This window comes from Corvus kubaryi, unplaced genomic scaffold, assembly GCF_017639235.1.
Source record: "Corvus kubaryi isolate FWS band 111438036 unplaced genomic scaffold, C.kubaryi_AGA036_p1.0 138, whole genome shotgun sequence".
In the NCBI taxonomy this organism is placed as follows: Eukaryota; Metazoa; Chordata; class Aves; order Passeriformes; family Corvidae; genus Corvus; species Corvus kubaryi.
In genome coordinates, this window is record NW_024580672.1 from 13,540,963 (window position 1) to 13,601,910 (window position 60,948).

Here is a 60,948-nt window from a genome sequence, read left to right on the forward strand (position 1 = left end):
AGTGGCCACCAGGCTGTAACTAATAAGGGGAATGTATCATCTGTTAGGAGAAAGTTTTCATTTCACGGCTGCCTTGAAGACCTGGGGACATTTCTCTGGCTGTCTGCAAGAGCCAGGCATAGGTAGTTACCATCTCAGATGGATTTTTTAGCCAAGCAAGGAAATTTTTTTTTCATCTCTTTCAAAGTACTTACTGTTGGGACAGAACAGTTTCCTCTAGTTCCCAGCAAGTCAAAAACCACTTTTACATTCCTGTGAAGGAGGACACAGATGCTAATACCCTCATCATCACCATCATCTGATTGTATCTGTTGTCTCATCATGGTGTAGATCCTGCTCCCTCACCGACACAGATCTTCTAGTTTTTTCTGCATGGCTGACTCTGCTAACTGCAGCCTATCTCCCTATCAGCTTGCCATGGTTCAGGGATCTTGGCATCATCCAGCAGAATGTCTGACACAGACCTAGCCCAATTCACTACAGAAGTGATGATATTCTACCCCTATTGAACTGGAGAGGACCCTGGTCACCAGAACAGGCTGGCTACTGCTCACGGGAATAAGGCAACAAGGACAGGAAGAAAAATGTTACAGTTGGTACTCTGCAAAATAAAAGTGCTTGTAAGAAACAAGCCCTCAAACTGATGGAGAGCTAAACACATCAACTGAAATTCACAAATGAGTTATTAGATTTTTTTAGGAACTTCTTCTGTTGCTTCTGCTTTACAAATCCTGCAGTGAACTGCTCCAGAGAGTCAGGGTGCCATGATCACCTCTGCTCAACCTCACTCCTGTGGCCCAGGGATCCAAACAGCACTGATGTCACACAGACCAGGTGCTGTGCACAACCTTTGTTTGTCAGATTATAACATCATTTCTTCCTTTCCAGATGAAGACAGAAAGATGAAATAATGGGATTGTAGCAGGAAATAGTGAGTGTACAAGGCAGATTTCAAATCCTTTGCCTTGACAGCCAGGCTCTATCACCAAGGTTTTGTGGACATATTCCTGCTGTTATATCATCGTACAAACAACTTAAATGCACTTTTTACCTTCTTTTGCCCCATAGGGTTTTATTTTCTCCTTCAGTGCTATCAGATTTTAGTTAGAAGTGATCACTCTACATTATCCCACTGTTTGACCCCTCAGGTGCTTCAGCTATTAGATTAGACTGCCCCATCCGTGAAGGCAAGGATATCGATATCAACTGTACATCCATCCTGATGAACCACTAACCACTACAAGATCACCTTGAGGGAGGAGGCACTTAAAATGCCCAAGAAATGAAATTTAGAGGGGAAAAAGACAAAGAAAAGAAAAAAAAGGACACTTGCCTGCATGGGGTACAAGTCCATGGAATAACAGCTTTCAGCAAAGAGTATCTCCTTCTGATGAGGAGAAGCCGCTGAGTTGCTGCTGCTGTTGTTTTTTATGGGAGTATGAACAAACGTCTGAGCTGTTCAGGTAGGAGAAATAATTGAGCTTGTAATCAGTTATAACTCTCCAGATGGAGCCTCATTAGCTTTTCAGGCAACATACATTAAAATTATGACCGGTTCATACCAAAGTCCCAACAAGTCAAAGATCTCCCAAGCATGTCTGCGACCCGTAAGGATCCCTTATAACTCCCACTGCTGCAGTATTTTAGTTAGAGAGGCAATGAGGAGAATGCTCCAGCTCCGAATGCAATCCATTCACAGCAGCAACATGAAGGCATCAGGATGTAAACAGACGGACATTTGGTATATTTAGGGTTTAATCTATATGCAAATTTCTTGAACACACTTCAATAAAAAAATAATTCACAAAAATTTATGTTTACAGCTTTGGGTGTGATTCTTTATGTCTTTAACTAATGGTCTCAGATCTGTACTGTTGTATTTTATAACACGGAGCTGATAGATTGTTTGAACAGCAGCAGAACTGAACATTTCCTTTTGTAAATACAGAAGAGACCTGAGAGTTTTTTTAGATGAGTAACAAACAGTGGTAAGGCACACAAGACCTCTAGTCTAAAATTGCACTTCCCTCTCCCTGTCCCCAGCCCACTTGTCTTTTGAACAGGCACGCAGAGCAGCATGGATGCTCCAGCTGGATCCCCAGGCTGGAGAATCAGTGATGAGGACTCTGGACACATCTGTGTAGGTCATGTGCCCCACAGTCTAAACACAGAATGCAGTTACTTGAAGATTTGCAGAAAGTGAGAAACCAAAATATCATGGAGGAGACCCATAGCATTGTCCTAAGTGAGCTCTAACCAAACCAGTGTCAGGTCAAGAGTATTCCTAAAGACACATACAGCACTGCCAGCAGGAGCTGAGACCTCCAGGGGATCTGGCTAGACTGAGTATAAAAAAAGAAATTTGCATCAGAAACGTCGTATCAGGGCCAGAAAAGGGCCTTAAAGAAAGACATAGGTCACTACCTCCTCTAGTTCCTCTTACAATGAGAACAATAACTCTTCAAGACAGCCAGCCTTGATTGAAAGTCTTCAAGCAATGGAGATTCATCATTCCATTAATTCTCACAGTTTCTCATTTCCATGGCAGTGAAACAGTAGTTTTCATGCAAAATGAGAAGCAGGCATTTTGAAAGGAAATGCTCATACATACAGAAGGAATGAATCACAAATGCTCATACTTAATATCTGCTTAAATCTGTCACAGCAACATGGAGGTTATAAACAAGAGACCCAACAATTTTCAGATCTTTATCTAGATGCAATGTTCTTTTTAATTTTAAATCCTGTATAATGCAGGAAATGCTAAAACATATACTTTTGCATATCACCAAGCAATTCATATGGAGATGGTTTAATTGCCTAGTTCACTGGGAGCCACATTAGTTATCTGCATGTAATTTCCAGAATATTTTATTCATATCATGTTTGTAGAAAGACTAAAAAAAAAGGGCTATGTGCACTTTGATGGCTTTCTCTTAAAAAAGTAAGAATATTTACATAGCATATCTGATTTAAAATGTACCAGTTAGTAATATTGAATTGGGAAAATTTAAATATAGTTTCAAGGCAAAAAAAAAGAGGAATACATAGAGGTAAGTTAAGAGCAAACCTGTTGCATGTAAAATCAATAAAAATACTCATTAAAAACCTCCGCTGCTCAGAGTTAATGGTTCTCTTAGAAGGCTCTCAAACACCTTAAGGGGAAGACAATGCACAATGAAGACATTTAATTAACCTTAACTCTGACCCCCACAGCAATAGTATTCACATATCTTGCAATCATTATTTCTTCCCTACCTGATATGTACCTCTGACAGCACACTTTCTCATCACCTCCTCATCACATGGATCTTTCTGTGCTCTTCTAAATTTCTCCAAGATAAGCATAAGGAACACTTAATGAAATCACAAAAGGGATCATAGGCAACGAAATGAGATTAAAGATAAGCATAGATGGAGATCATCTGCTGGGAAGATTAAATCTTCAAGATATGAGAAGATGATCTGTAGTAATGCAAATGCATCTGTTCCTCTCCCCTGGCTGCCCCACAACAGGAGATCGATGAAGAGAGAGGAGGAGTTACAGGGAGAGACAATCTTCTTTTTGACACACAAAAGAAACTACATGATTCTGGGAATGAGGAACCCTGCCAAACCACCCTGTTTTCTTGATTCCCTGTTTGTAAGAAATAATAATAATCATGGCTTTCTCATGGGCACCAAAGTAGCAAGCCCTATGGAGGTAAGATGAAGGATGGGAGGAAGAGATTGGTCCAGGTTGCTTCTCAGGAAACTTCCCAGGTTTCTGCTAACACACTTTAGAATCCCCCCTCCCTCAACACTGTAACCAAGATTAGAACCTCAGACTGGGAATTGTTAGAGATTTACTCTCCAAAAGCTTTTTAACTCAGCTTCCAAATGCACAGCTAATTCACACAAGATCGTACAGGACTCCTGAAAAACATGCCATCTGGAAAAAGGAAAAGGCTGAGGATTTTAAAGATGTGAAAAGGAAACACCTGATTTACACACAGACCCCTCAGTGTTCACAGGGGTCTGTGAGGACACACAGGTTTAATGGGAAGGGAAGGAAACCCCATCCATTACAGAAATTCCTGCTATGGAAGGTGATAAAAGAAAAGTGTCATTTCCTTGCCCCACAAAGAATAGCCACAAAGAAATCCAAGCAGGTCTTAAAAAGGCAGATCTGCTGAAGGTCGATATGCATTAAGCCTTCAGCTGAACTGGATGAGCAAAAAACGCAACTGAAAGATGTATTTGAAAGTTATTTGGAGAATAAAAGAACTATCTGTTGTGCACAATTACAAAGTAGACATCCCAAGATAGCAGTTATGTGAAATAGTGACAAAAAAAACCCAGAATGCAGACTATTTAGGAAAGTAAAATTTAGTCTAATACGGGTTATTTTTCCTTGACTTGTAAAGGCAGTGTGCTTTTACTGTACCAAGTCGTAACTGTGAACCCAAAAATCCTCTTAAGTCAACAAAGAGACTGCCATTTACTTTATCAGACTATAAATCCAGTCCCAAAGAAGATGAGTGCAATGTGTGTCATTGATAAATGATGGAACTGAGGAGAGCTATTTTCTAGCCATAACCAGTTCTTTTGAACTCAGCCAAGTGCAACTCATGGCTGAAAACATCGTCCTCTGAAGCACAGCGTCTGCCAGGGCAGCGCATGGGCCTTTTAAACAGAGCAGGACTGTAGCATAACCTGCTGTGGAGAGGAAAGCAGCTCAAACACACACTGGTGGGCCTAGAGTAGGCACGAGGCTCTGGGAGCCCTGGTGGATCCCCTAGCTAGCCCATGGTTGCCCAAAGGTCTATGTGTCTGCTTCAACAGCTGGAAATTTCAGAAGTAATGTTCTTGTGTAGCCCCTCTCAGGCTGTTCAGGACCAGGAATTCAGTCTCAGGAGAGATTATAGGGTTCCTTCAATCACCAGATCCATTCTCTTGGAAGATGCTGAGATGAAGTCAGCCTAGAGGGATCTAACCAGGCTGGATTGATGAGACGAGGCCAACTGTATGAGGTTCAACAAAGGGAGGTGAAGGGTCCTGCCCCTGGGTCACACAACCCCACACAGCACTACAGGCTAGGGGCAGAGTGGCTGGAAATCTGCCCAGGGGAAAAGGACCTGGAGGGCTGGTCAGCAGCAGCTGAACATGAGCCAGTGTGTGCCCAGGTGGCCAAGAAGACCAAGGGCACCTGCTGTGTCTCAGAGATGGTGTGTCCAGCAGGAGCAGGGTGGCGATTGGCCTCCTGTGCTCAGCACTGGTGAGGCCTCACCTTGAATACTGGGTTCAGTTTTGGGCCCCTCATGACAAGAAAGACTTTGAGGTGCTGGAGCGTGTCCCGAGAAGGGCAACAGAGCTGGGGAAGGGTCTGGAGCACAAGTCCCGTGAGCAGCAGCTGAGGGAGCCGGGACTGTTTAGCCTGGAGAAAAGAAGACTCAGAGGAGACCTTATAACTCCCAGAAACTTCCTGAAAGAAGGGTGTAGTGAGGTCTAGGTCAGTGTGCCCTGCCACCTAACAAGCAATAGGACAAGGTCTTAGGATTATCAAGGTAGGTTTAGATTGGATATTAGGAAAAACTTCTTCACTAAAAGGGTTGTAAGGCACTGGAACAGGCTGCCAAGGGAAGTGGTGGAGTCAGCACCCCTGGAGGTATTTCCAAGACATGTAGATGTGGCACTTAGTGACAAGTTAGTCGTGGACCTGACAGTACTGGGTTAATGGTTGGACATGATGCTCTTAGAGGTCTTCTCCAATCTAAACAATTGCTGATTCTATTATTCAATCCTGTTTCATTTATGAGATTCGATGTGATGATAGGCCAACTTATCCAACCTGAGGGCAATGGCCTTTTGCACCCAGATGCAAAGAAAAATATATGAAGTCATTACTTACTGGAGCAGACAGCCTCTGCTATATCGTGTCACCATGCAGACTGTCAAAATAAATGGCTTTGAAAGATCTGGTAAAAGATACCAGGGGAGAGGCAGACAGATGGCTCAGATGGGAAAAGACAAACTCTTCATCAGAGCTCTGATTTGAGCTCACAGTGTCTTGGTTGTTTCCTTAGACCTGACTTTTCAAGGGCTTGCAGAGCTGCCTGCATAGACAGACTGACCTGCCTGTGGGTGAGCTGCGATAGCATGAAGAGAGAGTCCAGAGCCTGTCTGATAAAGCTGCTACATCACTGCTGTTGTTTCCCTCGTAGAAACTCATACACATAGCTTCAACACCCAGGCTTTGATTGTGCTTCCTTGAAGTGAGTCTGGTGGCACCTTGCAGCAGCAAGTTTGGTCTCCTTCTTTGAACTAGACATGGAAGGGCCAGGCAACACCCCTGGCCTGTATTATCCCCACTTGAGCACCATCTTTGTGTCCTAGGTGTTAGATCAAAACCCAGGGACTTTTTGATTAACTGCAGAAGAATCTCTCTGGCAGCAGATATGAACGACTTCGTGATAAATAACTCCTCCGCTGCCCTTTGAAATCCTAATGCTGCTGATAACTCAGCTATTGAGTCATATCGGAAAAGAGCGGAGACCTTTTGCTCGGCCAGCTCTTGTTTTAAGTCTAACTGCTAGTTCAATACAGCCATGAATTTTTGCCTCCTTGCATACAATATTTTGCTATCTAAAGCAGGAAAAGCAGGAGGAAAAAACACCCTCATCCTAGAAGGAAATTAGCATCCAGCAGCCTAATAACCCATTCTCTGCATCACATGCAGGGTGGTGTAATTAAAGCCATAAAATATTCAGAATTGATCTCCCCATTTGGAAGATACACTTGCAACAAAACTAATGATGGCTGCGGCTGTGTGCCTAGGAGAGGAGATCTCCCCCAAAAGGCTGTTCTCTGATTATTTACCAATGCACCCCATGGCACAGTGACATTTGCAGGTCTCCTCTCACCCTGACAATACCAGGACTGCATTAAACTTCCTGCCTGCGACTTCTGCTAAACAGACTGCCCCAAACAAGGATTTTGTTTTGATGGTCTTGGTTTCATTCTATAATTGAGGAAGTCTCTCCAAGTGTGTTATGTTCCCTTTGGAAGCAGGAACGATTCCCAAATTTATAAAGTTTTAAAAGAAGGATGAGAAGTCAAGATGAGAAACCTTTTAAGCAGAGTTCATTGACAACAGTGTTTTAAACTGTACTGTAAACAGAAAGTATCTGATCTGCTTTAGGAAGATATCTTTAAACTCTGTGTTACATTTTTGTTCTCTGGTTTCTACCCTTATTTCAGCCACTGCAGTGACAGTTTTGCCATGTCTCTTCATGCTCCAGGGCAGGGTTATGAAGCCACTGCTCTCCTTTAAAACCAAATGTCTTGGAACCATTTGGTAGGAGATCTCCAGATTGATGCCTCCTGCCGAGTCTCCATCCACTTCATCCCAAGGAAGATGAGGAGCCCTGTAGCCAGGCCCATGTCTGCTTCAGCAGACCTACTGCAAAACAGCACTTATCCCAACCTATTACATGGAACAAAACCCATTACTAAAACCCTAGACATCAGAGCCAGTAACTGCAAGAATTTATGGTATAACCCAGTAGCTTCTCCCACTATATTTCATTCTGAGAACTAGATATTCTTCTGACATGCGTAGCTAAGAGAGCAAATGCAGCCTGAGATCCACCCTGCAGCCAGCTCTGAGCTAGAAGAAAACTATTCCCACAATTCAGCTTAATTTTGCTTCCTGTCTCACTCAAAAAAAAAGCTCTCTTGTAGAGAACATCTGATGACTCCCCTTGATTTACAGCTGGAGACTTTAGGAGATGTAAGAAGTAATTATGACCTCCTTCTTAAATATCTTGCTTCTGAAAGCCAAAAACAATCTGAATAAAAAATTAATTGATCAATATTCTCCCACAATTTTTGGCCAATTAAGCCTGTAAGTTAGTGTACCTTAAATAATGTGCCAGAGCAAAGGCTTCATGGGCTCAGCCTTGGCTGTTCACCTGTGAAAAATTAAATATGCTTAATTTTTATGTGGTAACAATTATGTAACTTATTTTTGTAAGTAAATAATTCAGCACAGATGAGATGCTCAACACAGAAGAATGGACTGTGCCTGTGTTTTGCCTACTGATAAGGGACAATTTTGCTGTCCCTTTGAATGCCTGCAGCACAAGCATTAACCTCTGCAAGCATCTTGAGAGAGAAATATAAAAGAGCCCTCCCAGCAAAGCTAAATTCCACTGCCAGCTGACATTTGTTTCTTTTTATCTATACATTTGTCTAATTAAGAAGATATAGTGCTGTTTTAATTTTCATATAAACTCTTAACTTCAATGGGGATGCATTCTGCAAACCAAACAAGGATTTATTAAGATAATAAAGCAAGCACTTCATAAAAATTTAAATGCCTGCTCTGAGCATCTTTTTTTTGTGGAACTAAGAGGCCAAACTGGGGGAAGGATCTGCAGCAAACCACTTCAGCAGGCCCATGCCCTGGTGCATGTGTGAAGTCTGTGTGCGCAGGGGCGCCTTCCCAGATCTGAGGCCACTTGCCCCCACAACACCTAGATTCAGCAGGATTTAAGCTGTGTGCCAGCTTTGCACCTTTTCAAGCACAGGGGTGCCCTGGTTCAAATTAATGGATTCATTTACAAGGACCTTGTCTGGGGGGAAGGCATATTAGTTTCCTTTGCTTGTGCTGCATCTTCTGTTTATAACAACATAGTTAATCAAAGGAAGGGGAGATGAAGATCTTTTTTTGCCAGTGTGGCAGGAAAGACCGTGAAGCTTTAATTGACCCCTCGAGAGACAAAGTGAAAAGCCTGTGGAATGAGTTGAATTTTTAACACAAGGGCATGTTTTCCTTTCAGTCCTGCTCTAGAGACTAAAAGAAAGGGTCGTGCTCCCAGCTCCCTGCTGCCCTGGGTGCAGCTGATGCACCACCTCCTTACCTGAGTCGTTTCAGAAGCAATGCTGCTATTAATACCTCAGGGTAATGACTCACAGTAATCCCTTAAACCCCATAATTGAAAAAAAATGGCCACCGCTGACTAATGATTTTGAGGCTTGGGCATAATGAATTGACTTCTGGATAAGGTGCCTGAGGATTTTAAAGTGATTGGTAGTTCTGCCTCACTTGTCTGGGCTGTGCAAGCTGCTCCCAAAGGCAACATGCCGTGGATCAACCAGGCAAAATGGTATCCAGGTCCTTTGAGATCAAGGTTGGGAGGGACAAAGGGAGTCCCATGTGCTATGTCTTCCATCCCTCCCAACACATGGAGGCACCAGGGCGGACTTAGCAGTCACATCACTGCAGACTCCCAGCAGGGTGGGTGAGGAGGGGCAATGATCCTTGCGGCTGAAGCAAAATTTTGCAAAATTAGAGAGGCTGAGAGAAGAGACCATATAGCACACGATTGCTCAAGTTTTTTTAAAGGGGGACTGAGAAATTCCAACTTCAGCATTTAGAAAGATGGGGAAAGAGGAGAAGGTTCCCAGAAATACTCAAAATGTGATGAGAAGTTCCTGCAGAGAACTGGTGAAGTGTGCCTTCTGTCCCACAGGCTTCTACCTGGCAAACTCTTCAAGTAACCTCTATCAAATCAGATTTTCCCCCTCCCCTTTATTTCTGCGTGGGGAGAGAGACCAAGAGGCTGAAAATACTTGTTACAGCACAGGGCAGAAAAGGACAAGCTTCCTGCGCTCTCCTCCTTCCCTGGCCATGACCTACAGCAAGATTGCACAAAACTAAGGACAGGCAGGGATTAGCTGGCTGGCCTGATGAGGAAAGATGTGCTCAGGGTTAGTTTGCCATAGCAAGACCTGACCATGTTTGCCCTCCACAAAATGGACAGCAGATTCCAGTGGCGAAGGTTAGTGAGGACTGTGACAATTTGTTCCCAGTGCTGCCTGTGAGCCCTGCATGTCCTTTCTTTCCACTCTCCTGGTAAATCTGAAGTGCAGAAGCAGCATTTTCCCTAGTGGACCTGGTAGTCAATAGGCTGCCACAAGTTCCAGCTGATAATTGATGTTTTAATACATAGAAATTCATGGAGGAGATAAACCTATAGCTTTCAAATGCTATAGTGAGGAATTCTTCTAGCCAAAAAAAGCAGATGATGTGCTTGCAATTTTCCACTATCACTCTGCAGATGTGGACACCTCTGTGAAAACAATGAAAAAAAAGTGGGTTTATATAGAGGCAATGGCTTCTGTTACAACTAAAACCTTTTACTTCTTCTAAAAATCATTCTGCTCTTCTCTTCATACCACTGCAGCTCCCACAGTACTATCATTAATAACGAACATCATAAGCCATGTGGCAAGAAAATCTAAACAACACCATAGCAGCTCATCACTTGACTTAAAATATTCTAGTTGGATTTTCTCTCTGCTGTAACAACCATCATGTTTCTCCTCTTCTTCTCGAGTAACTGTGACACAACCACATTGCAAGAAAGTTCCTTCAAGCCCCTAGCATTATGCAGCCTCATTAGTAGCTCTGATTAATTATTCGGCACATCTCCAGCTTGCCCGAGTGGCTGTGACTGTCAGTCCTGCGCACTGATTCATATCGCCAGTGGTTAGTACAGTTCAAGTGCCAAAGGCAAGCCAAAGGGCAAAGTCAAAATAGGTAATAGCATCAGCTGGGAATAGTAACCAGTGCACGTAATGTCAGTGACCTCGTGGTGACCCCACTGAGCTGTTTTTTAATGGCAGGCGCTGAAAATTAAGATTTCATGCCTAGGGACATATTGATAATTTCATGGAAAAGACCACAGACCCGCACTCTTCTTCTATCAATTGCCCTTTAAATGATTGCTAATCTTGTTTTAAGACAAGAAAAACTGCAGTTTAGTTGAATGCTCTGAGTCTACAGGGAGGTTTCATTTCATTCTTCCCTTCCTTTCTCTGAAGCACCAGATGCTAGACAGGATTAGACAGCAGTTTGAACTAGAATGCAAAAAAATAGCCTTAAGAAACATTTGCATTGCCTTAAAAGTCCTCTTGGAGCCAGGCATCCAGATTTTGGTCCTCATTTGAACCAGCTATTTTTTCCTTCACTGCAGCAGTGTTAAGGAGGTTGATTGAAAGTCAGCAAAGTTGTCTTACATATAATGCCCCTGGGACAACTGACCAATGACCCATTGACCATCTCCAAATTTTAGTGAGCAGGACAGGAACATACTTTTAGCCTTGTCTGGAAATGCCTAGTTTTAATCTCCTTATCTTACACGAGAGGGGGAAAAACAGCCCACTCCTTGTTTTGTGGGAATCAGATTTTTTAGAAGCCTTTCCTCAAATCAAATCCTCACCTAGAAATTCTTCCCCACTATGCCAAAATATAAGTGATGAATTTTATTGCCAAAGGAAGCAACAGATGAATAAATAATAGCTTTATTTTTAACTCATCCCTTAAAAGGCATAAGGATCCCAAAGCTGTCCCACAGGAGTTATACTTTACCACCACTGGGTAAATAGAGATTTGTCTGGTTTGTGAAGCCCAAGTCATCCATATTCATGTCAAACACATAGAGTTCCTGTCAAAAAGGCTTTAATCAGACACAAAGCAGAATGTAGGTTACTCTAGCACCAAGAGCTGCTGATATGGTGATCTACAAAATATCATAGCAACCAGTCCTGCACTGGGCTGGATTTTCCCTGAGTTCTATCAGCAACTCAAATCACGTCTTGGGATGCAGGTCAGAGAAAGGAACAAGCCCCAGGGACTGCCCGCACCGTGCTCTTCAAGCTGATGAGTTCCTGAGTTGTCTTGTAAGAGGAGAAAAAAGACATGAAGTGAAAAAACAAGAGGAATTCAGACTGAAAATGTTCTTTCCTCTGGTGTTAAGCAGTACATGAAATCTGAAGCATTATGTTCAGGATCCAGCCTTTGAGAAGGCAAATTCTCCACTCCATGGTGGTTGATGCGATGGGATTTGGCTCCAGGTACAACATCCTTCCTAGCTGCCAGTCTTCCTAGCGCCCTTAAAGACTAGCTGGCTGTGCTGTGACCTTCCCAACATATCAGCTTATAACAGGAGAGACACATCCAGACCCACCTACACTCCTCCAGCCCACCAAAGTTCTTGACGGACCAGCACGAGAGAATTCTCCATCTGCAGTGTCATAACCCTGACATTCCAGCAGTACTAGAAACGTTTGTGCTGCGTACAACTCATGCAGCACAGCATGGCCGTGATGTAGTCTCAGACACAGAAGCCCAGTTGTTCTCGAGCCACAGAGCATCCTACAGCAAGGCACAGTGTTATGGCTCCCATCACATATTCAAAAAGCTCTCTGGGACTCCACTGCTGTGCAGCTGACAGCTCCAGCAGCCAGGCAAAGCAGCCTTTCCCACATTGTGTTTCTCTGTGTTTCCTCCCAAGTCTGTCCTTCACACTGCAATCAGCCTTCAGACACCCCTCATCTCCTTGAAACTCAGATTCCCATCTCTTCACACGCACGCCATGTACTCCTTGTACTCTACTGGGGACAAGGAGAAAAGGGGAAGGGGTCCTATCCCCCTTCAGGAAATGCTAATTAGATTATTTCAACCTGCTCCCTTCAAAATGTACTGTTATGGACCAATAAATTGTACACCCAGAGGTGACATTCCCCAAATAAACGATTACTTAAGGATTAGTCACGCAGCTGTACCGAAGGCACATGGCTGGCTTTGCAGGAAGGATTATTGTAGCACAGATGAATACAGATTACTCAAGCAGCCAGGGCAGGGACCTGTCCTTCTACTTCAGCTGGGTGTAAAGCTTCAGGCTTCAGGTCTGTCTACCTGTATTCAGCATTTCTGAGGCACACCTACAACACTGCAGCCTGTAATTATGAAAGAAAGGAAATCCTTCACAAAAAGAAAGAGCGACAAACTGAAAAAAGTGTTTGCATCTTGATCAATGCACTTAAAATTCTTCCCCCTCCAATTGCCAGTTTCTGAAGGACAGTGGAAAGGCAAAAACTTTCTGAGGCATTTTCAGATGCGGAATTCATAGGGGTACCCAGGGAGCTCTTGGAGAAGCCTGAGCACGTGGCCCTAGGCTGCACTGCAAACTCCTCTCCAAAGGGCCATTCTCAGAGCGAGCTGGAGCTGGGGAGTTTGTGCTCTCCTTCAAAACCAGGAGCTGCACTCCCTCTAAGGAAAACTGTTCTCTGCAAGTCCATAACTCATACTTTAGCCTTGATGGGGTGAAAAGAAATGCTACAGCTGACTTCACTAAGGGTTTCAAATCAACCCCATTATCTGTTACATTAATAATTGCAGCTTTTAGCATAGTGAAGCCCAGCAGTTTCTTAGGACGCAGCAGATGCCCTTTGATTGCTCTGCTTTTTTTCCTATTGCTAATTTAGGATAATGGTTGGACTTGATGATCTTAGAAAGCTTTTCCAGCCTTAATGATTCTATGACTCTATTATTACTATTACTCCCAGGACATCGATGGGACATTTCTTCCTTTTTTTTTTTGGAGGGAGAGAATGGAGACAGGGATGACACTCGCTGAGGCACCAGCATAGCAGAGGCAAATGTTCTCCAAGCAAAGAGACCTGCACCTTGCATCCACCTAAACCCATAATCTCTTCCTATTTTTGTCTTAGAGCCCACAAAATCATGAATAAGACTATTACAGAACAAGTTTGGCAGAAACAGGCCTTAGTCTTACCAAGACACTTCTACCTTCATAATTTCAAATACTTTGTCAACAAAAACTGCTGAACAAACAGCAGGTGACTGGGAAAACTTGGTTATTCGCTGTTTCCGTTCCCCCTCACCGGTTTTTCGCTGGCCCGCAGGTCTTTCCCGCGGTGGCTCGGTGCTGCCGGGCGCGGGTGATGCGTGCCCGGCCGGCGGCTCCCGGCGAGCCGCGCTGCGGGCCCATGGCCGGTCCGAGGGGTCCCTCTGCCGATGGCAAGCGGCGGCGGCCGGAGCGGAGAGGAGCGGAGCTGGGGATGCCCCTGCTCTTTCCCAGCCGAGAGCTGCCCCGCCAGCCCGGGATGCGCTGGCTCCCGACAGCCCTGAGTACCCCGCACCCTGCCCGGGCTGCCCTTGCACCGCCGGCCCCGCGCAGCGACACTGGATTCAGTGTTGTACCTTCGGGTCTGTGCTTGTTTTCAGTGCTAGGAGAACACTGAGGCGCTGGAGTGTGTCCAGAGGACAGTGAAGCTGGTGAGGGGTCTAGAAAACACATCATAAGGAGCAGCTGAGGGAGATGGGGGTGCTTAGCCTGGAGAAAAGGAGGCTCAGGGGAGAGCTTGTTGGTCTCTACAACTCCCTGAAAGGAGGGTGTAGCCAGAGGTGAGGATCAGCCTCTTCTCCCAAGTAACAGGTGACAGAATGAGAGGAAACAGCTTCAGGTTGCACCAGGCAAGTTTTAGATTCGATATTAGGAAAAATTTCTCCACTGAAAAGGTGGTCAGGCATTGGAATAGGAGCCCAGGGAAGTGATGCAGTCACCATCCCTGGAGGTGTTTGAAAGAAGTGTAGATGTGGTGATTAGGGACATGGTTTAGCGGTGGTCTTGGCAGTGATGGGTTAATGGTTGGACTCAACAATCTTGGAGGTCTTCTCCAACCTAGACAATTTGACGATTCTATGAGTTTAGGATGGGTTTTTTCTCTGTGGCTGCATGGGATCTGATCCCATGATGGTGCACAGCCCATGGGGGCAGGCAGCAAAGCGCCAGGACAGTGCTGATAACCCCCCTGTCCAGGGCCATAGGATTGCTTGCTCCTACAGTAGTGCAGGTGACAGGGTGGCCCCACAGCATCCTGTCCTCCACCTCAGAGGAGGGAGGAGACCAGCAGGTCACAACCCAAACACAAAACAAGGCACTGCCTGCACTCAGGTTTTCAGGCTGATAAACAATCTGAACTTTAATGAATGGGAAATACTATTCCTCCCCAGCCTTAAGGAAATGAATCTGTAAGTCCTCACCTCAACAGGGACACAGACACAAATCCCAAATTCCCACACAGGAAGAAAAGGCAGAACAGGGAAGGGATGGATTATCTTAGTGCAGTGGGCAGAGAATGGACCAACAGTGATTTTCATGAGTTCTGCAGCTCGTACCCAACAAATTGTCTTCAAATAATTTTTTCACAAATCATCTACAGCACATTCCCACTAATGTAGTCCAAAATAATGAAATCTTATTTAGAACACTATTTACATTCAAAGTGCCCCAAATCACTGTATTGAAGATATGGATGATTCACCATCTCTAATGACCTGTCAAACCTGGGGAAAGGAGGTCAGAACCAAAGAGGTTTTTCTAAACTTCTCTGGGCTTAGCAGAGACCACAGCAATTCTGCTAAGTGGAAAATAATTTGATGCTGGTCCCAATCCTTCTTTCACACTCATTTAGCCAGCTGCAAAGCTGTCAACAGCAGTGGCAATGCACTACTTTAACACAGGTATAATTTAGCAGAGGGTCATGTCTGCTTTTTTTCCCTGAAGAGACTTTAGAAAAAGCAATCTGTCAGACCTTCCTATTCAGGTCATTCCCAAGTCATGTACTGCAATACAGTTCATAGAGAATAATGTAGAATGTTTTCACTTTAAAGTGTGATGATAAAAGAATACCTGGTAGCCAGCAGGAAATTTCGAGGGGTGAGAGGAGTCCTTCCAACTCCTCTGGGGGTCTGACATTACATACTCCTCAGACAAGTAAGTTATTAAGTTGCTTCATTCACACCCTTTAGTGGGAAGCAGAACTAAGTGCAAATCCAAGTCCCAAGTATTTCAGATTTCATTCCTGGTTTGGCATATTATCTTTTTCCAACTCTTGTAAGAAGGTGTTCATCATCTGAGGAGATCAGCTTTAATGAATGGAAGGATAAAAGTCCCCGTGGTTGCTGAATACAGATGTTTGCAGCTGCACCTTTTCTAGGGGCAGTGTGTCAGCTTTCTGCCAGTGCTATAAGGCAGCAGCAAGGTGTTCTACAAACCAGGGAGGATGGCAGCTCAGAAAACTCTGAAGCATCTCCTCTACAGACCACACAAGCGGAGCTGCTGTGTTCCAGCAGTGACACGCTCCAGAAAGGTCCCATCTTAATACCCCTGATGGTGGCAATGACTCCCCATTCTCGCTGGCACCTGGGCTGCCTAAGAGCTCAGTCTTAGCCCCTCATGTGGGACCGGATACTTTGCACCATGATAACTCTTTTCAGCATGTTCACAGCTAATGGGCAGAACCGGCCTTGTGACCAAGTCTGCTGCAGAACGCAGACATCTGTGCACACAAGCGGTTCTCTTTGCAAAGGCACTTACACATCCCTAAGCCATTTTTAGCCTAACACTGAGGAGTTACAGGTGCCATCCTGAGAATGCTTTGCTCTTCCTATCACTTATCAGCAGAAGACATTACTGCAGTCTAGCAGTGCACTCATGCTTAGTGCTTCCTCTACCTGGAAAAAGAGCACTAAGAGGAAACTTTATACTGCAATTCATTCCTATTTTACTTTCTTCTCATCGAAACTGCTCCCAGTCCAGCTTATAACGACAATCTTATTCCCCAGCCAGGCAAGCCTCACACCCTCAGAGACGTGCTTCCCTCCACAATTCTCACAGGTGATGTTGCGGTGGCTGAGTCCACTTTACACCCCTCAAGTTGCCTTAAAAGTGGTCTCTCCTTACAACACTGTGCTAGAAAGTTCTCCCTTTGTCTAGATTCTGCTGGTCACTGGCCCTCTCCCCCTCCCATCCCTTTTCCCATTGGCCCCTGTTATGCCATTCAACCTTGCCTCTGCCCCCTAGCCCTCAGACTATTGGTTTTGGATGCTCTGCCTGCCTTTGGGAGTTTTTGGGATAAAAGGGGCGCGAGCTTTCGAGTTGTTCTTTCTTGCCTCTGTTCCCTTTGGGTGTGTTGCTGTTAAACGCCTTGGAATTGCATGCAGAGAACCCCTCTCTCCTCTCTGTCTCTGGTTCATGCACAGACTCTGTGTGTGTGAGCAGCTGTTTGTGACCACCTGTGAAGGTGAGGTTGTGTGCACGCGTGGGTGCTGGCAGAGAGCCGCCTAAGTGTGTCCATGAGGGACCCAGCAGGGACAAACATCGATCCACCAAAGCCCTCACTTCTTTAAGGTACTAATGAAACTCCACTTTCCTGGCATCCTTAACCACCAAGCACTTTGGAGGAGTGCCTGGGCCCCACTAAAGGGAACTGACAAACACACTGCCTCTGATTCTGATGGGCTCAAATTAGGCCACAGGTTCAGCCCCAAGTAGCTCCATCCACAGTGGACTCAAGCTCTTTGCCTGATTTGCAGATGGCAAAAGCATTCAACGAGCTCCTTGCAAGATTTGAAGATCTAAACGTGAAATCAGTGTTATGGATTGACACCAGTTTTTACCCAACAATGTTTTAATTGCCTGTTGTCTCTTTTCACAACCCAGGCTGGGAAAGAAAAACAGGTTTGTTTCACAAGCAGTACCCCTCCAAAGAAGCAGTGAGGACCTGGCATTTCTGAAGCTCTCTGGCAGCTTTGGTGCTACCAAGAAACTTTGAGGGACTTCAACACATTCTGCAAGTTCAGCACATTGCAGAGTATTGCATAAAGAAGCCATAAGCTCTTTTCTGGATCCAACCCTGGGACAAGAATCCATTTGATCCATATCTCTTTGAGATCCACCAAAACTTTCCCATTAGCTTGGCTGAGGTTTGAGTTGCACCCAGAGACAATTTCCTAAAGAGTCATCTAGCTTTTGCCAAGATCCAGCATATAAGGACATGAGGATTTAAGATGTGTCTGCTGTATAAATAACAGGGACATCCACGCCTGTAATTTTTAACTGCCAGGAGTGGGAGGACAGGGCTGAAAGGGAGGAGAGCAGTGGCTGGATGTGTCTCTCCACCCAAATGGTAGACATCACCTCCCCCTGGCCCTGCCAGCCAGCTAATGAAGCCCCATTTTAGCACCTAAGTAAAGGTCAAACTTTCCAAAATCATGCCCTACTATGCCTCTTGAAGGATGATTTTCCCACACACATGAAGGAAGAAAATATGCTCAAAGCAAATTAGGATATAGACATGTGAAATGTGAAGCTGAAGGTTTATGGTACCTTTATGATGTCTCAAACTCTATTAACATGTTGATTTGTTTTCCAGAAGAGTTCAATCCTGTTTCATATTTAGGGAAAGGGACAGGGGGTGGCAGTTCACAGCACTTTACTTCAGGCTTCATTGAGAAACCTCTCTCTTTTTCCTCCAAAAGGAAGTGAAGGCAGGCAAGCACCCCAGCTTCTCTTGCACAGTGGATAAAGTAGTGCTCAGGTGCCTAGAGGTGCGATTAACACAGATTTTGTGAGCTTCGGGACTTAAAAGTGTTAAATTTGACCCTGCCTGATTTTGGTAGATTCTGTATGTGCAGGGATATACTCATCCTGTCCTGAAAAAACAAAGCCAAGAGCACATCAGGACAACCCAGACTAAGCACAGCCGTGGCAGGCAAAATTAGTGGGTGGTGCACAATATTAATTCAGCTCCTTACCCATGTGTGCCAGGATGCTGCCTTTAATTAAATTAGCATGAGCTATCTCTTTGACATTCTGATTTAATATTATAGACTCAAGGTTTTATCCCAGCAAATGCATAAAATGTGAATGCATCCCAGGGTCATTTTTTCATGTTTGTCTATACATTCGCTGTTTTTATTTTCCTAATGATCCGGTTTGTCTTTGCCAGCTGGAACGTGTGTGTTACAGACCAAGCCAAGGCTTGGTCCTCAGAAGTGGAGGGCGAATCACTACAGTGGTTTCTTTATTGCAGCCAGGGTGGGGGGGCTCCCCAGTGGGATGGAGGAGACTTATGGCTGTCATCTTCCCAAAAGTCATCCTGAGCCTGAGGAACAAGAGGTAACTGAGAACAATTTGTGCTGGGCTTGAATCTGCTGCTGCCCCATTCACCAGGGCAGAGCTCACATAGGTCCCTGGATCATTCCCCAGCAAATTATGAGGGCTCCTCTCCCTGGGCTGTTTCCTGTCTTTTAATAGCACTTTGGTACTGTCAAGTCCTGTGAAAATGTCACAGGTAGCTGAGAGCCATGTTCAATATGTGATATACACAGCAGGGTCACACTGCTTTCCTCCTACAAGGAGACCCCTCACGCTCTCTTTGGGTAGGATTTGTTTCAGGCCTCTTGTGCACGAAGTCTCTGGACCACAGTGGCCAGGCTTATGTCCAGCTCGCTGCCCAGCACCCTCCTTGATGGGTTTCTGCCACCCAGGTAGCTGAGTGCCAACCCAAACCCCATCCTGGATCCCCCCCTTGGTATCAGCACTTTTCCTTCAGACTTTGTTCTCTCTCCCTGTGTGCAGGAGGTTTGCCCTGGGGTGGTGAACCCAGAGGAACCAAGGAACCGAACTCTGGTTCTGCAGCACATGATTTGTTGCTTCCACACAGCCTTCACATTTGCATGTTACTGAATTAATCACTTTAAATTAATGCTTGTTGGTTTTCTCATCTCAATAAACACACTGAATGCAAAACAGTGTCATCCTTACAGGGACTATTCCTAGCTCTACAGTAGATTAAAACTAAATTAGCTGATGTTTCAAAACTGGCAAAACCATGTATATGCCATGCAATTTGTAATGCTGGCAGATTGTTATTAATGGTGGGATGGCTTGTATTAAAAATTCTATGTTTATGAAATGCACTTTTAAGTGCTTGGCTGTAGCAGGAGAACACTCCCTTGCTTTGTTTTGTAAAGGTAATGGGAACCTGCTCTACTCAGGGTCATTACCAGGTAGGTTGTGGCTGTGCTGCTTATCTGGTCTTGTCTCCTCTTGATTCAGCAGCTGGAACTTTTCTGAATTTCTACAGTTTTTCCACCCCACATTGGGAACTCTTTTCTCCTGCTGCAAGTCTAATTGTGTCCCTGATATTTCACCCTACAAGGACTATCTGAGCTGTGATTGAGTGATGTCCCTCTGCACACAGAGAACTGGATAAAGGGAGCTGGAACACCTTCTAGACAGCCTCCTCTGTCCTAGTATTTGTGCTTTTCTCTTGCAGAAAAGCCTCCTACTTTTTCAGGAGCTTTCCCATTTATCTAGATCTTGCACATGTTGCAAGATAAATTTCACATTTTCAGGCTCAAGGAAAAGATGGGTGTCCCAGCTGTTCTTAAGATGGCTTGCACAGCTCAGGAGGAAGAACTCAGGCAGGGGAGGATGGGTGACCCCTGCCCTGGAGCTTGTCTTCCATCCCGGAATAGGAGTGGCAGGACATAGCAGGCCACGTTGATACAACTGGGAATGCTCAGAGCAAGGCTGTTCCCTGGGGACAGCCCACATTTGGACAGTGCCAACACCCCTTCCTAGAGTGTTGAATTCACATTATCTCCACTTTTTGTTAAACAAGACAGACAGGCACTGTGCCATCCTCCCCAAGACAGCAGCAGAGAGCACAGGGTGCTCAGCTGGTGATTAAAGCAAGATCCATGCAATTTTACAGCTATGCCTGGTAGGATTCAAGGTTTATTTTTACTGAGAGCTGATACTTAACAGCAACATTAATTTATCGTTGTCAGCTTTTACTCCCAGTTATTCCTGCTCTCCATCCCGTTGTCAGGGCCCACACTGTCCCCTCTTTAAAGCTGGCACCTCCCTGGTGCTCAGCTGGGGCTGCTTGCAGAATCCAGAGCTGATAAGAAATTATAGCCATTGCTGCAGGAGCAAGAGAGAGCATGCAAAAAAACCTGTCTCTACTGATATTTCACAAAGGAAAATTGAGTCCCACTGAGCCTCCTTGTAGCTATGCAGAACCTTTAATATAAAATGGGTTTGAAAGCTTTTGGTGGAAAGACCCTGTGAGGAAAGGCAAGGAAGCTGGGTATCTCTCCATCAGGCTGCTCACATTATCACAATGCTTTCAGAGGAGCTTTATGCAGGAGATGTTATATCTCAGTCCAGCTACATAAGGGGCTGGTTGCCCCAAAACAGCCACAGTCTTACCTGTTGGTTCCTGCCCAGGAAGAGGCTTGCATTCCTGACTTGCTGCTTATTGTGGGGCAAAAACAAGTTCACCCCTCATGGTGTTATGGAAACACCCAACTTTGCTCCTGTGGTAACAATAAAACCAGTGCACTTTTCTTTAAACTGTGCACTTGTGAAGAGGGGCTATCTTGTAAGCAATGGCCCAGACACCTGCTTCCTGTCACCTCCACTCTGCAGCAGAAGCAAGGCAAACTGCATGAGACATCTCCATCCCATCCCCTGCACCACGAGCTGTGCAGGGACCCATGGCCTTCAGCAAGGGAAATGCAGAAGCATCAATGCCCAGCGTTATTTGCATTGCCAAGCAGAAACATTTGGCCTTATTCCCATGTGAGAAACCCAGAGACAGTAACAGCACCTGCTGCCTCTGGCCCAGGTGGGGAGCCCTTTTAAACTGACTTGCCATAATCTGGGCAAGAGGTTAGACAAAACGTGTGCTGCCATAGCTCAGCTGTGGGCAGTGCAGGTGGGATGCAGTTTGCTCATGGGTCTGTGCTGGCTGCCCACAGACTCCACAGCAGGTCTCAGCATCAGCAGGGATGCCCAAACAGCTGCTGGCCACAAGCATGATGCAGCCAGCTGCTCACCTGGTAAGCTGTACCTCATGCAAACACAAGGGCTGAGCCCTGTTTGATAGGATGAAACTGTCGGCGTTTTCGGGACGGGGAGCCCGGACAGGCGTTCCAGGAGCCTTTTTATTATTTTATTCTGTTATCAGTCTCACATACCAAGTTGAGACAGAGATGGTCCTGCTTTTTTTCTCACACCTAAGAGCTTTTCCACCTTTTTGTGTTTCCCACATTGATGCCTTTTCCTGATCTTAAAATCAAGGATCAAACATGGTTAGAAGGGAAAAAGGGATTTTACCTTGGTATTTATTTTAAGGACCCTTAGGTGCACTACGTCCAGGTTGAATGCACCAAAATGCACTCTGCAATGCCCACCCCCAAAAGATCTGCTATAACATTATAGGCCTTACTAATTAGCATAGCTATCAAAAATTCCCCAGTGAGAGGCTTGAATGAGCCCCCCTCCCCAAAGAGCCTTCCCCTGGATGGTTCTATCTCAGTTTACAGAATGTGTTCTGGAGAGGACCTTGGGGTCTGGGGCACGCTATCCTCTACCTCTGAAGCTTCTAAAATGTTTAGTCTTCTAGCTGAACAAACAAGTTCAAGAATGTAGGAAAAAAGCACTAAGAATGCAGAAGCTGTAAAAAGGTATAACAGGGGTATAAAAGAAAAGGCAAAAAATCTTCATGGCATCAACATGAAACCACATTTGGATGTCTCTCAGCTCCTACTCCTCTTTCTCAGCAGCAGTGCAATCACAGCAGCAGTTTTTCAGCAAAATGTTTTACGTCAGGGGCTTTTTTTAATGCTTTTGTGTTTCTTACCTGAAAAGTTCAAGTTCTTCAAAATTCAGCCCGCACAGGAGTTCAGGGCCAGGTTTCATCAGGTTTATGTCAAAAAATATTTTAACACTGTTTTAAAAAATGTCAGAGTACCTTGTTCCAACAAGTTCTAAATGGAAAATCTCTAGCTAATGTTTTTTCTTTTGCTTTAAAAACTAATCCAGTCTTTTCAGTTTAGTTAGAACAGCCAATATTTATAAAACTTCTTTATAATAATAAAAATTAAAATGTTTAATGGATGTGACTCTTTCAGCTCAATAATTTTTCCATGGTTTTTTGTAAGCAAAATTTTTCATGGTCTTATCATCTCATCCCAGAACAGAATAACCCTAAAAAATGTTTTCAAAAGGCAGAGAAAAAGAAAGATTTTCTGTTTGTCCCTTGTTTTGACCAACTCTGAAATTGTTGCAGTGTTTAATTCCCATAGGCACTCAGCCTCCTGAAGGGAGAAAGGGAATGCTAATTTCATGGTTGGCTTTACTTAATGAAGTAAAACTATTCTTGCCCAAATACTGTGCAAATAACGCAGAATTCTTCCCAGACACTTCCATGATCAAGCTGCACTCAGAAACATATGATCTGAGCATCCTCACTTGAGCAAACTGACTGTCAGGTCTTTGTGCCCCAGCAGGAAGATGGGCTGTTAACAAGTCAGGTATTTACAGCACAGATGTCAACAATTTGGAGTATTTAATTACAGCACACTTCAATTTGTCCTCAGCTCAGACAAACGAGCTGCCTGTGCCAAGGGTCATGTGTGTGCATGGAACTGCTCCAGTGTATCTAATATCATTACATATATCCTTGTTCTGGTGTAAAAAAAGAAATAATCTCTAACCAAGAAGTGCTGGATTAGCCCATCCCCAGCCAAGGCCAGCTCCTGTGTATCTACTGAAGCTGAGCTCTGTGTGGGCTTAAAGAAGCCCTGAGTGAGGATGGAGAAGATTTGCTTTTTCTGACTAACGGCATGGCATACATTTTGCTTGCAAAAGGCCTCTCACATACGAAATTTCACAAATATTATGAAGAGGTCTTTTCTGAGTGCCCAGAGACAGTGCACAAGCTAATTCTGTAGCACTGAGATGATAAAAGCACACCCTGAAGGAATGAATAATTGAAGCCCAGCCCTAAATATTAATAGAACACAAGGAGAACAGGACACATTCCTCAACTTTGCACTTACAGAGCTGCCTGTTTGGATTTGAAGCAGAGATATTCTCACAACCACTCTAAGCTCCTTAAATCCCCTCCTGGAAGACCATGGTGCTCCAAACTAATGCTACCTTTGTCTGAAATTCCCCAGCTCATTTTGTATTCAGACCTCAAGAGGAATGTGGTAGTGTTTATTTGGAAGATGTGTTCCAAAAGCAGATGGAAGCAAAGGACACTGTCTGTTCCCACAGAGGAGAGAGCAGCATGTGTGCAGGAGAGAGGATGCACAGAGGGACAGGCTGCAGCGAGTGGGGGCTTCCTCCAGCTCCAGAGATGCCCAGCCAGGGGAGCCCGACACGACGCTGGGTGACAGGGGGATACCAAAGGCACACAGTAGACACCCTTCAGATGGGTAATGCTCTGCTGTGGGAGATGTTTACAACATGCTGGCCCCAGCCCGGTTTCTAAACAGGATCAGCCCAATGCAGCTTTGTGCATGGCAGTCACAGGCTCTGAGTGCTGCAAGAAAGGGCTCACAGCCAAGCACGCACACGGGAGGCCACCCACCTTCAGGCTCTGTGGGCAAACCCCGCCCTGCCAGCAGGCACCAGAGCGAGCCATCCATCGGCAGGGACATGAAAAATGGATGGAAATGGATTTTTTTTAATTCAAATGCCATCTGAGCATGGAGGTTGCTGTGCACTTGGTGTCTCATGGGGGCAGGGCAACACTGCTCTCCGACAGCCGGTGGCAGTGGGCAGCCTTGATGAACCAATTCCCTCGCAACCTTCACAAGTCCTCAGGCCAGTAAAATAGAAGCAATTTAAATTAAATTTTTAAAAAAGGTATTTCTCACTGTCTGTTGATATGTCTTAGGCTGATGTCTGCTGGGACTAAAATAACCTTAAATACCTTCTGGCTGTAAATCAGAGGGATCTTAGACATCAGAGCAGCCACACTCTCTGACCACCTCACACAAGGCGCATCTGGAGGGGGAGCTCCCATCCCTGTGGCTTAAATCAAGGGGAAACTCCTGAAAGGCAATGTGACAGGGTGATGGGACAGCCAGGGAATAAGCAGGGTAACTTGGCACACCCAGATGTCCAGGTTGGATGTGCCAAACCAGCACACTCCACTGTCAGCATGGAGCTGCCCTGAGGCCACCAGCCCCTTCCTCCTCCTGCAGCAACACAGAGGAACCCCAAGAAACAGGAGGGGGTTTATGGGGTCAGACAGCATTACAGCCCTGCTTCCTTACCCTGTGAATCCCCATCAGACAGACATCGCTCCACTGCCTTGTGGAAGCAAACACATCCATGGGCATCCACCACTTCCCAAATTTAGAACGATTTTTAACAAGCTGGAAGCAACAAAATAAACAATACTTGATCTGCAAGCTCCCGGCTCTTGACAGTGTCCCCAGAGGTGGTGGAAAGCTGAGGAGATAGCTCCTTGCTTTAATTGGTACATTAAAATTCTTCCAGGCCACTACACAACTGTTAATAGGCAACTTAATTAAGCACTAACACAGTTCATATTTCTACCCTCCAGAGGCTCTTGTTTAATTTTTTTTTCTTATTACATCCAAAGCCATGGGGAGTTTTGTCCTAATCATGTAAAACAAGCTGAGGGCACTGACACCATGCAAGTTATTTAACTCCTGATCTTCAGACACCATTGCCAGATGTCCAGGCCTGCAGTTTCTTCTCCAAAAACAAGCCAGAGGACTCCAGGAACAAGGTGTGAATTGCTACAAGTCAACAAAAATAAATGTCAACAATCCTTAGCAGCAGCAGCCAACTCACCCCGCTGAGTGCCAAAAGGAGATGGGGTTGAGCAAAGACAGGTCCCCTGCAGGCATCAGGTGACAGACAACAAGCAGGTGGGGGTTTTATCCATTGCCTGAATGACCAAGGAGCCTTATTCAGCATACCACAAGGATCTTCCAAAATGCTCCATGCTGTCCTCTGCCTCACCCCACCCCAAGGAGACCCCTGAGGAAGAGAAGTGGCAAAGGAAAAAAGATGGCATGTCCGGCTCCCCAGGAGAGCTTTGATATTTGGCTGCTCCCACCACCTGGCTCTCACCTTCTGCTGAAGGAAACACAGGAACAAACACCAACGCCCCACAACACACCCCAGCCCTTCAGTGTTTCTGGGCAACTATTTCCCCTGTGTGCAGCCTGCATGTCAGGCTGGTTTGATGGGTTTTCTGAGGAGGCCCTCAGCGACCATAGTCTCAGAAATTTTCTTCTTTCTAATGCTGGAAATCAAAACTTGTTCCAACAGCTCTTATGGGAAGCAACCAGTTTAATAGTCATGCAAACAATAGTGGGGTTTCCATTATAGGTGAGTTATGAGCCATTTAAGTTAAAAAACAACTGAACTTTACTGCTACCAGGCACACTTAAGGTAATACACACAGACTGAGGAAGGAGGGGTGATTGGAGAAGCCAAGCAGTCACCTGGCTTATGGAGGGAAGGAGCACATGTTGCTGGTGATGAATGAGTATGAATCCTTCTGCTCAAGGAGAAATGGTTTATTTGCCTCAAAAGCCTTGTACACCAACAGGCACATTGCCAATGTGTGCATCATGATTCGTGATGGAACCGTGAAGCTGATATGGCTTTTCCTTCACTGGCAAATAAGGTCTGTCTCCTGCTGGAACATTTTTAGTCCAAGGCAACAAAGAATTCCAGAGCCCCAAAACGCAGCAATAGTGCAGTTGGAGATTTCTAGCACAAACATTAACAGATGGGAAGGGGACAGACAGGGAAGTGTTCTGGTGACATAAAGCAGGGTGGCCACATGGGCCTTGAGTATGGTTCACATTTGCTGAAGTTGTGTCCCATGGGTAGAAACAGGATCACATGGTGGTGGTGAGATGCAGCCACCAAGCTCCTGGGGTGGTGCAGGGACGGGACTGGATGGGCTTAACCCACAAGCATTCCTGTAAGAGATGTTGTCTCACAGCACAGAAATGTGCTTTGCAGCATGATCTAAAGCTCCAAGGTGCCCACTAGGTTAAAAGTGCTGCAAAACAAAATGTTTTGAAAATAGATCATTAAGTACGTTGTTATTGAAAATGCCCCTTCCTTCCTTCCTTCCTGCCCCCCCACAACTGCAATAAAAGCCTCTATGGAATTTTTTTTTTTCAAAATCAAATAAAATTACATTTTTCACTTGAAGAGTATAATTTTGTGGCTATTTCTGTGCATGGTTCATACAAAAATAAAATCTAAACCTAGCAGGAATTTGGTTTCCATTCAATTTTTTCCTTGCTCCATTCTTTCTTAAATTTTTCCTTCCACCAGGAGAGGGGAAGGGAGAGACCACTCAGAGAAAGCAGGCACTTATGGAATAAATCAAAGCCTGAAAAAAGGAAAAAAAAAAAATCTAAGTTTAATTTCCATTGGAAACTTAAAGCTCAGACAGGACAGGATACAAAACATAGCTGTGTTTTCAAGGAGTGAATAGGGAGAGAGATGAACGCCTTAGTTAGGAATGTGTCAGCAGCCCTGCCCTGCAAACACCGTGGCCCTCTGCTGAGGTGCCAGATCTGAGAAAGGGGTAAAGATCTCCAGATGTGACCAAGAGCTGGTGTCAGATTCCCTGCAACAAAAGCCCACAGGGTTGTGTGGCATGGAAGGACGAGCTGGGGAGTGAATGCTGGGAGGGATCTGCTGAGACTCCCAGGGCCTAGAGGAAAATACAAGTATGGATTGCCCCACTTGTGGTCCTGTGCATTGGAGGAGACTTTGGGATGAGAATCAGCCATGAATTTCTGTGACTGGTGTGGGACTGGTCCCAAGGTGGCATCTGGCTGTAAAGAGGGAACTGAGGTGGGGAAAAAGTCTAATAAGACTATTCAAACCTGAAAAATTGCTTTTGGTGTTGTGCTCCCCCTTCACACTAAAGTGTCCAAGCCAGCCACACTGTCTTTAGGCTACAGGGACAAAAGCATCCCTGGCTTCTGTGTTCCTCCGTTTGGTAGAAATCCTCCTCTTCTGCCTTCCTGTGGGATGCACCTGTCCTTACGTTTGAAGAGACCTATCCAGGCTCAGTCTTTGCCAGGAGATCCGGGATGCCATTCTTGGGAACACCTGGGTGAGCAGTGCCCTGCCCCCACCGGCCTGCAGCAAGCAGCAGGGTCTGCTGGAGCTGCCAGCACTGCCCGGCAGAGCAGCTGCCTTCCTTCAGCTCCACAGGGCCGGGGGAGGCTGGGCTGCCAGCTCCTGAGCTCAGCCTTACTGAACACACACGGATTTTCCTGGGAAAGGCCTGCCTTGACACAGCACAGCTGTGATCGATTGTCCTTCCATCCTGTACCCACAGAGGCAACAGGCTCCTTCAGCAGAAAGCTTTTGCCTGACCTGTTTTAAGGGACAGCACAGACTCATGAGACACTTGGGCGTGGTTACGGTGTGAGCTGGGTTTCCACAATCACAGCTGAGCTGAAAGTTGATGCTTCCTGCAGGTGGTGGGAAAGCACTTGGATACTTAAATACATGTACTTGTCTACAGAGGCTGAGGGGTGAAAATGACCTTTTAAAGCACTTACTGCACTTCTGTTTTATCACCTCCTTGGAAAAAACAGCTAGGAGGAACTTTGTTCCTCTTCCCAGCCCTTTTTCATTTGACTGCATGATACTGCTTCTGAGTTCCAGGACTTAAAAGAAATACTAATTTCATGCCATTTAACAGAGGTTCGTTTTTCCCTCAGAAATTCTTGTGGGGAGAGGGAAAGAAAACTACATAAACAAACATTTCCACTTGCTCTGAAAATTTCTTTGAAGTATCAGGAATTTAAGTTGCTGTTACCCGATTGTTCTCTTAATATCCGATATTGAAGCTGAGTTTCGATCGAACACTTGCAGTGAAAGCTTCAATGCCCGAGGAAAGCGCTCAGCCCGCAGTACGTGGCTCGGCCACCGGGTGTCCCTGCGCCCTGCCCGGCCCGGCCGCGCCGACTGACCCCACCGCAGAGTTCGGCCTTTGTCCATTGTGGGCATATTTATTTATTTTAACTTACTAATTGCTTTGTGTCCAGGAAGAGCTGCAATTCCGTGATACTGCCCACGCATCCTGCACTGCCATGGGCTGAACAAGCACGCAGTAAGACATAACAATAGACAGAAGTACTGGCCCGGGCGCTCTGCACACACAAACCTCGGCTGAGTGCCTCCATATCCTTCCAGGACCTGTCACAACGCAGAACCGACTGCTCCTGCCAGCTCTCTCCATAACCTCTGCCCAGTGCCTGGCACCAGGCAGTCCTATACATATTTCTTCCCTGTCTGAGCTGCATGCACACGTAAAGGTGGAAAGATGAGGTTCCTGTCCTTCTTCAAGCTGCCAAACCCAACACATCACTGACTGCAAGAGAAGACAGATGGAGCAAACAGCAGATTGGAATCTTTTATTCAGTAATCAGTCCTGCTGTGTGGGTAACATCTTAGCAACTGGAACCCAAGTATGCAAAAATACTGAGTTTTCACAGTGAAAAACCAGACAGTATAAAATATTCCAGTATTGCCTCTTAAAATCATTATTGAAATAAGACCCCTGTTTCAAAGGCAACGTGCTGATTTATTTTGTTTGTTTTCTATGCTCAATCCCTCCCCCAAAACACTTGTTCAGACAGTAACCCTCCTCAGCCGCACCTTACCCGCACGTGTTGTGGGGCAAGAAACACTACATGAAATCCCTTCTTGATTTCCAAATGCTTATTGAAGAATGTCCTCCCAGTAGTGCCAAGGTCCAGAAGACGCAGGTGATGGGAACACGGAGCCGTGCTGATGTTCCACACACCGCAGACAATGGTGGTGCTACTGAACTCTGCCCAGAGGCTCCGTCTCCCGGAGCAGCCACTGAAGAGCTTCGTGCCGGCCTTGCCTCTCCAGCTCTGCTCCAACTACTTCCCTGCACTTCTGATGGTACTCGTTCACCCAGTTACACTGGAGAAAGGGAGGGGTAGGACAGTCAGCACACACACAGAAGAGAGTTCGTGACCTTACAAGTTACGTACAGCCAAAAACATTGGTAGGCCCTTGTGCTCTTTGGGTCTGAGCTGCTAGGCTGCGCTGGAATCCTGTCCTGAAGAGGATTCAGATCTCTATTATATGGATGTGACTTGTAAATTTGATAAGGGTAGGAACTGAAGCAATTTGTCCTGGGTTTTCAGAGGAGACAAGAGTCAATTCAGCTGACAAGTAAAGTCTCTGCAAATCACTGCCTCCAGCAAGTCTGAATAGCTGCCTTGGCACAGTTTAATAAACAGCTTTGCAAAATTGTAACTGGACAATGCACTCCTGAGGCAGAAGCTGCCCTATTGATCTGAACAGGTAACCCTAGGGCAGATCTTGGTACCCTCCACAACCCTCCTCAGCAAACAGAAATGCAAAACAGGGTTATCATTCCAAAGAGGAGGATGTGCTGAGGTAAAATAAGGAGTATGGTAGAAAAACAAGATGAAATATGCCATGGAGAAGGTAGTGGGAGACTTAAAAAGAAAGCTTAGAGTATGAAGCTGTTCAGGAAATAAATGCTGCTGAGCAGGTGTCAGAGAAGTCTGCTCAGAGTTGCTATGTACTGAACAATGGGGTGTGCCTGAATGGGACTGGTCACAAGCAGATAGAGACAAGATGGAACAGTCATCACAATAGTCCTTGGGGAAACAGCATCATAAGACAGACATTTGCCAGAAGCAAATTAAGGCAGGAGTAGGAAAAGAGATGATAGCAGCACGTATCATATTAAGGGAACTACCAAAACGACGTAATTGGTGGGACCCTCACTGCCCTCATCATATAACTTAGATAGGAAGGACCTCTGAAAAGCTCGTTTAGTTCACCCCCTCACTTCAAAGTAGATCAAACTTAAAAATAAGTCAGAGTGCTCAGGATTGCTCTCTGGATCTATGAAATGGAACAAAGGCCAGTGGTTCTTGCAAACAGAACAGAACAAGCTGGTTCTAGTGTAAAGAAGGCGATGCAAACCTGTTTTACTTACCTCCTTTTCTGTCAGCAAATTAACATCAATCATTTTCATCTGGATTGGAACCAGGGTCAAGGGTTCAAAAGTCAGGCTCCCTCTGTTTTTGAAATTGTACTGCAGCAGAAATACAAACGGATTGTATGGTTTTAGAAACAGCTCCACCTGGATCATACTTACTCCTTGGTTATGTCATCACTACAGAACAACCCAGGTAACATTCAAATGAGAGGGTAGCAACTTACAGTAACATTTTTCTTACAGCTCAAGCAAAGAATCTCAATATAAACCTTAGTTACTTCTTTCAGTGGTCCCTTTCTAAAGGTCAAAAATCATACAGGACTTCAGCTTGATGACTATATGATCATTTTCAGTCTGGCACTTCTAAAAGCATAACCAGCCAGACTGGCAACTATAGTGTCAAGACCTATAGTTTCATTTCTACTGCTGCTGAGGACTCTCTACCAGAAAGGAAAATCACAACTTGAGGTCAACCAGTTCTACAGCAATGACTCCAAGGGGCTGAAAAGATGCTTCAAGACACAGACAGAAAACAATTTAAAACAACTCTCACACACACATTTCAACCCATGGAAACTCTGCAGCTGTTTCCTGTGCCCCCATTAACAAGGGCAACTTAGAACCACTGTTCACCAGTGTGGGGGTTTGGAGACCAGGAATCTTGAGTAGGCTTTAACTGTCTGCAGCATGGTCCCACCTCAAGTTCCAGTACTTTAAATTTTATAACCAGCAAGTCATGGAGAAAGGTGCATCTTGAACAGGTTATTCACCTTGGTTTCGGCAGGGATCACGAGGACAACGTTTTCTATTCGGATCCCAAAGGACCCATCTTCGTAATAGCCAGGCTCTGCAGAAACAGACAGTAATTAAATAAGCCACATTGCTGCACTCTGCAAGTTCTTATTCCCTATGGCCAAACTTCCCCTCTATGTCTTTAGTCCACTGAAGTCACTAAGCAATCTTGACATCAGGCAACCACAGAGGCAAACAAATTTCTGATGCTACTAAATAAACCCGCACAGAAGCCCCGAGCAAGGTGACAGCAGAAGTTCTCAAAGAGAGCAGAAACAAGACAGACAGCCCTCAAGCTTCAGAAGCTCCTTGGAATTCAAGAGAGAGCACAGAATTCTTGTGTTATATACAAATACCAGAAACTCTGAAAATATTAATGTCTTCATGAAAGGCAGGTGGGTAACCCCTTCCTCAAAACACTCTTTTAGAGACTGTTCCCCTGACTTCCTGAGAGGACTTTGCAGCCCTGAAGGAATGTAAGTCTCTCAGCAAACCCCAGCAGGCTGTTAATTTACTACTGGAAGAATGAGGCATGCAAAGATTTAACAGCTGCCTCAAATAGCCCATAGCAAAGACAGGATCAGCTCCTGAAAGCTTGGTGTCCACCTTGTACTGCAGCCAGTTCTTCCACAGTATGCCAGGGCCAGCTGGTCAGCACAGCTCTTCTGTGGCCTGTGCTGTAGAGAGCAGGAAGCAGTCCTGCAGCACCCCACTGCAAAGGTGCTTCATGGAAGGTGAAAAGCTAAAGTGAGGGTCTTTACCTAGACAGCTTAAATGACAACTAAAACAACAAGCTGAGGAAGCAGGCCTAGAGCTTTTGATCCAACCCTTCCTGTCATCTGCAGGTCCCTTAAGAGCTTGGTCCCTCCCCAGTGACCAGAGAGAATCACCAGTGCTAAATACCATCAGAGACAATCATTCCAGCCTCCAAGGGCTCGTCTGCAAAGGTTTTGTAGCTAATGCCACAAGGACCCTCATGTACATTTAGGAAAGAGCCAACTCCATGTCCTGTCCCATGCAGGTAGTCCAAGCCACAGTCCCACAGGGCAGAGCGGGCAAAGGAGTCTAGAAGGTGACCTGTAGACAGACAAGGAGAGAATTCAATCAAGTCAGGGTCCCTCAGAGACACTGATAATCACACTGAAGGTTCAAACTTGAAAAACATGCAAAAAAAAAAAAAAACAAACAAAAAAAACCTACCAGCACCCCCATCAAAAGTTTCCACCACCACCAACCAAAGAAAGCAAGTCATTGGATGGTTAGAAGTTATGGGGCAGATTTGACAATTGTGACATTCAGGCTCTTTCTCAGCTAAAGAGCCCCTCTCTCTTCCATTACATAGGTCTTGAGAAGACGGTCTGTAACAAACATTGCACTGCTGCTTGTTCCACTGGCATTTTCAGAAAATAATCTAATGGTTAAAGGTCCCACAGAGAATTCAGTACCTTTCGTAAAAGGAGCTGCACTAACTGAACTGAAAATAGGAGAGCTGACAATTGTATTTGGTGGACTAATCAGCCAGGCTTCTTGCCTGGATGACCACCCATTTCACATTGTTTCAATCAGAGGGCACAGAATTTGTTGCCTGCATGTGAACACCCATGTATCCAAGTTCAGACACCTTTCAGTTTCAGTTTGGGTTTCTCATAGCACCATGCAGCTGCTTTTAACTTGCCTACCCAAGAATGCAAACTAAAGAAATCTCTAAAAAGAGGTGGTTTTGTATAAGGTATGATCAGGGAGAAAATAACTGTAACAAATTCACCAGAGGTGGATGTATGTCACAGCTTCTCCTGCACAAAATCAAAACAGCTCCTTTGTGTGTCATTTTCCCCAAGTATTTTCCCACTGATATAAGAGATTCCACAGTAACTGGAAGAGAATTAGCCAGTCCTTATGAAGCTGGAAAGGGACCTCTCACTTTGATAGGGCCATTAGTAAAGAATAAAGACAACCTCCAAGCACAGAAAGGTCACAGATGTGTTAAGAGTGCCACTGAGTGATGAAAGTCACTATCACCCTAGAGCCAGAGCACTTCCAATATCCTTTGGACTCCCCCCTCAGAATTTTCAGCACTGGTTGATGCTGAGAGAAAAGGCATCAGCAATCCAGAATCCAAACTGCTGTGACAGAAACAGACAGTTACATCAACATCTGCCTAATCTGCCTAGACCTGTCAATCATAACATTGTTCTCAGACCACTTAATGGCTCTTCAGAGGTCAAAACACTCCAACTCACCAACCCACCTTTGGTTCCATTTGGGAAGATGGCTGCACTCACAGCTATATGTCCCTTCAGGACATATGTGAAGCATTCCTGTCAAAGAAATGTGTGCCATAAGTAAAGAGGGAAAGAAAAAGCTTTGTATTTCCCAAGAAGAGAAAGAAAGGCTGCATCTTGTAGCAAATTGTGAAAGATATGGAAAAACTTGCTTGTGGTCTCCTGTGGCTGGAAATGCCAAAGCAAACCATGAGTAAAAGACATTTAAATCACTCTGAAGATCCCTCTCCAGTAACTACAGAGAGAGCATCACAAACTCAGACTGCAGGTTTAGCAGCAGCATTCACCTGATCTACATGACTGATGTCCTTTGTGGCTGTACTTTTACTTCCTGGGCTAAGTGAACTATAATAATGAAATTAGTTTTAGTTAAGACTAATAAAAAGTTAAAGAAGCAATTTAAAATAAACAAAATTACATTGGTGAATTTTCAACAAAGACCTTTTCAGGTAAGTCTGAGACTGATTTTTCATATGGTACACTAGGCACAATCTGACTGGAGCCTTGCATCAAACACTGAGCCTTGCACTAAATTACACCCTCCTGGCTCCTGTATTGGACAAACCGGTAATGTTTATCCTCAGTTTGCTGATTTTCTTATTTCTTAGAAGAAACATGTCATTTTGCAGATGAGAACTGTGCATTTTAAGATAGGAAGGTGTCAATTCTCTATAACAGTTTATATTTTGGAAGTCTGAAGTATGACAGTCTCCTTTGCAGTCTTTATCCAAATGCTGCCACATACTGGTAAATAAATGGTAACTCGATAGAGAACTTTGACTACGTAGCAATAGGGCATATTACTAATTTAAGTATCTCTAATAATAAGGGTCAGATCACAAACCACAGTGTGATGCCAGCTTACCTTTTCATAGGCTGATGGTGTGCCAAAATGCATTGTCCTGGTCACATCTGTTGTACCATCTCTTCAGAGGCAAACAAAGATGCAGGAACCAAAGGGATGGGAGAAAAATAAAGATCAAAGTGAGAATGCACAGAAGACCCAGTCACACTGCAACAAACCAACCAAGCTCATAAATGGATAAAGTCATCTGCTCTGTGCTACACAAGACTGATGATGTAACTGCCCCTAATCTCAAAAATTCCTGAACACAGTGCCCTAGATGTAGCAATAATGATTTACAATTCTAACTGTTATCTTTCAAACATAAGCATCCCAAAGCTCTTCACAAATTGGAATCTAAACTTCTCATAAAAACGATGCTAATTTGAGGTTTAGCAACTGGTACCTGTCCATTGAGAACAGACCAAATTTAGGCTATTTGAATGGAAGGTGATTCATTAACAGCTTTTAAACATATACTTATGCACAAATGACAGCTACCAGCTCAGGAAAGGGAAGTGTAAGGGGAGATAGTATCCCTTTCATCCTCAGGATGTTTTCTGCTAAGATTTCTAGAAATCATCCTGCATTTGGATAGGGGTTAATCCAATAGATCAAAACTGGCTCTAAGTTCCTTCTGCAAATAGCATTTTGAGCCTGCTGTCAAAACCACAATGGCTCTTGAAATAACGAGTTCCCTTTGAAACACTCACTCCTGTCCCTGTGCTCTTCCCCAGCACACACAGGCCATGGTCACAAAGAACTCACGGTTTAACTTCTCAGCAGGGACAAGCAAAGCATCCCTGTCACAATGCTCTGGTAAGTGCCATTGATGTCCAGCTTACATTGTATCCAAAGGGCTGCTTTTCATAGTGGCACTAAGGAAATCGTTAATTAGGCCATCGGGGGGAGGAAAAAAGATCTCCTTGTAAAAATCTTATCAAAGGATGTCTGTATGGCTCTTTTTCAAAGCTCTTCCTGACTGACATAACAAAAAGGCATAGCTCTAAAGACAAAGCTCATCTCAAAGGATCAGCCAGGCTTGTCCTGCGTCTTCCTGAACAAGCCACTTCTCATCTATTTACACTGGTTAAAAACATCACTTCTTTCATTTTCCAGGGAGTCAAGAGTTCCACAATAAAGGAACTGAGGCCACTGAATGGCACTGTCAAAACAGCATTGAGTGAGCTTTCAGATATAATGCCTTCCAAAAAACATATCCAAGACCCAAGTGGCCACTGGGATGAGGAACCCTGACTCTGAGTCTCACTGAAAAGGAAGAGAGCACCACAGGGCAGTGCTGTCCTGCTTCTTCGCCCCACCTTGTTCTGACCTCAATATCAGTCAAATCTGCCCACAGGGCAGATCCTGGCAGGGTAGGTGCCTCACCCAGCTGTGCAGGCTGCTGAGTAGGCAGCCCAAGGCTAAGCCAGGGCAGTCAGGCCTGCTCCCTGTTCCTGCAACTTTATACCAAAACCATCAGCTAAAGCACAGCTCCCATCACACTGAGGGATGGATGGGACTCAGATGGGAAATGTACTTTGACATCTTGTCCCCGACCCCAACAAGGCCTGTCAGCAGCCCTGATCTGCTGTCTGCTCAAAACCACATTGCCTCACTTGCCAAGGCAACTGTGAGCTGACCCTGCAGGGGTCATGGGGAAAAGAAAACATGGCAGCTCAGCACTGTTCATCCACTCACTTGTACTGTGCTCCTGAGTCCAGGAGGTAGATCTCGTTCACAGACAGCGTTCTGTTGGTCTCAGGAACTGGCCTGTTCAGTTAAACACAAAGGTTTTTGTCCCACAGTTTTTAAGTCTCCAGCCCACATCTGCAGTCCAGAAACCATATTAAGTGCAAGTTTGGATGTGTTGGCTCTGATTTCTTGTGGCAGTGATGGAAATCCCACACATGCTGAGCCAGGGATCATACTGAGGAGAGGATTTGCATACAGCAAATAGCACTACAGTACAGACCTTTGCTGCTTCCAGCAAAACCCTCAACTTCTGTTTCTGGATGTATTTCAGAACAGTTGTGGCACTTCATACTCGTCCTTCCCAGACTTCTAGCCCCAAAAAAGCCCTTTTCTATGGCCCTGAGCAGATCAGCATCATAATACATGCATGCTGCCAGCAGGGAAAGATCTTTATTTAGTAAGTGTGGAGTAAAGAAAGATAGCAAGCAACATCTCCCTGGAGTACTTTGTTGTGACTCCATGAAGAAGAGAGACAGCTCATTCCAACTATGTTTGCTGAGGGATGCAAGGAGAAGCTGTGTTTCTCTTACTTGTAGTGAATGATGGCTCCATTTGGACCTGTGCTTGATATGGTAGCAAAACTCAATTCAACAAAGTCTTTCTGCTGACTGAAAGAAAAGATTGTGATCACTACAGCACAAGTGAGAGGAGCACAACAGGCACCTAGGGCACCTGGAGTGCCCCATCCTCAATTTCACATCACCTTAGCCTTCCCCTTGGTCTTGAAAGCACCTGGGCAAGCAAATTAGGGTAGAAGAAATGTACAATTTGAAGCCCTCTTCTCCCAGCCATGTGAAGACCTGTTTTCCAGAGCTACTCTTCCTTATAAGCAGAAAATTCACCACCCGAACCACCCAGGAAGAGATGTGACGAACAATTTCTGCGTTGTTACTTATTTACTCAAAGGCATTTTAGAGGTCCTGCTGATGCACACGTGGGAGTAACTCTCAAAACAAATGGTGTTCCTTCTCTATCAGAAGAGATTTTTTACATAAATTTCTCTGTGGAAAGGAAGCAACTATCTTGTATTAAAGTGTCCTAACTTGCAGCACTCGTCATTGCTATCTCAAAAGGAAAGTGGATAGGATCCAGTGGGCTGGGACTTGTATCTCCCAAGAGACCCAATTCTTCCCAACTCTTTCAAGTTTTCAAGGAAATCCATTAGTATAGGTTTGTCCTCAGGTAAAATATATCTGCAAGTGAGATGCATTTTTAAAGAATAAAATAAAAGCAACGGATAAAAAATGCCACCCAGAAAACTTCCCCAGAGTAGATTCATTTTTTTACCTGCGGAACTCCTCTGCTTTGTCTGCAGCAATTATTTCTGTCACTGTTCCCTTTGGAACCTGGTGGACAAAGACGTGGGCTGGATTAGTGCAGCGACAAGCAAAGAAAATGCTATATGCTTAAGCACTGGGCCTTGTCTGGGCAGTATGAAACCCAGTCTGGAAGTGGCTTCTTTCCAGGTTTTCTGTCCTCATTCCTCAGTAATGACAAACAAACCCAGCAATACTGTGGAGGGCATTTGAGAAGGAAGTGGAGACTGTCACAGAAGGGTTGCTGAACCCTGACTAGGGAGCAGTTAGTGCAGTACTAACTTCACTGGGATGTGCAGAGGTAACATCTCACAAGGCAATTCTCTTCACAGTCAGGTTACACTAAGCTTAAATAGCTCTCTTCAACAGCCCATGCTATTAGAAATTTTATGCTTTTAAATGGGAATGGAAGCAGTTGCAGAAAAAACAAAGTGTGTTAAACTTTACTTTAGGCATTTGATAAATTCAAACCTGTGACACAGCTTCCCCTGGACTGGAAAACAAGCGAAGCAGGGCAAGAGCAAGGTTTCATAATCCCTGAGGTTGACTTCTTGAGATACTCAGACATGTAAAAAGGCACCTTCTGGAAGTCATCAAGCCCTCTCCAAAAATAAAGTCAATAGACTCAGACATGCAGTAGCATAGCTCAGTAAGGTGCTGTGTAACACTTGGCACTCTGCACATCCACTGTGTACTTCTAACCCAGTGAATACACAAGTAATTTGTTTTTATCCCATTTTCACTGCACCTCCCATTCATAAGTACCAAATTTGTTCATAATGGCAGACAATGCTGATTATCATGAGAATAATTCCAAAGTATTGTATGAAACTGAATGTTATTTTATTATTTACACTAGCAAACCAGCACAAGACAGCATTAACACTACACTAAGCCTGCTCAGGTCATTTCTCACTTGTTTGAGCTTTGGTCTGTGTAAAATAAATGGGAATATGTTTTCAAAAAAATTAATTCAGCCTTGGATGAAAGCATGATTGAAATCCTTGCAAAAAACCACAAACCACCAGATAAACCCCCAATTGTTTCCCCACTTTCAGCAAAGGCACTATAAAGACTTGCAAAATGCTTATGCCAATGAAGAATTTTACACAGCAATAGAGCCTCCAAATTAAAAAAAAAATTATACAATACCTCCTTTTCCAGCCAGTTAAAGAGCTCACACAGGGCAACAGCATCTTTAATCTACGTTAAAATAGGCACAAGAAAAGGGAATTGAGAAGAAGAAAGGTTTATCAAGCCTCAGTATAAACAGGTTTTGATGCAAAAGAATTCAACCTGTAAGTTTCAGAAACACAAACTAAGAGATGATCCAAGAGGTATTTTCAGGTTTTGCACCCTGTAATTTATATAAACACTGAAAAAGTATCTGGAGAGTTAAATGAATGTTAATAATTACTGCTGGGACATATCTTACTGTCTGAAGTACTGGCTTTACCCCACACATGACTTTCAAGGCAATTTTGCTTTAACAGCCAAGATCTTGGATCTCAGATCACAGAAGGCAACCACAGGACACATCTGCTGATGTAACAGGGGAACATGTCCTTTGGGCACACGGCCACCACACAGTCTCTGTCACACAGCTTCTGGCTCTCTTGCCTTATTTTTTTTCATTTATTTTCTTTTTTTTTCTACATGTTTGCAGCATGCAGGGGCAAGAAGCAGGAGATGTGTACAAGAGCAAGGCACAATTTTGTCCTCAGGTGGCAGGTGACAAAGTGCCTCAGTACAACTATTTTTACTTCCCCTTAAGTAACAGGGAGAGAAAAGCACTGAAATAGAAAGTACTGGTTCCCAGGAAGCTGCAGAAAATATGGGACAAGCCCTGCTTCAACTGGCACTTTTCTCTTATTGTGAAAACTGCTGCTTGAAAACTAACTGGAAATAAACAAGAGACAAGTTCAGCCCCACCACGAACCTGTTTCACAGACAGCTTCTTTGCTTGAAACTATGAAGCTTCCTGGGAAATCATTTCATGGAAGCCTCATTTCCAGTGTCATGATGACAAGACTAAAAGAGTGCTTTGAGGACACTGGCTGCTTCTGAACATCTTGGCCTGTGTTTTGCACCATGTGTCGAAGAATTTCTGTGTTCTTTAGGCTGTGTTTATTCAAGTGATAACAATTTGAAGACTCCACTGACAAAGACAACAGAACTAGCAAAAGGGAAAGAACATCCCTTTAAGGGCCCACACTCCAAAAAACACTTCTCAAGTCTGCACAGTCTTCCCACAGAGCAAGGCTGTTTCCTCACACTATTGCAAATGTTGTTCTTCAAGGGAATGCAAAACAAGCAAAAAATCTGCTTCAACAGCAGATGTCTGAAAAAAAAGCCTTTTTTATCCTGCCATCCAAATTCTTATTTGCTTTTTATCCAAAGCATTAAAAACTGAAAGGAAAACATTATTTCTTTCCCTAAAGGTAAAGCAAACCTGTTGCCATGTGCAAGGAGACACTCAAGGCTTCACTTACGTGTGCTCTCCTCATGCCTTCCGTTTCCGCTGCGTTCTTCACAGCTTTTGCAATGCAGATGGGGGTATATGGGGTGAGGTATCTGTAAGCCTGCAGCAGAAGGACAGGGATTACTTGTGGATTAGTCAAACTACATAATCCTACAGATTTAATAACTCAGCCTGGCCACAATTTGTACTTTGGTAGCCCCTCTCAACCTTCAGCACTGTGAGATGCTGGTTGCCAATAGTCAGCTAAGTGCACTGGGGAATAGAGAGGAAAAACAGTCCCTGACTGAAGGAAGAACAGCCATAGGGAAATCCAAAGAACTAAATAACAGCTTGTCATGAAGCAGGGTGAAGACCAGGATCTCCCAAATACCAGAGATCTATATCAGTGTCTGAGCCATAGGTTTCCTGTTGTTGATGGACACTGAAGGCCCAGAGGCCAATGAGAAGCACTACTTCCAGATGCTATGGTGGAACTTAGGCTGTGGAAACAGACCTAAAAGCCACCTTGACTTGTTACCTGACAGTCACCCTCAAGTAGCAAGGAGCAAAGGGTACCCAGCCCAGGTACCAAGTACTGAGCGTCACCACTGTTAATGATCAGCAGCTCTGACAAACACATTGAGGCCCCAAAAAACGTGAAAGGCCTTTGCAGAGCTCAGCTTTACATGCTGCCAGTTCTGAAAGGAGCTTACATCAGTGGTTTGAGACAAAGCTTTCCTGTGCTTGGATGGGGTGACCCTGCATTAAGAACTAGTAACTGATCCCTTACCACTGCATACTTCCTCAAACACCACCTGCCCTTAGATTAGCAGGAATGCTTGGCTGGTTTCAGCACATCTTCAGAAATTCACCAGCTGAGGTGACTTGCTCAAATCTTGTCACACTTGGCATCAGAAGAAGGAAGAAGAACTAAGTCCTTTGCCCCACAGTTCTTTGCTCTACCCATTATATATCAGGAGATGGGATGAGCACCTACAGAAGCACAGCCCAAGCAACATGTTGTTTCCTACTTCAAATGCATCAGCATACAAAGAATCACTCAAATTCAAGGAAAGGCCCCGTAGACACTCTGCAAAGACTAATTTCACATAAATCCTACAGGCTTACAATTTCCAAATTCTTAAAAACAGCAAAACAATGACACCACATAACGCAGAAACTAAATTACAGAAAAAGCCACAAGAAAGTCAGAAAAGTCCTTTTATCAGTCAGGATAAATAGTCAGATTCTTAGGTTGGCTTGCCTTTCATAGATACTGGTAAGTACTATTAATCTTCTGTGAAAAGTATATTTACATGCAGCTGTAAACAAATCTATAAAGCGTTTGCAGATCTGTGTTTAATAATGGAATGGATTTTTGCCAGTGTCAATATTTGGCTCTGATGGAGACAGACACTAGATGGACTTCCATCACTGGTGTTCTTCACACCAGCTGAGCAACTGGCCTGGAGTGCTTTGAAGTGGTGGAGAGCCAGGGAGGAACTAGGAAAACTGGCTCTTTCAGTGACTCACTAAATGGCTTTTAATCAAGACATTTCAGTCTTCCTTGCCTGCTTTCTATTGCACAGAGCTCCTCAAAACAGGGACTCTCCCCATTGCATACAGAGGGCATGCAGCACTGTAGTGACTCAATATCAGCCAAAACTTCCAGTGCTTGCAGGGTAAATAATGTCACTCTAACTCATTTTATTCCTTTATCTAGGTCACACCTTCTGTACTTCTCCATATGGATACTCTACATAAATCAACTACAGCAACTTAACCAAACTGGGGATAAACCATTGATTATGACTACAGCAAGGGACTCCCTACTCTGAAGTCAAAAGAGCAACAATTCATCCTGAATGCTTCACAGCCACTATGCTGTCAGTATTCTGTATTAGGCCTAGAAATGGATTGATGGTGTCTGAAGATTTAACCCTGGACAGGGACAAAAAAACTGTATATTTACTCACAGTATCTGTTAGTTACTAGGCATCACTGTAACTGGATGGTATTCCAGAGAATGTGAGCTCTAGCAAACAAGAGATGTACCTAAGATGTATGGAAAGCAGCTTATTTGTCCAAAGCTGCTGTGTCCTTCCCCAAGTATCTTCTTTCATGGCTATTAGAATATTAGGTGGACAGGGGGAGTCCTATCCAGCCAAGTTCAAAAGGGTAGCAAGATATAGTGAGTATGGGTGTACACAAATTATTCTGATGCTACAACTGTCCCTCGGCAGATGTACTTAGTGCATGGACAACCAGTGCCTGCACCTTATCTGCGTCCTCACAAGGTTCCCTGCTACAAAAACTCTGTCATCTTGTCCCTCCAGCCTTCAGTAAAAGACATCACATATTGCCTGATATCCTCAAGTCACTGAACTAAGTAAGGGCAACCACCTTCGGACACTCAGATCAAGCCAAATGTACCCTCCCAGAAGTCCTGCTCAACTTTCCTGCTTCAATTTCTGCAAGTTTCCAGTTCTTGCTGCTTGTCCACATGAAGCTAATGCTCCACCCGTGGGCAGAATGACCTGAGTTCACCCTGCTGCCTCTTCCCTCCCCTCTCTCACTGTACTTGTTTTATCTTAAGCTGACAATTCTTTGGATAAATCGGCTTAGCGAGTTGGAAGGGCAGGTCCAGCAGGAGCAACCCCAGGATTAACAACCCCTCAATACCTCAGCATGGCTGGATCCCTTCTGCACAAGCTCCAGCCTGCATTGGGCTTTGCAGAGGGGAAACTGAGGCCAGCTGCCCTCATTAACACCCTTCCTAACTACGACAAGCAGAGAAAAGTATTTTCCCTTGCTAGGGCCACTGACCTTGGGAATGGCCTCAGTCAGAGCATAGCTGGCTTTGTCACTGAGCCACACTTTCTCCTTGGGTGAGAGGCCTGCACCAACAGCCTGCAGCTCCGACAGGATAGATCCGTAGGGCATCACCTGGATTTTGAACTCAGGCTCCAGGGTGGAGTCAAGCTGTAAGTGCTCCCTCACAGGTGGGTCCATCATCCGGTCACCATCAATGAAGAGCCTGAGAAAAAATTGGAGAGAACAAATAGGTGAGACCACATCTGAAACTGGTTGGAGTAAAGGAGGGAAGGAAAAAACATTCTGGCAACATTTCAGGGAGAAAGGAAATCGTGAATTATACACTCTACTTTGTCCTATGTCATTTTAACCACTGGCTTGCACACGGCTTAAATGAAATTAAGATGTGCTACCCCAGTAAGAGGAAAGAGCTGACAGCATTTCTATTCGTATGACACATGCAAAATGGCTACATCCCATCACTGTGCTTGAAACAGGAAAGTAACAGAGGAAAACAACAGCCACACTCTAATTTTTAAGGGCAACATCTGAAAACAGAAAAGCTACTGTAGTTCTAAGTATCACATTGCTCTCACTTTCACTGAGTTGAAAAGTTCAGCTCAACCCTCACACACAACCTGTACTCACTCACCCAGCCAGGATTTACCTTAGATGGATCTAGGCAGCAGCTTACAGATGCATCTAAAAGAACTGTGCTTGCTGAGGCTCAATATATGGGGCAGGAAAGAAGCCTTCTGTCATAAGCCAGCCCTGAAACTTTCCTGCACAGTCCTGCAGTTTTGAAGTGACTCAGCAATTAGACTTTTCCCTAAAGTTTGTAATGTCCAGGCCAGGCTCAGCTCTTACCCACATTTCACCCAGAGCTCCACAGGCCCTACACATTACCTCAGGGTGACAGACAGAGGACTCAGCCATCATGCCCAGGGTCACCCAGCAAGTCAGCCAAGATGCTGAGGACTGCAGCAGAGCTCTGATCAGGGAAGGAGAGTAACTAATGTTGAAGACAAAAGTGCTCAGAAAGGACACTGAAGTACCCAAGTGTAGGCGTTTTGAAAAGACAAATACTTTGCTAGAACAGCTCTCCCTCCGAAAAATGTGTCTTGGGGAACAGAAGAAGGGAATACAAGCACCTGATTGTGTTCATTCCTATGACAGCGTATGCGAAAAACACTGGATTGTACTCAACATCAGAGCCTCGAAGGTTGAAAAGCCCTGGAAAATAAGAACACCAAGAATCACAGTCCTGGTTCATCTTCTGCAATATTAGAGAAAGCCAAAAATAATCTCACAAAAACACAGGCAAGCAATGAGATGTCATGGGTGCAGGCCGTGGGTCCAGCTCCCACCCAGCTGTCCCACAGCCTGCTGCATTCCCGGCAATCCTAAATTTTTGCCAGGAGATGGCACCACAACCACAGTATGAACACTCCCTGGTGTTTAACTTCTAAAGGAGGGCTGGCTTGGAAAAAAGCAGGTACAGGCAAGGAAAGACAAGGACACGTGTATAAAAGTAGTGTCTGCCCTTTCTGGTCTGTGCAACGCAATAAAAGCTCACTCCTTAACAGCCAGAAACCTTCAAGGTTACAAACTATCATTTCATTCCAATCCTTTTGACATTTGAGGTAAGAGGAAGACATAATAGGCGAGACTAAAATACCCCAAAAAGGTCTCTCATTTGGGCACCTCCAATATCTCAGATTCAGACTGTACAGCTATTTTTCACAAAGATTTTATCCAACACAACTCCAGACAAAGTCAAGAGGGGAAGTAGATGTTCAGCACCTCTAAAATTCTGATTTTAGGGTCAAATAAAAACTCCAGGGTATCCAATTAGCTGAAATGAGTTACTCAAGCCAATAAGGCCAGCCAGCAGGACAGCTGGGAAAAGAACCAACATGTCCTAAATTACAACCCAGCACTGTATTCATCGAACTGCAAATTCTGCCATGAAAGTAAAAATAGAGCTTAATTCTCCCCAGGGAATGAGTAGGTCACTTGAATGCAGGAAAGAGCCACAAAGAACTTTTTACTGCATGGGTACAAACTTCCTCGCTCAGTCAATTCCCAATGCAGTAAGAAGGCAACAATCTCCTTTGTGGCTCTTTTTCTGTCCCCAGGAACTTGTCTGGAGTTTATTACAGTGAATTGAATTAGATAAAATTAAAACACAACTTCTCCCCTTCCCCCTTTAGGATAAGAAATCAACCAGGCACTCGAAAATGAGCTTGTCTCATGACCTTCTCTGGTTCATCTTAACACTCTTGATTCATAACCAAGCTTCACTTTGCTGGAGACATTTAATCTGAAACCACCTCAGGGCACCAATTTATCATTAATTTAATTGGAGATGCTCCTGAAAACGTGAGACATACAATCTCTGCTCATGCAGGCCTCCCCAGGGAGGAGTCATATTCACCACTCTCAGAAGTACTTCTTTCACAAAACAAGCTCTTTGCTCAGTGTCCCAGATCCAGGAGAGCCCACAGACCTCATCGAGCTGGCTTCAGCCAGTGCCAGGGACATTGTGCTGGCAGTGCTGGAGTGAGGAAAACACCACCTCCATTTCTACCTTTCCAGATCAGACATGGGGCACAGGCATGAGCAGCACTCACACCCTGCCAGTGTTACACTCCCCCTACAGCAGTCCATGCACTGGTGATTTCTGCAAAAAGGACACACAGTACTAGGAACAGCAGTGCTGGGGAAACCACTGCTGTTTCTGGCCATTCTCCTTTCCTACACACTGGGCTGGGAGCCAGCATGTGGAGACCCAGCCATCCTGGGGCCCCAAACACAGAGGGGACTCTAGTGAGACCCTGGGTTGAAATGATCTGGAAAAACAAGTTGAGCCCTGACATACTTGTTTTAACCAAAGCATTGGCTGAACACAGGAGAGGTAGAGACTGACTTAAGAAGTTGTGACAATTAGGAAGATTACTGTGAATGCGGTGAACCCCACCCTTGCCTTATGTATACAAAGCCACATGTTGCACTGCTTTGTTTATAGCCCAGACTGCACAGCAGAAAACAGTCTCCATCTTTCCAATGGGTGAGGCAGCATCGGGATATTTTACAGCCAGAATATCTCACAGGTCTTTTTTTTTCCATCACGCTGCCTCAGGCTTTATACATGACCTTCCTCTCCCTTTGCCTGGGCTGTTTTACAAAGGTGGTGGTTTGCTACATTTCCTGGGCCAAAAATATACTCAGGAGCTGCATTGGTGTAATGAGGCACGGTGCAGAAATACAGGCTTGCTGTTTGTGACCTGTTACCACCACTGTACTTGATAAGAAGTTAACTGATGTCTAACGAACATGCTGTCATAAGTGCCTCTCACCCTGGCATGGTTCTTCCTTTCCAAGGCAGGAAGAACATTTATTTTGTAGAAAGAACTGAGAAAGGAGATGCAAAGACTTACATGCTACTTCATCCAAGGCCGTTACCACAAACCACATGACTTTCCTCTCAGCCATTTTTGAACGGAGGGCTACAATTTTGTCTCTCCAGCTGACCCCTGCAAAACACAACAGGAAAAGCTACAGTGCCTAACTTTGCAGGGGATAATGAAGTAAATACAGACCAACATACTGTGCTTGTGCTCCTCACTCCTTTCTAGTAACTGATATGAACTATCTCAAAGGAGCTGCCCTCTAGATGCCCATGGATTTGTTTTGAAGTTACCTAACTTCTAGCAAATAGTTATTTGAAGTTTTGAGGATAGAGGGCTCATTAGCTAAGGTTTGATCACCTTCTTGACCTATTCACAGAGACCACATTGTGCTGCAGTACTGTTTTTCTCTCTCCTTTGTAAGAGAAAAGCAAAAGGGGATAGGGCAATAGGAACAACCCATGTCTGTTGGGAGTTAAGCCTCTCACCTGTGTAACTCAGGTCAAGCGTGATGAGAGGCTTGCAGGGGCGTTGAGGACAATCTGTCCAGATTGTATCAATCAGGTTTTCTTTGACAGGCACAAGGTCGTGGCCAGCACTTCTCAAGACTTTGGACATTCTCTTCCACTGGTCTGCCAAAGGGAAGAAAGTCAGGAGTGGTGGCTTTAAGGAACACACATATGTTCAACAACATATGTTCACAGAGGTCAAACTCAAGAATCAGAGTCTTCTCCTTTCCTTCCAGCCCCGCTTTATTCCCATTCCCTCAAAAAAGAAAGCAAAATTACTTTGCTTTTACTGCAGTTACAGTTCCACAAACACGCCACAACAGCCAGCGGCAGGTACAGAACCTCACAGTCCTGTAGCCTCATCCTTGAGCTGAAGAAGAACTGCTCCAGCTGAGAGACAGAAGTCTCTGGAAGAAGCCATGGCAGAAGCTGCCCTAAGGGTGTCCTCTCCCCCAGTGCAGAACCATGCTAGATCGAAGCTAGACAAGATGAGAGTTGCTTCCACACAGCCATGAGACAGGTTCTCAGTCCATCTGAACAAACAAATATCTCCCCTAGCCTCCAGTGACCTTTGCACTGGGCCTCATGATTTGAAGCATGAATAGATGGATACTATGATATAAATGATACCTCTCCCTGTGCTTCCTATAGGGAACGCTGCAGAGATCCCAAGACCACCAAGCAGGAGTAGCAGCATGAATTTTGCCTGGGTGTTCTTGCTCACATGCTGGCCAAGGCATTCAGCACCTTTGTACTGAAGTGCCCGTGACAAGGCAAAGCACAGACAAAAATTGGTGATCAGGATTCTGCTTTTCAGGTAAAGTCACTGCAAGCCTAGAAAGCAAGTTTCATCCCTTGTGTTTTGGAGTCAATGTACTGCTGTGGAACTCTTGTGATACATAGCTAAACCAAAATCTAACCTGTTTTGCGTAACAGTTTAACCACCACTACATCTGAGACATGGTTAGCTGCACATCACCACACAACAGCTCAGCCAGAGAAGCAAGGAAGCAAAATCTAGTTGCCCAACCCAGAGTTAAAAACATAGAGTAAAACCAACCCGCTGGAATAATGAAAGGGTCCACTCCCACCTTCGAGCCTTCTGGGAGGACACTCACTAGCCAATCCTCCTGAGTTGGTGTATCTTTCAGACCTTCAAGGATTTAAAAGAAAAAGTTCAAATAAGTAGTCACATTGAAACATTCCAACACTATACAAAACGTCCAAGCTAATGCATCAGATATATCTACTAATGAATGTTTAGACCCACAGACAAGAGTCTTCACAGGACACTAAAGCAGAAGCAGTGTATCCAAAATGTCCCTAAGTCCCTGCATGATGGGATATATCCCTAGGGCTGAAGCTGTACATGTGCAAAGGGACTGTTCTCCACTGATCAGTGGAGAAGTATCCCAGGCTCCTGCATACCCATTTTCATGAGTGTCCAGTTGTTATCCATTTGATGTGCAGCTTGCAGGAAGTAGCGTCCATCAGTCCACATGGCTGCGTGCTGCTCAGTGACTATGGCGGTACCTAGGCAGGGAGGCAGAAAGGAGGGGTGATTCAGGCTGGGCTGCCACCATGCAGAGACACAGACAGCAGGGACAGTGTTTGAAATTCACCCCAATTCCCTAAAAGGCACCTCTGATGACTGTTCAAAAGCTATTCCTGTTTCAGTGGAGACATTCACTGTTGCCCCTGCACTGTGACCTTCTAAATCCTGTTGGAGACAGTATGCACACAGATGCACCTTAATGAACTGCCTCAGATGAACTCAACTTAAGCAAATCTCAGCCAGACAGTGGAACTGGGTAAATGGGGCTTTCCAAACATACTGTAACAGAGACTGTGGTCTCCACTTGGCTCTTGTCACAGTAAGACACATACTGTACATCCCTGAACTCCATCCCAAACTCTTTTGGGGAGGAAGCCTGGGCTCTGGCCACCCACAAGAATCAGCTGATACCAGCCTGCAGACATGGGTGTCACTCCCAGCTGTCAGCTGCACCCCTTTCCCAAATGTTACAGCTCTAGCAGAGATGGCTGAACAGGAAACATGACTACAAACTTCTGCTGGTTTCATTGTCTGTCCCATTCCACTGACTCCAGATGGAGGGATGCAAGCAGACAGCTGAGGAGCAGTGACACCCCAGCAAGGCACTCAAGCTGCCTTGCCCTTGACAATATAAAACAGAACAAACCATGGCACAAACTGAAAGTGAATCCAAGTCTTTGGAGACTGCATCTTGACCATACTCTCTGTCACCAAAAACTGATGCCCAGATTAGCAGAGCAGAGTTTCCAATTATTAACTCATTGTCTGTCTTCTACCAAATTCTCCCAACACCAACCCCATTTTAAGTTGCTTCAGCCTGAAAAGATGAAGCAAGAAACACAAGGTGAGTCCCTGTGTGAAACCTCACTGATTTGCTGAGCATTAGGCTGGGAACAGACCTTCCAAGTACATAACAAGGGCACAAATTAGAGAGAAAGGTTATGAAGAAGTCACACAGAAAGGGCAAAATTAGTACAGGATTCATGTGAGCCATTAACAGCAGCCCACAGCCCTGGATTTATCACCTTCCAAATGAGGTCCCAGAGCTCATAGGAACTGATGAATAGACCCTCCAAACAGAGGTACCAGTATTTATTAAACTGATATACAATTAGAGGGGAAAAAAACTTCAGTAGACTAAAGTGACTTTCCAACAACCACAGAGCAGAGTAATTTGCACAGCTTAGGGTACAGCTAGGGTAAAAACTAGGTCTCTTGAAACACAGACCCATCCTACAGCCAAGAAAACATCCTGTCTCGGCAAGATAAGCAAACTTTTCCACAGTGCATTTTCCAAATGCAGAGTTTCTGGCCCTGGCTCTGTTTAAACAGAAAGGCCAGCTAAAGTCCATCCACTACTCACCCAGCCCGAACGGGCAACGTAAAAATCTGTTCATACTGGCTGCACATCAAAAGAAATGACCACAGGTTACAAGCACCACATTAAAGAGTTAACAGGATTTTACTTTATGAGAGGTTCATTTAGGGGTTGAACATTTTCTAAAAACTTGTTATTCCGCTGATATTACATAATTCCAGCGGGTAGCCAAGACACTATTCTGCAGATGCTGAAATGGGAATAAAACAGTCCAAACAAGCTGGATAGATTTTCTTTTCCATCCTGCCTCTATGCCATGAATGGAACTGTTTCTTTAGAGGAGAATTATGCAAGAACCCAAGTTCTGGAAAGGTACCTGCAGAGCCATCAAATCCAGAGATGAATGCCCTTCTGCAATCACAGGGTGCAATGTACTCGCTCTAGAAAACAAAAGAGGCAGCAATTATTTATAGCAGCAGGGAAAAAAAACAATCAGCTGATGACAAATACTTTGATAAGCTTTTTCTCCTAAAGGACACCACAGAGAGAACAAAATGAGTTAAAAATTCCTGGGCTCTACTCCACTGTGATTATACTGTATTTATGTTCAACTGGTGGGGTTTTTTTAAGCTGCAGCACTTTTCTCCCACAAATATCTGTAAACACTGAAGTGCTTCAGGGTTTGCAGACGTTTATTTCACACTCAGCCTCCCCTTTGGGCAACAAATAAATCAGGTCTGCAATGTGAAGGGAAGGGAAACCAGAAGCACCCCCCGATCTCGGAGACCAGAGTAATCAGCACCTAAAATCTGTAAAATTCACTATCTCCAGTGAAGTCCCCTCACTGGCATTTATAAGAATTCCTTTAAGACTTTTTTTTCTGCAATTGTGACATTGAAAGAAAATCATCAAGGTGGTAAGACTGTAAAAAATTTAACCCTTGGGACCTCTCATAAATAGATACGGATCCTCTCACTTCTTCCTTGCCTACTCAAAATCGACTACAGCCAAAACCACCAGACCATGGTTTGATGGATGAGAGGGAATCAAAGGCTATTAGTCCATCTTCATCCCAAACCTGTGCTTCTGGACACATCTTTTCAGAATGTTGTAGAAGAGCCTGAGAATGCACAGACACCTGATATTAACAGGAACTGCCAAAACTAAAAGAACAACTGTACCTTCACATGGCCCACATGCCTTTTTTATGGGATTCCATTCTCGCAAGTTTGTAGGTCAGAACTGCTGAGTAGGCCTGTTAATGAACTAGTGCAAATCAGCAAATCAGCTTAATCCAGGCTGACAGCACTGACGTGTGAGCTGCAAAACCCCTGGATTTGTACCTTACAAATGGTCTGAAAAACAAGTCTGTTTCTCTGCCCATAAAGTGTCTCTGCACCCAGCTGTGCTGGGGCAAAAGAAGCATCTTGGGAACTGAGCTAAGAAATCACAGCCCGATTCTCAGGTGGTTTTAGTCTCTACTGTGATAGAATCACCTGATTGTTAAAAAAATACTCCTTTCAAATCTGTTACTCTTCACTGTTCTAAAGAAGACAGAGGGTTCAAAGCACAGGAGTGAGGGAGTGAGCAGCACAAATTACAGCACCTGGGACCAACCCTTTATTTCTGCTCCAAATCACGCCATGATCAAATCCCTTCTGCAACAGCCATGTCTCTTCCTTCCTGGGAGAAGCCAACCAACCATTCCCCACTAACATTTTGAAGCTGAACCTTGGGACAGTAAATCTCACAGCCCAAAAGAGGATCTCATTGAGTGGGTTTTGCTCCCAGTTGCCAAGGAAGATTTCTGGTATACGGTCCAAAGAAATCCTCTATTTTATCCAAACACTAGTGAAAGCTGGCAGAAAGGAGGGGGATATGGAGACCATGCGTGCCCTCCTCTATGACCCAGTTAGTTTCCTGTGCCTTTTCTTGTCCAGCCCCACAGGGCTGTGACACGCTCAGCAGCTGTAGGGAGGAGGGAGGCTGGGATACCCACCTTGGGAAGGGAGGGCTGCCCTCAGCACAGCTCTAGCTGATGGAGTGGATCCCTCAGCCCCACACAGCACATTGTCACCAATAATGACAAAGGCATCAGCAGACAGAGGACAAAGTTGTTGAGGGAACAGAATCAAGCGTCTGTTTCCCCATGATGCCTTAGGTTTTAACTTTTATATTTTTCAAATTCTACAATGCTTAGTGTGTAACTCTGAAAGTTTCTTGTAGCCTGTTAATTTCTACTCTCTCATGCTATGTAGACATAACAAAGCCTCTCTGGATCTGCTTTCCAAGGACACCAAGACCTTCCTAGGCCAAAAGTATAAACCAAAGAGCCTCTAAAGCGGGGGTAAGCTGAGGGGAAAACTGAAGCTCTAACTGGAGAATTAACCCTGATATGCAAATGAACCAAACCTATAAAAGGGTGAAGAACTCGTGACCTGTTGCCCATCTTGGGGCCCATTTTGAGAATAGCTTCGGGCTCCCCAGGGTGTATCTTTGAAGGCCTTTCAAATAAATACCTACTTTTATTCCCTTACTCCTGTCTAGTCTCTGTTTCTAGGAGTCCTGTTAAGGCATCACCCACTGCCTGTCTCAGAGCAGCAGGAGAGAACACAAAGGCAAGAGCGATGCTGGACCTGAGGATTCCTCATTCCAACATTTCCTAGACTGCTATGACTCCCCATCCCTACACTTCCCAGCTTGAAGGTGGGACACCATCTCCCAGGGTCCAGTGCCTGAAGGAGATACTGGAAATTTCCCATCATGGATCACATCATTTAAGTGCATCTCAGATCAGACCAGCGATTTCTTTTCCATTTCTCTTGACCAACACAGCAGAGACTACAGACTAGTTTCCTTGTGCAGACAAGCAACCTCACATTCATAGCATGGGTTAATACCACAGAAGAGTGAAATGGATGAAAACAATTTTTAAAAAATACAAAAGGAAAAGAAGTGTATCAGTTTTAGATCTGGTAAAAGCTGACCCAAATTAGCAAAGACCTTGACTGCATGGACATACCTCATGCTGTCCCATTCACAGACAAATCCAGGGAGTGTTTTAAGAGCTTACAATGAGGCAGAAGGGCTTTAAAAGGGAGTATCAGGGATCTGGAGGGAAAGACAGTTCATTCATCTGTCAGTCTGAATTCTTGCACACGCACCTGTTCTATTCCATGCAGGAACCCCCACTGTGCAAAGATGACCCCATGTTTTGCACAAGCTAAAATTACATGGGGAACACCTGTGTATGCCACACAAAGCACAGACCACAGCACAGTGAGAACAAGGTATTTCCCCGGGGCTTGTCTTGCAGCTCTGACGGCCTTCAACCTGGCCTTCCTCAGTCCTTTCACCACACCTGTCAGTCACACAGACAAAACTGGGGGCTACATCACAAAAACCCCTCAGCTAAGCCAGGAAGAACCCCCAAAAAATCAGTGCTGCTTATCCCCAGAGCCTGCATGGTTGTGCTGTAAACATGTTGAAGCTCATTCTAGCCTAATGTCAACCAAGATCAGCAATGCAAACTGCATCTGGCTACCCTTAGAGGCACAACACTGGTGTCATTAAAGAACAAACATTGCTGTGTACCTGGAGAGAGGGAGGTATTCACTGCCAGAAACCTAACTGCATTGGTAAGATCTGGAACAGGTCAGAGCAACCTGTGCACAAACCATCTCTTGCTTTATAATTCGGCTGATTCCTCAGCTCAGCACAAGTGTGTGTTAGAGGAGCCAGCCCTGAGCAGAAGACAGCACCTCTGCCAAGCCAAACACAGGGCCCTAAGCTGGACAGGTGCTTTCTTCATGTGGCAAACCAGCCAAACCTGACCAAATTTGTTTTGAGTCTGGAGGCCTCAAAGGCCTGGAGGGTGAAGCCAGCCACAGTTAAGCTGTGCCTGGCTCCAAACCCAAGCTCTAATCCAAACATCATTCACGCCCATTAAGAAGCAGCTCTTCCAGTCTCTGAATAGTCCCATATGGACAAACTCCAGATGCAATGTAAACACACACTGACTCAACATAAAAATGGATCCTGCTTTTTACCACTGCAACATCCCTCTGACAGACATTTTTAACCAAACCACAAAGGGCTTAGGTGCCTCATTCCCAAAAACATGGCTTTTCATCCCTTCATGATCCTTGGGCACCTGTAGACACCCAGCATGCATGAAAAGAAATGAGACTCTTTGGGCTTCATTCCACTTTTGGCTGGGACTGTCCTCCTTTCTCATCAGCCTCTGGACCACGCATGTCCCCAAGGAAAGAGTCTGTTTCTCTGACTTCTTATCACCAGCATCAAAAATTTCAAAGATTAAAGCAGCCAGCCAACATCCAAGGCTGAGTGCAAGAGCCACAAATCCAAGGCAGCCTTGGTTAAGCCTGAGTCAGAGCCAGCTGTATTTGAGAAGCTCTGCAAGTCTTTCAGTTTCTTATACAACCAAACATGGAAAGCAAAGGATACAACTGGTAGCAAGACTCCTGGCAGTATGATAATCTAGGAAATTGCAGGAAAACCAATATTAAAAGCATCACAGAAATCACAGCTCATCAACATTCCCAATGTTACAAAGAGAAATTAGTCAGCAAGTTGCAGCATCAGGGTATATCAGCATCAGTCCAATCCAGGGGTTCCTTTGCAACCCAGAAACGAATAAAGCTTCCCCCAATCTAAACCCTGTGGCAACACCACAGGATGGAAAGCCCTATTTGTTGACAAGTTCTGTGATGTGGATGCCAGGACAGCCTCAGGAATAGGCGAGAGAAGCAAGGACAGCAATACATAGCTTGTTTGGGCTGTGGGGAAGAAATGGCTTAGGCCACCAAACGCTTGGCTATAATTATTCTGAGTCATGGAGGGAGCTGCCTAAGAGCAAAATCTGACTGCAGGGCTGTAAAGTTCTTGTTTGCACACAGGAAACAAACCCTTGCGTGGACCATGGAGAAGTTTTCAAATCACAGGTCATCACAATTTACCTGGAATCAGTAAGGCTGTTCTGGGATCAACAGGTTTCTGTCATTGGCAGAAACTGCCTCAATTCCCAGCCCTCACAGAAAAAAATCCTGCACCAGCTATTCAGGAGGCACCAGAATCGGCAGTTTTTAGTAATCGTTTCCATTCAGATAGATTCCCTCTGCAGAGAAACCTGACCAACTCGCCTGGCAGGAAATAGCAACATGGGGTTCTCTGCTTAACTGCACTCTGTCAAGGAAAAGAAAGCAACAGAAAAACTCAGAAGTCCTGAGGGTCACATTCTTCAACTCACATGACAGCATTTAATGTCTAGTGAAATGAAACCAGAGTTATATACGGACAGAGGCAGCTTGAGGCAGGAATGCAGCAGACAATAGCAGCTGCAGAAAACGCCTTCCCCCTACCTGCCCAAGTTTGGACCTCCCTATGAGGAAACACGATGCTGCACATATGGTCCCAGGGCACAGGCAAGTCTGGACCTGGCTCACCCCAGTGCCAAGTCAAGGGCAAAGGTTCTGATTCAGTTGCATTTTGCTCTTGTGCACCCTGGGGTAAAAGGGAGCTTTGGGTGTGAGCCAGTAAAGCTTCAGGTCTTTTGTTTCCTGAAAATGGCTGAGGAAGGAAAAACCCTCAGCAGTTCTTGGGTCTCCTAACAGAGTGAATAGAAGAGTGAAACATGCACATGAGCAAGCAGGGGAGGTAAAAGGCAGTTGAGCAATTTAAAATTTATGTCACGGACTACAAAATTCTAACAGTGGAAGCAGCACAATTACTGTCATGGGTTACCACCCTGGGGCCAGACTTCCCTCCTGTCTTTGGTGCATAGAACATGATGCAGAGCAGCATGGAAAGGGAAGTGTCACTGTGGCCTGCTCCTTCCCTGCCCCTCCAAAGACTCCTCCTTGTGGGATCTGAAAGGGTCTAGCATAAGGCAACAAATTCCACCAAGAAATGAATGAAGCAAAGAGAAAGCTCTGCAACTAAACCTTTGCTACCTTGCTTGAGAGTATGTATTGATCAGGAGGTGCTACTGGGGAAAGTCAAGCCCAGATAAGGCCTGTTCCACCTCGAGTAAACCCCACGTTCCCAATAGCCAGCATGGGCACAGCAAGTGCCCTGACAAGATCCCTTTTCTGCAGTGTAAGCTCCCTGAACACAATCTGATGAAAAGCAGTCGGTGGAACATGCACTTTGATTTGTTACAAGAAGATAAAAACCTCAGTCTCCCGAACAGACCCCAGAAATGCTTTCCAATCTGATATTTCTCAGGTTACCCAGAATTTTATGCTAGCACCATTAAAGCGAGTGAACAAAGGATGATTTTAGTTACACCTGGCTTTTATTTTTTGCAGGGAAGGAAAGTGTGACCATTCCCATAATGCATCCATCCATACCTGGTGGGCATCTCCAGAGGGCACTATGTAGGCTTGGATAGGCTCCTGGACATACTTGGGATTCTTCATCACCTGCCGCAGTTGCTTCAGCAGCTCTGTTGTAATTTTTGGACTCATCTTCCTACCTGCAACTAAAACAAAGCATGAAACTTCAGTGTTTCTCTAGCCATCCCAGGTCACTCACATGCACAGGCTAGAGGAGGCTATCCCCACTGGAAACTCCCCTTGGACAACTGTGCCAACATCATCCCTGTCAGACCTATCTTGTCCCTTCATTCATATTCCTTGAGAAAAAGAAATCAGGTTAAGGCCAGAGAATCAAAGCTGGCCTGTCCTGGAAAGGATTTTTCCCACCCGATGATGGATGGCATGCCCTGTAGTGATACATGAAAGCTTAACATACTGGTCAACCCCTTTTTGCATGTGGACAGCAGCAGGAACCAAAGCACCTCAGGCATACCCTATGACAGCCAGGAAAGGTCTTGGAATGGGATATGAATGGTCCCAAGTACCCACACATCAGAACCAACCCCACCTGTGAAGTGCACTGAGAGAAACTTTCAGTCTTTTCTCTCTAGGGCCACAGATGGTGTGGCTTATACACCACAGGAGCACAGGCTGCTGGGAGAGGAAGACATGCACGTCAGGAACTCAGAAATGGACCAATTATAAATGCAATTTTTAGAAGTTTTACTGTAGCCGAGAGTTTCATGGTGACCTGGTGACTGAATGAACTCAGACAAAAGAAATCTGCTCCCAAGGACATTCAGAGGGATGCATTCACTGGCCACATTTTACCTCAAGGCTGCATGCTAGTTCACCTAGGAAGAACACAACTGTAACAGGAGGAACAGCCCATTGAGCTCTCACAAGTGACTGCCAGAGGACAACTGAGGATGCTTTGGGAATGTTCTCTGAAGACCTTTGGCAAATGCTCTGCAGATCTCAGCTGGTGTCAAGCAGGGTTGGGGCACCGCCTGGATAGCACACAGCAGATCAGAGGGCAAAACAAGGGCACAGGCGAGTCAACCTCCCTGGCTGTGTTTCTGCAATGGATATGCCTGGCATTGCAGTGAACACCAGCCTCTCAATGTGCTCCCCCAAAACCCTCACCAGCCAGCGCCCGCTGTGAGCACCCGGCACAGCGATGCACCAGGCCCTGCTTCTGTGCTGGCACAAGAGACAGCTGCAGTGGGAGGCACGTGCTGGCTGCAGAGGATGCCTGGCAAGAATAACTATGAAAATCAAGAAGCCTGAACCTTTTCAGAAGTTGTCCATCTTTTTCTTCACTCCCATCTCCAAAGGGTACCCAATGTGGGATAATCCCCTTCCTGGTTTTCTCCCCGCTCCTTTCACAGTTTTAAGAACTCTTATAACTTTAATCCTGTCACTTTCCAGGGCAAGGTGGGTAGGTGATGTGCTGCTTGAAGGCCATGCTATGAAGTATTTCATTCTGACCAGTTAATTTCACAGCTCATTTCACAGCCATGTCTACAAACAGGTCATAGATGGGAGAAGCAAACAGCATGCAAGTCTCAAACATTTTTTGCTTATCCAGGCACTTATTCTATTTACACCTCAGTAGCTACCAGGAGTCCCACATGACGTTACGGTCTTATGGCAAAAGACAATAAGGCACAGTCCCTGCCCTGTGATGTTTGCCATCTAAACAGGAAGGCAGAAAAGCTGCCTCCATTTCACTAGATATGATTTGACCAAGGTCACGCAGCAGTACTGTGACCAAGTCAGGAACTGAACCAAGATCTGATGCATTCAGGTGTAAAAAACCCAAGACCATCATTCACATGTCTCATCATAGGAAGTTTAAAGCACACCAGACTTGTGTGAGATTGACTCTGCCCACAAGTACACTGTCTTTTAAAACCCAGACCACAATAAACAAATCAAGCTCAAAAGGCACCATACACTATATCCTCAAATTGGTAACTTGTCCCTTTGCTGGGGATTACACCTCAGACTTATTTCCAGGACAAATTTCATTGTTTTATACAGTGTTTGCAGGCTACCCTGAGCTTTATAATACTGTGATTGTTTCTGTTTGTCCTCCACAGAGAGCTGCTGTAACACTCTATAACATTGCTGCTGATTTATGTTCAGATAGAGTGAAACACAAAAGAGAGAGAGCAACGACATAGTGACTAGCCAGCAGAAAAGAATCTCTTTCTACAAACTCATAAGGACACAGTTTCCTTTCTTGGCCTGTGCTTTGTCTCCAGGAGTCTAAAAGTCTCATATAAATAGGCAAGGCATGACAAGGCTTTGCCTTTTAATAAAGCTCCTTGCTGACAAGCCATGGTTTTCTTAGCAAGAGGAGATTCTCTCAAGGACAAAAAAAAAAAAATTTAAAAAGTACTCTCACTGTTGAAAGATTTACTTGCAATATTAAAAACACAACTAAGGTAGATTAGCAACAAAACCCATATTAAGGGTTTCTATTTTGGATAACCCCCACATTATAAGAAATGGCTTTCAAAATATCCTCCACGAGTTTTACAATAAAAATTGTCTTCAGTTTCCAGAGAAATAGAAGCTGTTTTCTCAGAGATATTTGGTAGTCATTTACTCTGGTCACCCCTATAAATCTTAATTACAAGCCTCTACAAAGTTAAAACAGTTTATCTGTCATTATTTCTATCACTATTTAATCAGTCCAGTGATTAAAACCAAACACAGCTGAAATTAAGGCAGTGGCTGTAGCACTACAAGAACCAGTCCCATTTCCTGCCCTATCTTTTTCAAAGGTATCATGCTCCCTTGTTACCTGTCTCTGCAGTTCCCCACGTCTGGATGCCACTTGTCTCTGCTCACACAAAATACCATCCAGCTCTTTGCTCGGCCTTCATAAGCTCCACTGTGCCTGAGAAAGCAAAGGGCAAAACTGAAGCGGCCAACAAACTTTGCCCTCCCATAAAACATTCTCATCCCCCAGCAATAAGCTGAAAATGCATTAACACTGCATTCTTGGTGGTAAGATTAGAGACCCATTGAGGGTGAACCATGAGGGAACAGGGAACGTCAAGGGCCAGGCATTTGCTGGTCAAGATTTATGATTAAATCTTGCAAGTGTGTGCTGGTTTATGCCAATTTGTTTTCTCAGTCATTCTGTCAGAGGCCACTCATTTCACAGATGGGGAAATTAAAGCAGAGCAGGAGTAACATGCAAAGTATCACTGTAGCATGACGAGAGTCAGAGCTGGATCCCAAAATCTGTCACTGTCTAGACATATATTATCTACACCTCACTCAGACTGCAGGAGGCAGTTCTCCAAGAGCCCAGACCAGATCCTGCCTGGACAGCATCTCCATCAGACACATGGGACAAAGAGCAACCACGAAAATGCTGCCAGAGGAACCAGACACGTCCTCCTGCCTCCCACACGCACACATAGTGATGGGCTGCTGCAGCACAGGCGCCAGCGACGGCCAGGGCCACCAGGCCCACTGTATCAGGGTGTGTGTCAGTGCCACAGTGGGGAAGGGAGGCAAGGCCAGGAGGTCTGGCTACAGCTGAGTGTGCCTTTGGCTGCTGTATCAGACCACCCTGAGTGTTTATGTCATGCTTTCTTCAGATATGCTCATCCTTGTGATAATTTCCTCTCCGCTTTCTCTTTAATGAATACTCTTGCTCAAAATAAGCACAGTAGCTTGCATAGTCAGGAGCCAGCAGCACCACCTCAAAGCCAGACCTCTCTGGCCTGGACTGGCTGTACACAGGGCAGCCCAAGCATTCACTGCCCAAGCAACCACACACTAAGGCACAAGATCCATTGCTTGTCCCCTCTCCACATTATCTGCAGCACCCCAAATTCACCAAACAGAATGGCAGAATTGTTAGGGTTGGAAAGGACCTCTGGTCCAGTCCAACCCCCTGCCAAAGCAGGGTCACCTGGAGCAGGTGACACAGGAACACATCCAGGTGGGTTTTGAATGTCTCCAGGGAAGGAGACACCGAGGCATCCCTGGGCAGCCTGTTCAGCGCTCTGCTACCCTCAACGTAAAGAAGTTCTTCCTCACGTCGAGGTGGAACTTCTTGTGTTTTAGTTTATGACCATTGTTCCTCATCCTGTCACTGGGCACCACCAAAAAGGGCCTGGTACCATCCTCTTGCACCCGCCTTTAAAATACTTATATGCATTGATGAGATCCCCTCTCAGTCTTCTCCAGACTGAACAGGCCCAGCTCTCACCGTATCTCCTCGTAAGTGAGATGCTCCTGCCCACCTGGGCCAAAAACCTCCCCCAGCCCTCCACAGGACCGACGGAGCCGCCTGGGCCTGGCCACCCCGGCTGGGCCCGGCTGTCAGTGCTGGATCCCCTGCAGGGCCTGGGTGCCCAGGCTGGGCCTGCAGACCCGTCGGGGACCGGCCGGAAGGGAAAGCCGAGCCCAGGCCGGGCCGAGACTCCTCGGCCGAGCCCCGGGCACAGGATCCGCTCTCAGCCATGAGCTCGGGGCACCCACCCGGGGCTGCCCCGCTCGCCGCGCCTCACCTGCCGCCGGCCCGCCCGCCGCCGCCGCGTCAGCGCCCACGCGGGCCGCCAGCACCGCCCCCCGGCGTCACGGCTGGCGTCACGGGGCGCGCGGGCGGGGCCGGGAGCGGATCGGGGCCGCGCCCCGGCACCGGCACCGGCACCGGCACCGGCTGAGCCCTGCGGGCACCGCTCCGCCTCCCGCCCGGCGTCCGGCGCTGTCCCCGCCGGCGGTGTCCGGGCTGGGCGCGGGGCTCCGTGTCGCGGATGAGGAGAAGGCGGTGTGGCGCCTGGGGCACCCGAGTGCGCTGCAGCCGGCGGGGAGGGACCGGAGCGGAGCGCCTGTCCCACACCTCGGTCTGCGCTCGCCTCCGCGATCCGCTTCGCTCTTGAACTTCAAAAATCCAGCGTGGAGAAGCCATTGAGGCCGCTCAGCGAGTGTGCCCGGCTCCGCGCCCTGCGCGCCCCGCCCGCCTCGGCCTCGGTGCCTGGGAGCC

General features: G+C 45.4%; 1 protein-coding gene across 4 annotated transcripts; it reads right to left on the reverse strand.

Moving 5' to 3' along the window:
- Positions 1-28,927: 28,927 nt before the first annotated feature.
- XPNPEP1 (X-prolyl aminopeptidase 1) lies at positions 28,928-60,527 on the reverse strand. Of its 4 annotated transcripts, none has more exons than XM_042019281.1 (21): positions 60,473-60,520; positions 58,747-58,842; positions 55,965-56,095; positions 49,970-50,033; positions 48,149-48,253; positions 47,781-47,873; positions 46,700-46,843; positions 46,242-46,337; positions 43,953-44,034; positions 42,814-43,024; positions 40,019-40,108; positions 38,679-38,729; positions 37,498-37,556; positions 36,741-36,818; positions 36,157-36,228; positions 34,477-34,537; positions 33,578-33,647; positions 32,233-32,406; positions 31,308-31,384; positions 30,535-30,633; positions 28,928-29,480 (listed from the first exon to the last, which is right to left on the reverse strand). In XM_042019281.1, exons 3-21 carry the CDS (start codon positions 56,079-56,081, stop codon positions 29,352-29,354), a joined length of 1,872 nt encoding a protein of 623 aa, XP_041875215.1. In that variant the 5' UTR covers positions 56,082-56,095; positions 58,747-58,842; positions 60,473-60,520; the 3' UTR covers positions 28,928-29,351. The 4 variants fall into 4 exon arrangements, with proteins under 4 accessions (XP_041875215.1, XP_041875213.1, XP_041875217.1 ...); XM_042019279.1 differs by lacking the exon at positions 60,473-60,520 and adding an exon at positions 60,172-60,394; XM_042019283.1 differs by lacking the exon at positions 58,747-58,842 and having other exon boundaries at positions 60,473-60,527.
- Between the last annotated feature and the right edge of the window lie 421 nt (positions 60,528-60,948).

Coding starts and splice junctions, on each gene's coding strand:
- XPNPEP1 (XM_042019283.1), bottom strand. CDS start 56,081: ATGAGTCCAAAAATTACAACAGAGCTGCTGAAGCAACTGCGGCAGGTG. Junction 47,874..48,148: donor CTGGACACTCATGAAAATGG/GTATGCAGGAGC, acceptor AAATCCTTGAAG/GTCTGAAAGATACACCAACT. Junction 44,035..46,241: donor GGCCTTGGATGAAGTAGCAT/GTAAGTCTTTGC, acceptor CTTATTTTCCAG/GGCTTTTCAACCTTCGAGGC.